Source organism: Trachypithecus francoisi, unplaced genomic scaffold (genome assembly GCF_009764315.1).
Source record: "Trachypithecus francoisi isolate TF-2019V2 unplaced genomic scaffold, Tfra_2.0 Lachesis_group21, whole genome shotgun sequence".
Lineage (NCBI taxonomy): Eukaryota > Metazoa > Chordata > Mammalia > Primates > Cercopithecidae > Trachypithecus > Trachypithecus francoisi.
Window position 1 is genome coordinate 24,664,608 of NW_022681467.1, and position 71,795 is coordinate 24,736,402.

Genomic DNA, 71,795 nt, shown 5'->3' on the forward strand with positions numbered 1-71,795 from the left:
GAGACAGACTTTCACTCTGTTGCCCAGGCTGGAGTGCAGTGGTGCGATCTCAGCTCACTGCAGCCTCCGCTTCCTGGATTCAAGTGATTTTCATGCCTCAGCCTCCCTAGTAGCTGGGACTACAGGCGCCCCCCACCACGCCCAGCTAATTTTTGTATTTTTAGTAGAAATGGGGTTTCACCATGTTGGTCATGCTGGTCTGAAACTCCTGGCCTCAAGTGATCCACACGCCTCAGCCTCCCCAAGTGCTGTGATTACAGGCGTGAGCCACCGCCCCTGGCCCTCCTCAGGTATCTTTATCCCCTGCAGCCCTTCACCATCTTGAAGGAACCACTGACTTGCTTTCAGTTACTATAGATTGGTTTGCATTTTTTAGCATTTTATATAAATAAAATCCTACTCTTTGTGTCTAGTTCCTTTCCCTCAGCATTGTCACTTTGAGACTCACCCATGTTATCGCATGTATGCCTAGTTTTCCTTTGTGTTCTTGAGCAGCATTCGGCTGTGTGGATACACCACAATTCTTTTACCCACGCATTGACATGCGGATGGACAGACGGGGTGTTTCCTGTTTCGGGCTCTTACAAATAAAGATGCGCATGTCTAAGTCTTTGCACGTACATGGATTTCTTTTTCTTTTGAGTAAGTACCTAGAAGCGGACATGGCTAGATTTTATGGTTAATTTTTAAGAAATTGCTGAAGTGTTTCAAAAGTGGCAATACCATTTTCCATCCTACCAACAGGGCCTAAGAGTTGCAGTTCTTCCTCCTACTTACCAACATAGGTATGTAGCAAGTAGCACCTTATTGGAGATTTAATTAGATTTTTTTTTTTTTTTTTTTAAGACGGAATCTTGCTCTGTCGCCCAGGCTGGAATGCAGTGGCGCTATCTCGGCTCACTGCAACCTCCGCCTCCCAGGTTCAAGCGATTCTCCTGCCTCAGTCTCCTGAGTAGCTGGGACTACAGGCGCCCGCCACCTCGCCCGGCTAGATTTTTTTTTTGTATTTTTAGTAGAGGCGGGGTTTCACCATGTTGGCCAGGCTGGTCTCGAACTCCTGACCTCAGGTGATCTGCCCATCTCAGCCTCCCAAAGTGCTGGGATTACAGGCATGAGGCACCACGCCCGGCCTAATTTGATTTTTAAATTTAAATTTAAAATGTTTACAACTTAAATATAAAACAATTAAATTTAAAACTTTTAAATTTAATTTTCCTTGATGGCAAATGATGCTGAGCATCTTTTTATGTGCGATTTGCCATGCTTATGATCTCTGGTGACATGTCTATTCAAATCTTTTGCCAGCTTGCGACGGGGATGTTTTATTATTATTCAATTTTGACAGTTCTTTACATTCTTGATACAAATTCTTTATTAAATATACACTTTGTAAAGATTTTCTCCTCGTCTCTTTTGTCTGTTTATTCTCTTAACAGTGTCCCTTGAAATGCAGAAGTTTTTAGGTTTTTTTTTGTTTTTTCTTTTTTGAGATGGAGTCTCGCTCTGTCCCCAGGCTGGAGTTCAGTGGTGGGATCTTGGCTCACTGCAACCTCCGCCTCCCAGGTTCAAGCGATTCTCCTGCCTCAGTCTCCTGAGTAGCTGGGACTACAGGCGCCCGCCACCACACCCAGCTAATTTTTGTATTTTTAGTAGAGATGGAGTTTCACCATCTTGTCCAAGATGGTCTTGATCTCTCGACCTCATGATCTGCCTGCCTCAGCCTCTCAAAGTGCTGGCATTACAGGCGTGAGCCACTGCGCCCAGCTGAAATACAGAAGTTTTAAATTTTGATGTGGTTCAATTTATCCATTTGTTCTTTTATTAATTGTGCTTTTGCTGTCATCTAAGAGATATCTGTCAGTGCCATCAGGATTTTCTTCTATGTTTTCTTTTTTTTTTTTTTTTTTTTAGACGGAGTCTCGCTCTGTCGCCCGGGCTGGAGTGCAGTGGCCGGATCTCAGCTCACTGCAAGCTCCGCCTCCCGGGTTTACGCCATTCTCCTGCCTCAGCCTCCCGAGTAGCTGGGACTACAGGCGCCCGCCACCTCGCCCGGCTAGATTTTTTTTTTGTATTTTTTAGTAGAGACGGGGTTTCACCGTGTTAGCCAGGATGGTCTCGATCTCCTGACCTCGTGATCCGCCTGTCTCGGCCTCCCAAAGTGCTGGGATTACAGGCTTGAGCCACCACGCCCGGCCGATTCTTCTATATTTTCTCCTAGAAGTTTTGTCATTTTATATTTAAATCTTTGATCCACTTCGATTTAACTTTTGTATATAGTGTGAGGCATAGATTGAGTTTATTTTTTAAATACAGTTATCTGATTGTTCTAGCACCATTTGTTAAAAACGCTAGCCTTTTTCCACAGCATTGCCTTTGTAACTTTGTCAAAACTCAAATGTCTAAATATATGTGGATCTAATTTTGGACTCACTATTCTTGTCTATTGATCTATATGCTTATCTTTATGCCAATACCATGCTGTTCTGATTAATGTAGCTTCATAATACTTCTTCAAATCAGATAGTGTCAGCCCTCTAACTGTTCTTTTTCAGAGTTGTTTTGACCATTTTAGGCCCCTTTATATTTTTATATGAGTTTTAAAATCAGCTTGTCGATTCCTACAAAGAAAGTCTGCTGAGATTTTGATGGGGATTCCAATGGATCTATAGGTGAGTTCAGAGAGAACTGCCATCTTAATGACTTTGAGTCTTCTGGCCCATGAACAAAATATGATTAACTCTTGCTATTCATGGTAGTTATGTTTTGTAAAGTGTCCATGAACACTGAATTAGCCAATACTGAACCACTGATCCCAGGGGAAGTACAGAGTGCAGTTCCTGTGAGCCTCTGGTTCCAACATTCTCGTCCACTGATAGTACATTACCTTGCTTTGTGTGCATTTCTGTTTAAAGGCACCTTACGTAATAGGTATTTTCTTTTTCTTTTTCTTTCTTTCTTTGTTTTTTTTTTTGAGATGGAGTTTCGCTCTTGTTGCCCAGGCTGGAGTGCGATGGCATGATCTCAGCTCACAGCAGCCTCCGCCTCCCAGGTTCAAGTGATTCTCCTACCTCAGCCTCCTGAGTAGCTGGGATTACAGGCGTGCACCACCATGCCCAGCTAAGTTTTGTGTTTTTAGTAGAGATGGGGTTTCACCATGTTGGTCAGGCTGGTCTCAAACTCCTGACCTCAGGTGATCCGCCCACCTCAGCCTCCCAAAGTGCTGGGATTACAGGCGTGAGTCACCGTGCCTGGGCTATAATAGCTACTGTTGATTCATCCACATTCAGCTGACACCCAACAGCACCATAATTCACCCCTGAACGGAGCTTTCCTAACACATGTGTCTTCTCCATGAGGCACACTGCAGCTTCCCTGTATGTGGGAACATGAGGCAGTACTTGGGCACTATGCCTAGGGGCTGCTTAAAGTCACCAACGAAAAGCATACATGTGAAAAACATGGCACTAAATAGACTGCAGAAAGGATCCTTGTCAACAGTTATGAGACCTGAATCAAGAAAGCAGAGAGTTGCCTTGTATGACTTCAGCTGGGAACGTGAGCATCTAGTTACTCACATTTTTACTGCCTATACATGTCTGTGAGAGACTGCTACAGCACTGTGGTTACTGATTTGGGGGTTACAAATAAATTTTAGTTGAGTAGGTGAATTTGCAAATACAAAATAGTGAGGATCAACTTATATCTCATTTATTTAAATTTCTTTAATTTTTCCCAGCAATATTTTGTAGACTGTGCAAATCTTTGATTTCTTTTGCCAGATTTATCCATATGTAGTTCATACTTTTTGATGCTATTTTAAATGGGTATTATTTTTTTCCATTTCAATTCCTGATTATTTATTGCTAGCATATGGAAATACAATTGACTGCTGTATACTGATCGTGTATCTGGCAACCTTGCTAAATTCACTTAGTTCTAATAGCTTTTTAATAGATTTCATTAGTTTTTCAACATAGATGATGGTGTCATCTGCAAATAAAAACAGTTTTACTTCTCTTAATCTCATGCCTTTTATTTCTTTATTTCTTGACTGATGGCACTGGCTAGAAATGCTAGTACAATGTTGAATGATGAGGGTGGACATCCTTATTCCTGATGTTAGGGGGAAGGGATTCAGTCTTATACCATTAGTATGATGTTAGCTGTAGTTTTTTCATAAATACCCAAGGAAGGACAAACTTAGAAGGAGTTTGGACTTTGATGGAAAAGCTGTAGTTCAGCCAGTGGATAGCAGAGAAGTTTGATGGTGTAGCCAGGCTGGAGCTGGCCTGGAGCTGCTGGGTGAGCAGTAGACCCTCCATAGTGTGGTCAAGGAGACAAGACCTTCAGCAACCACAGTCATGGGCACGCAGCATCATGGACATGCAGTGGGAGTCCAGGCACCAGTGGGAGCAAGAAGTCTTTAGACAATCAGGGCTGAACATGAACTTGCTCTGCTGCTGGGCATGTGAGACCCCAGCCACAGTCAACTGTGTGCAGGCCACAGGAGGGCTCTGGTTTTATGAGGCTGTAGAAAGGTTACCACTAGACTGAGGCTGTAGGGTTGCAGAGAAATTGTGTTCTGGGCCTAAAGCTAAGATAGGAATCCACTGCAGACCCCTCCCCCTTCCACTCCCCTTCCCCTATGCAGGATATTGCAGGGAGTCTTTTCCTCCTGCATTGTCCTTACAGTGTCCTCCTAGTGAGGGCTGTAAACCATGCATAGTGGAATTCTGTTGCTTACCATGGAACATACATTGAAGGAGAGCTTGGAACTGACGCAGATGGGCAGAACTGACTATTTTAACTGTTCTCCAAAGCTGAGAACAGCTTGGAGAGTGCTGGGTGTGCGAGTCTCAAAGGACAGTTCAGGGAAGCGAGTTGGGGCCCTGAGAGCAGAGAACTGGCTGGGTTCCGGGGTGCAGGCAACTGGCTCAGCTCGGCAGGCATCCATGGCTAATCATCTTTTGTTCCCAGATTACTGCTCATTTGATGACCCAGGAAAATACAGTACTACTTTTCTGTGCTGGAATTGGGTGTCCTCCTCTCCCAGGCCCCATCCACAGGTCAGACTTTGCTGCCTGTCCAGAATTATGCAACACAGATGTCCACACGCTACCTCCCACCAACAGAGCTGGGACCAGACCCACCTCTCTTAGCCCCTTAGATCCCTCTTGCCTGGAACAAAAGCTCTCAAGGTATGTCCTCAATATATCCCACACTTGCCTCCACAACTCTGCCAAGTCTCTTTCAGTATTGTCATCTGGTGCATGGAGTTTTGCACATAGCAGAGGCTCAGGAAACACTTGTGTGATTAGGGGATACAGGTCTACATGCATTTCATCTGTGAATCCCCAGTACCTAGCAAAGTACGTGCTCAGTGAGTACTTAAGGCAGGCAGGATGAAAGCAAAGCTTTGTACAAGCAAAGCAAGCTGCTCCACAGACCCATGGAGCAGCTGCCTGGGTCCATTGAAGGAATCAGAGCCTTCTCCCTCCAAGTATTCAAAGCCCTTTATTTGTATTAATGCATTTCACCCTGAGAATAATCCTGTGATGGCATTCTTATCATCTTCCTCACCTTAGAGATGAAGACAACAAAGCCCACAGAAGTTACATCAATTTCTAAGGATCACACAGAAAGTGGCCAACAGGGGGCTGTGACCCAGGCTCTGTATTTCAGACCCCACTCTCTTTATCACCAGATACTGCCTCTTCCCACATCTCTTCCATATTCCCAGCCTTAGAAGACAGCTGACACACAGAGGCCATGCATGTTTACTGAATAAATGGTACACCAACAGACAAGGGCTAGGCAGTTGTCTTGTCTTTGCCTAGGTCTGCAGAACTAATATTGAGAATGACAATACCTAGCCGTTATTGGAATGAGCCAGGGGCACACTCCGCGTGGCAGAGCGGCTAGTTGCCTACCCCAACGTCCAGTCTCCCCTCGGCCTTCGTGACAGGACCATTGCCCCTGTTTCCCAGCCTCCTTGGCCTCAGATGTGGCCATGTGAGCAAGTTCTAGCCAACGAGATGTAAGTGGAAGTTGGGTGTATGTCTTCAGGAAAGTTACTTAAAAAGAGAGGCAAGTTCTCTTCCTCTCTCCCTTTCTGCTGCTATTTGGGATGAGGATGAAATGCCTGAAGCTCCAGCAGCCATCCTGGCCCAGGAGGTGACCTTGAAGATAGAAGCCACTTGCTGAAGACCAGGAGATGGGATCCTTGAAGACTTTGGGTCACCAGCATGGATTGCCACCATTTCATGTGAGAGAGAAACCAAGCTCTAGCTTTCTCTGTGGCTTCTGTTTGGGGTCTCCTGTTTGTCCAGTGGTACCGGATCCTCACAGACACAGGTGCAGTTTCCTGTTGTTTTATTGTACTTTATTTTAGAGACACAAATAAAATATCTCGCTCTGGCACCCAGGCTGGAGTACCGTGATGTGAACATGGCTCACTACAGCCTCAATCTCCCAAGCTCAAGGGATCCTCCTGCCTCAGGCTCCCAAGCAGCTAGGACGACAGGCTCATGCCACCCCGCCTGGCTAATTTTTTTATTTTTTGTAGAGACGAGTTCACCCTATGTTGCCCAGGCTGGTCTTGAACTCTTAGGCTCAATGATCCTCCTGCCTTGGCCTCCCAAAGTGTTGGGATTACAGGCATGAGCCACCAACCCTGGTCCAGGTACAGTCATTATCCTCATTTTGCATATGAGGAAACTGAATCCTAAGGAAGTAGAGCAACTTGATTTGAAGCCGGGCAGTCTCAGGGCAGTCTCATGGTAGAGCCTGTGTACAGAACCACTAAACTACAGGTGCCTCCCGGAAGAATGCTAATTGCACGTATCAGGCACTGGGTAAACACTAGTTGGAGGGTGGCTGGGGTCTGCCAGTGTGGGAACTAGGAATGCAGGGGTTTTGGCAGTGTCTGTGGTCTGCTGGCTGGGGGAACTGCACTCTGTGTTCTTACCACATTCAAGTGGTTGATGCCTGGGCCTTACAGCATTTTGGCAGGGCACTCACTGTGGTTATTAAATTCTTCATATTCTGGTCTGTCCTTAAGGAACCAGTAGGCCAAGCAAAGGCAAGTTTTGGACGCTTCTACAGGAGAAAAATGATTCTAGCCCCATGTGAAACAGGACGGGGCAGCTACAGTCCTCTGAAAGGGAATTAGGATTTTAGAGCTGCAGAGGTGATCTTAGCATCTCCCAAAGTGGGCTCTGAAGCATTTCCCCCAAAACACTAGAATTAGAAGATGTTAATAGGTGTTCAATGTAGAAGCATCACGGATCCAAGAAGCTTGAGAAACCGGGTTATTGCAGAGCTTCTCAGGGCGGACAGCATACATCGGCACCTTCTAGGAAGGAAAGGAAATACACAGTATTCCTTAACATCATTTGAAATTGGAGCCCTTCTATTTGAGAAGCACTTCACAGGATGTCTTTCTAGTTTTTAAAAAATACTATAAATAGATAATATTTATGAATAATTTACTGCATGCCAAGTATTGTGTTATGTAGTATATATGCGCTAGCTCATTCATTCTCAGAAAAATTTATGAAGTGGGTACTTGTAGTGCCATTTTATAAATGAGAAAACAGGCTCAGAGAGTAACATGGCCAAGGTCACAAGACAAAGTAGTAACGCAGAGGTCAAACCCCTCTGTCTGATTACAGAATCCGCCACGCTGTTAGACTCAGGAGGTAACTTGCCACTTCTGACACTGTTGGTAGGAGGCCATGATGGATCTGGATTCAGGTATTTTGACTCCTTTTCCAATTACTGTTTTGTACTTTGCTGCTTCTAGGTCACGGACACGCCAGATGGTGGGTGATGCCCATCTCCCTACACTGTACTTCCCTCCCACAGACCCAGAGCTGTGGCCAAGGGATCAGCTGGAGATGAAGCAGAACCTCTGGGCCTGCCCATCACCAACGTGCACATGGCCTCTCCTTCCCCCTGTGGACCTGACACGTGGACTAGTCCCTGAGCCCAATCTATTTGTCATGGGCCATGCTGTCCAGAAGCCGGCACTCAAGATCAAGCCCTGGACCACTCTAGGTGTGTGGTTTTCACATTTTTAAATGGTTGAAGGCAAACAGAATAATATTTTGTGACAATTTGGTGAAAACTATGTGAAATCCAAATGTCAGAGCCCATAAATATAAAGCTCTATTGGCACACAGCCCTGCTCATTTGTTTACACGGTGTCTATGGCTGCTGTGTGTTAGGACAGCAGAGTTGAGGGCTGCAGCAGGGGCCCTATGGCCTGCAAAGCCTAAAATATTTGCTTTTTGACCCTTCACAGAAAATGTTCGCTGACCCCTGTTTCCAGATGAAAAAAATCAAAGCCCAATAATACCATCATTCACATCTGGTGATTTCCTTCTCAAGTAGCTGGTTTCATTCCTAATCAGGGGTTGGCGGGAATGAAGTGGACTGTGACTAAGCCTCAGGAAAGAAGAGAATTTGCAGGCCAGGCACAGGGTGTGGGCCAGGGCTCAGGAGGCCTGGATTCCTGTCCTGGCACAGCCCTCTATGCTGCAGGCACCCGAGGAAGTTTCTTCTACTGGGGTTGTGAATTAGCATGCTCTGATATGATATGCAAGCAATAAATACATATTACACATTTACTATGTGCCTTCTCAGGCACTGCTTAAGCATATCTGTATCTATCCATCTATCTCACATACATACACACAGATTCATATACACACTTGTGTATATATACAATATATAAATCTTTCTGCTAGTGATAGTGCTATAAATAAAAATAAAGCATGCTAAAGAGGTGGTGATGGTGAGGTGTTTCTTTATAAGGGTGGCGGGGAGGCTCTCTCAGGTGAAATGAGCAGAGACCTGTATCAGGCAGTGAAGAAAGAACACATTCCAGGTAGCAGAAACAGCTGGTGCGAAGGCCCTGAGATGGAAGTGTCCTGTGTGCTTAAGCAACAAGGTCAAGATGGCTCGGAGGCAGAGCCTGAGGGGGTACTGGGTAGGAAATGGATCTGGGAGGCCACGGAGTGGGGAGGGTCTGGAGAATATCTTAGGCATAATAGGAGCCTACAGTGTCCTGTGCCACAGCATGATCTGTTCTGATGATTTAAAATGATATCTGTTAGTTAGAGACTGGATTGAGGGGTGGAGCTCAATGCCTCAGGAACTCTTTTGAATTCTCAGGGTGAGGTATCACGAGGGAAAGACTCCCTGGGAGGCCAGCAGACCCTGCAGCTCTCCAAGTTGAAAGGCTCGAAGAGGGTGACGGCGCCATGCTCACCACGCCTCAGAACAATGGGTGGTGAGCAGTCTGTCTGGGGGCACTGCAGGCTAAGGGGCTGTGGCATGGCCTGGAGAGGGGCAGGATTAGGTCAGGCAACAGGGTGGACTGAGTGTGGCCCTTTAGACCTCGTCTCTCCCGGAAGTCTCCCCGAGGGTCCTTGGGTTGCAATGGAGCCTTCTCCACGCTCCACAGCCCCTGGAGCTTCCCTCTCTGTTATACCTGGCATGATATGAGGATGTACCCGTCTTCTGACTCCCCTTCCGTGGGCCACGAGCTCCTTGCTGGCAAGGCCTGTCTGACTCAGAAGCACTGAGTAGGTGGCTGGGAGTGGGTATTAATCCAACAACTAAGGCAGAGGCTGGAGCTGGAAGGACAGCCAGCAGTGGCTTAGGAGAGGAAGATAGTGAGGGCCCAGATGTCTAGCTTCTTCCCCTGGCACCGACACTGGCCTGGTTCTGTATTCCAGATCCTTCCCTCCAGGGTCTGGGTGACACACTCAGACCCTGTATTACAGTGATACATCCCACGTTCCTCACCATTCATCTTTGAACCCTGCCCTAACTCCATAGGACACAGGGAAAGGAAATGCTCACTGAAGGGGTGCCCGCCAAGCATTTTGCAGGAAAAACCTTTAGTCCTGAGAAGTGGGTATTTACTACTCTGTAAATGAGAAAATAAAGTCAGAAAGGTGACCTGCCTCAAAGACCCAGTAAAGAGCAGAGCCAGTTGTGTTCTTTTAACCATCCTAGGCACAGGTTATGCCCCCAGCAGTTGCTGGATCCATCAGTGTCTGGATCAAGAGTCTAAAGCATCTACTGTCCATTCTCCCCTTATTCGTTATTAACCTGTAGTACAATGGCATAGACCTAGCCTATAACAACTTGTGACCACTTTATATCCACTCAATTGACTATAATAAAAAAGACAATATAGCAAAAATGTGGGGCAACAGGAACCCTAGTGCATTGCTGGTGGGGATGGACAACGGTGCAGACACTTTGGAAAAGCCTGGCAGGTCCCAAAAAACTAAGCAGTGACTATATGACCCAGTAATTCCACCGCTTGGTATATACCCAAGGAAATTAAAAACATGGAGGGACTAGGAAGTGATTGCTAGTGGACATGGACTTTTTTTTTTTTTTTTGAGATGTTCTGGAATTAGCTACTGTAATGGCTGCCCAACTCTGTACGTGTACTAAAAACCACTGAATTGTACTCTTTAAAAGATGAATTCTCTCAGTAAATCTGTTAATAAGAAAACAAATTTGTGGGCTGTCCTTCAAGTTTCAGGTTATTGCCCAGGCTAACGACAGAAGTATCCTTTTCTAGAAGCCCCATCCCCAGCAGCCATTGGACACCAACTCTTGGGCCCGGAATGTAGTTTATTCACTCGCAGATGAGGCAAGCCAGTCTTATCTCTTCCTCTAACTCACACATTCCTAAGTCCTGACTCCATCCTCTTGCAGTTTTATTTTTCCTGGGTTCCCCAGGCCTCCCTGGGAGAGCCCCTGAATGACGGGCTCCACAGCAAACATTAACCCTCAGCAGACTGGGAAGCCCCACCAAGGCTGCACGATGCCAGGAGTCAGGGCTCAGCAGACTCCGGGAGAATCCCAAACCTGTCTCTGGGAAAATCAAAAAACCATTTGAGTGCCTACTATGTGCTGGGCCTAACATTAGGTTCTTGTTTAGCCTGCAACTGGTGTGAAGTTAGCTGTCATCACCCCCACGGTCGTTGAGGAAGTAGATGTTCAGCAAGGCCCAGTTACCTGTCCCGGCTGGCAAGTGGCAGGAGCTCTTCCCCCAGCCCACCTGGCACTCACCCAGCAGTCTTGACTTCTCTGGGTTTTTCTTATGCATAGAGGGGCACACATCACACCTACTATGCAGTACGATGGTCATAAAAACATCTGGCTTTTCATAAATTCCAGTCCCTGGTTCTCATGGAATGTGGCTTTTGTTGGCCCAGGCAGAAGGGGAGATGGGCTATGTGCTCTTTTTCCCATTCCCAACCCAACCAGGATGGCATGGCTTGATTAGACCCCTTTGATGTTTGGACATGGATGCTACCAACCTCAGGGCACTGAGCTGACCTCTGACCTTCGATGGAACTGACTTCTTTGCTAGGCTTTTCCAAAACTTGATCCTTACACCCTTGCTGCTGTGGTATGGAGGCCCACCCATTTTAGCTCTTTGTTAAAACTCTCTCAAAGGTAGAACTTGCAGAACCACAGGGCTAGGGGTTAAGCGGGCTTCTGAGATGTCCGGAGGAGGGACCCACAATGTTTACTTAGGCCCTGGACCCCCTGGAAGGGCAGACCAGGTTTGGTTTGGATCCAGGATCCCCCAGTCACAGCTACACGATTTTAGACAGCCTCCTGCACTTCTAAGTGCTGGTTTCTCTGATGTAGAATGGGAAGGCCAGTCAAAGGCCACCAGGCAGCTTCCTCAAGCACGGGGACATGGAAGCGGCCAAGGATCCTTCTCTCCCGCCACCCACCAGCTGGGACGGGGGGCTGCAGCATGGGCTGGCCTTGCCACCCTCCCAAACAGGGGCAACAAACCACAAAACACTCTTTTTCAAATCACATATGGCTTCTTTGACCCCATCAAATAACTTTATTCACACAAACGTCCCTTAATTTACAAAGCCTCAGTCATTCATACACATCAGGGGATCCACAGTGTTCAAGGAACTTAAATATAATGTATCATACCAACCCAAGTAAACCACGTACAAAAAATACTCATATAAAGTTGTTCACACGTAGGTCCTAGATTACCAGCTTCTGTGCAAAAAAAGGAAATGAAGAAAAATAGATTTATTAACTAGTATTTGAAACTAACTTTGTGCCTGGCTTAAAACCTCCCTCACACTCGTCTGTCCCACACAAATATTTAAGAAGTCACTGACTTCTTAAATGTACTCCTCGGCTCTGATGAAAAGCCCCTGGCACAAAAGATTCCAATGCCCCTGAAGAGGCTCCCTTCCTCCTGTGGGCTCTCCTAGAAAAACACCAGGACGGCCTCCCTGCTGATACTGTCTGTAATCTTAGGGGCCCTTGGGCAGGCAACGGCAATGGACTCATCTCTTGACGGCTGTAGATGCTAACACTGGCCAATTCAATGTCACACCTACTGGTTACCCTTTGAGGGTGTTTCTCCAGACAGAAGCCCCTCGAAGCCTAGGTAGGGCAGGACCAGAGATGCACCTATGTTGTCTCGAAGGCTGTGCCACAGCCCAGTATGACAGCTTGCCAGAGCCAGTATCTCTGGATTTCTGCCTCCAAAACCCAGTGGCCTGAAGAGCTAAAAAATGTCAGTTTGGCTCTTCCAAGTTTGCCAGGGCTGAGACTCCCAGGAGCTATGTCTGTCTGGGGGCTGCCAGACAGGCCTAGGAGGGAAAACCAGTCAAGGGGAGGGATAGTCTGAGACCCACCTAGAGTAAGTGCCACCAGCGCCCCCAGATGTCGGGGGAAGAGGGGCGCATGGGCAGGATGGCGAGTGGGAGCAGCACTTGGTGGGCAGGGCTGGAAGGAGCCATATGGAACCAGGCAAGGGCAGAAAGTTAGGGTCCCTCCTTAGGGGGTGGCAGCCTGACTCCCGCTTTTCTAAGTTTCCAAAAGATACCCCAAGGCTAAAACCCAGACATCCATCCTATTAAGAAGTCTTCTAAGAAGGTAAACAGCTAACAGCATAAAAAGAAAATTCCCACAATGCCAGCTCTTTTCCTTCTCTTAGAAAAAGATTCAAGCAAAAATAATCATCTTATTGCTCCAAACACTGGTTTTCTAGGCTAGGAGACAACTGATATGTTAAGGAGCTGAGATCTTGGAGGAAGGGAATGTGGAGGTGGGGAATGTGCAGCACAAGGAGGCCGTGAGGAAGGCGGGGAGTGGTCCTAGCACCACAGGGTCGGGAGCAGAGGGAGCGGAAGGCGTTCGCCCCTGCCCGGGGCACCTCTGCCCTCATTCACTTTGGGGCCCCCCTGGCAGTGCCACTAAGGAGGCCAGGCCCTGTCCAGAGTCAAATCTCCACCCAGTGTTGGGTGTTTCTCCTCTGACTGTAAACAGGGTGTTTCTTAAGTAAACATTTAATATACTCCCTCAGAAAGGCAGCCACAGGGGCAAACTATGTCCAGGTGGGAGGAAAAAAATTCCCATTCTCCTGACCCAAGGCCTCTGGGATGAGACGAGGCTAAGGCCTGCAACCTTAGTCCCCAGTGCCCAGAGAGGGTTCAGATGGGGCCAGTCTCGAATGAACAGACTGAGGCATCCTCCTGGCTACTCCTGGCTAGAGGTAAGAGGCAGAGAGTGTGCACCTGTCCAAAGCACAGTTTTTCTGTCCTGGGCTATAGCTGCAAGTGAGTGCCCTGGTGGTGGTGGGGAGATGCGGACCTGGCTACGGGCCTCAGGAAGAGGGTGTGCGGGGTGAGAGGGTGATCCCTCCCCCGTGGTTCTCTGGGTATGAGAGAGACAGTGAAAGAGCAAGTGACAGAGAGCATAGATAGGGAGAAAGAAGCCACGCACTTCCAGCTGAGCCAGGAGGCCTGGTCAGGGGAGGACAATGGAATAAGGCACTACAATCTGTCCTGCTGATTCTTCTGATGGGAAAACCAAGTTGAGATCCCTAACAGCCGAGGTCAAGAGCCCCCCTCCAATGGGCTATCCTTGCCACAGACCCAAGGAGAATGAATGACTGCCGTTTTGAGGTTTGAAAACTCCTAGAACTTGGGCAGGTCCTACAAACTTGGCGGTGCTGAGCTGACGCACCAGAAAGCTGCTGACAGCCTGAGACCCAGTAAAGACGCAGGAGTGGGGACGCGACAGCGAGCGGAAGCCGATCCACAAGGGGACAGGGGAGAGTGGCACTGAGAAGACTACAGGTGCTACCTGGGGCTGAGCCATGGCCAGTTCTCTCATCATGGAGGAGTCGGCTGAGTGCCTGAGGTGGGCAAGTGTTTGAGAAAGCAGGGGAGAGATAAGGAGGGGCAGGCACTTGGGGCTAAAAAGCTGGCCTGCATTTACGCTACGGAAAGAGGTCATGCCACTAAGCAAGAACCAGAAGATGAGGGGGCATGGAGGCTGGTGACCCCTACCAGGCTGCCCACCTGACACCTACAGGGGTGCTGTTTCTTGCTATTCTGATAGCAAGAAAAATAACAAAGGGGAAGCACGATGGCTCCAAGAACTTATTATTTAGTTAGAGCTATGGGATCTGGGGAGGGAAGAAAAAGAAAATAAGGGGCTCATTAGGCTGGAGCCTCACTAGGGATGTTACGGCGTGGGCTGCAGCCAGGGACAGGAGTGCTGGGTTTGGGGACTGTTTTTCCCATTTGCTCATGTACAAAGAGACAGCTGCCCCCAAGAGAAGGCAGGGTGGCGGGCAGAGAAGGAACGTGCACTGCAGTTAGGGGACGCTGCTGTTCCCATCCTCTCGGCTACAACTCAGTGCACTCAGGAGGCTGCCTGAGAAGTCAGAGACAGGAGAGACAGGCAGTCACAATGGGTTTTGGCCCAGGAAGGGAAGGGCCTGGTTATCACCTGTGGGATCCTGCTAACAGCAGTCAACCTTCCGCTCACAAGGAAGAAAGCTTGGTGTTAAGGGGGTGAGAGAAGGCTGAAAGAATGTGAGCAAACATTACTGAGCCTGGCCTGATGCACTGTTCTCTCAAATTCTCAGGGCCAAAGGATTGCTGTTTAGCAGGTAAAGGCCCCTGCCTTGGTCACATAGAAACGGAAATGCCCTTCAACCGTCTCCCCTATCAATCCTATGGTGGTTTAGGTGAAACGAAAAACAAAAACGAACACAAAAGGATTCCCTTCCCCCTCCCCAGAGGCCCTATACTATGTGGCCATAATGGGGTGAAAGCGTTCGGAGTGGCCAGGCAAGTCCAGACAGGGAAAACACAAGAGCATTGCCCCTTCTTGCAGGGGGAGAGCAGATGGGTTCAGAGCAGCAGCCCAGGGGGAGGGAGGCTTCCCCTAGGGAGGTGCGAGTGTCGCTGCAGAGTGCAAGGATGGCTGCAGCAGACAGGCATGGGTGGCGGGGCTGAAGCATCATGGCTGGGGAAGCCTGAAGGTGGGGGCCCATGTGTGGGCCTAACGCTGCAGGGGGTCTACCCAGTCCCACGACACCTCCCTGCTCTGGGCAGGTCTGCTGTTTTCCCATTGGATACGCCTATACTGAGGGCAGGCACCTAACAGTAAGTTTCCAGGGGTGAGGGAAATGGCGCTTGACATTATGTGTCACCGCATATGATACCACGGACCCGGCACACAGGGCACGCCCTTCACTGTGAGGACACGACAATGGCAGCCAGTTCAGGACACCCTGTTATCATGGCAAAGTCACAACCAGATCTGAGGGCCTCAGGCCGTCTCTGTGACACGTGGACACTATGGGACACGTGGGAAGATGACAATCCAGGAGGCAGTTAGGTGAGAAGTGCTGACCTCATGGCAGTGACAGATGCCTGCTGAAGACCCAGCTGTGTTCCACACAGTTTGGCACAAGTTTTTCCCAACAGAAAGGCAGGCTTACAGCGCTGGGATGGCTGCCCCACCGCCAGCCAGTGCGAGATGGTCACCCTCCACCCCTCCCTCCCCGTTCCCTGCAACACAGGGCGGAGGAGGAATGGATCCCACCACTGTAAGTCCTGGTGTGGCCTGGGGCTCTCAATAGCTTAAACAGAACAAGGCCTGGACTTGAGACCTTCTTAGTTCTCCTGGCCAAACCCTGGCCTTCCTCTTCCAGGTGGTTCTTCGCCTCTGATCATCTCCGAGGCCCAAGGCCGAGCCAGGGCCAGCCCACCAAGGAGTCCGGGAGTTCCTGCATCTGGTAGGGAGGCGTGGCCCAGAGGCCTCCTTGTGTCCTCATGCCCCATTCCAGGAGAAACCCCCAGATTCCCTATAGGGAGGCAGGCCTTCTCTGGGGAAGTGAGGTGTCATAAGTAGAACTTGAGAGAAGGATAAAGGAGGAAGACAGAGGGAAAGTGAAGGACAAAACCAAAAATAGCTCCCTAACCCCTTATAAAAAGTAAAACTGAAATGTATACATATGCCTTGTCCACACTGAATTTCTTTAAAGAAATTGGTGCCTGTCCACAGCATTGCTTCCTGCTCTTCTGAAGTCTCAATGGTTTAAATTAAAAAAGAAAAAGAAAAGAGGGGGAAAAAAAAAGAAAAAGAACAAAAGAAAGCAAAACTAAAAAGAAGCAGGAAAACCCAAACAAAAGCTTCACATTGCCGGAGATCCAGCTGTCGGGAGATCGCCAACCGGCCAAGCCACCACCTGTACCCTCTGCCGTCCTCTGTAGGAGACGTGGTGAGACTGTGGGTCCCGAGGAATCGACCTGGAAGACAGAAAGTGGGTAAGGAGGGGACATTGGTCAGCAGGCCTGGGCACCAGCTCCCAACCCAGAGGAACACTGAAGTTGTGTGTGCTGGGCTCTGTGGGGCAGAGCTCTAAATAGATAGGGTAAATCTAGCTTCACAACCTCCCTGGTCTAGACACACATGCTTGTTTTTCAGATAGGGAAACTGAGGCTCAGGTTAAGTAATTTACCGAAGGTCACACTGACCAAGGGGCAGACGCTAGCTGGGAACCCAAGCATGCTGGCTCTAGCTGTCAAACCAATCGTGAATCCTGGCTTCCCCGTTCTATTAGGAGCAAGACACCGCAGGGCCCACCCTGGACAGTCTGTCCCCACAGACCTTGCTAGCATTGCTTCCACCCCTGCTTTCTCCCCATTCTCAGTGACTCATTGTGCTTGGTTATAAATGCCACAGCAACCCTCTCTAGGTTCAGTAATCCTGTTTTACAGAAGAGAAGAGTGAAGCTCAGGCCTCTGAGAATCCAAACCAGGCTACCTGCTAAGGTCATAAGAAGGGCCAGAATCCCACACCCAGGGGCAGGGCTGGACCAGGCTGCACTGTGTGCTGCAGTGCACTGTGGGGGTTAAGAATGAGGGCTCTGGAGCCAGAACGGGTGACTGAGCAAACAGGAGCTTCCACCTGACTGTGGGGAATTTAAGTCCTCTGTTCCCTGGTCTCACATCTGTAACTGCGTCACAGGCTATTATGAAGATTAAACAAACGTAAAACCAAGAAGAGTGCCTGATCCTATTAGTATTGGCTATTATTTGGAAACTGCCTTAGTGCCAGGCCTCAGGTATAAGACAAGAAGTCTGTCCTTCAGTGGCTTCTTCTACTGGAGGCCGAGAATACAAGGGCCCACAGAGATTAGTCTTGGGCAGTCCCCGCTCTGAGCTATTGGATCAGTGCTAAGTATAGCACTGTCCTGGGCAGGGCGGGCCATCTAGGGCAACAGTGCTCCAGCCTGGTTGCACATGGAATCATCTAGGAGGTTTTTTGAGACAGGGTCTTGCTCTGTCACCCAGGTTGGAGTGCAGTGCCTTGATCACAGCTCACTGCAGCCTTGAACTCCTGTGCTCAAGCGATCCTTCCACCTCAGCCTCCTGAGTAGCTGTGACTACAGGGCACATGCCACCACACCAGGCTAATTTTTGTATTTTTAGTAGAGACGAGGTTTTGCCATATTGTCCAGGCTGGTCTTGAACTCCTGGGCTCAAGTGATCCACCTACCTTGGCCCATCTAGGAGTTTTCAAAGTGCCTGTTTTCAGCCTGAATGACCAAAGCAGACAAGTCTTGGTGCGTGCAATCCCCCAGTGGCTTCCTTTCTGAGGCAGAGCCAGCACCATGGCTGCCATGACTTGCCACCTGCGCAGTCTGACAATACCAGCTCGTTGTCCTCAGCTCCTGGGAAGGGACCTGGCTAGTCCTCCCAAGGGGCAGCAGGATAGGACAATATTGGATAATTTACTGCCTGTTGGCCTTAGTTTCTTCCGCTGACCACTGGGGGTTCTTGGTTGAGGTCTGAGTGGAATGACTCAGGTTCCTGGCCCATAGCAGTTACGAACATACTCAATGAGTCCACCCCTTCCTAGCCAACTGTCCCCAACCAGAGACTATAAACGTGTTAAATCTGAACAGGCCATGGTTTTCAGCCATGCAACCATTAAAAGTGTTTCCGGCTGGTGAGGGTGGCCCCCACACTGCTGGAGGAGGGGAAAAAATTTCTGGAAGGTAGTCTGGCACTGTTTTTAGGGCTTCAAAGGTGTTTAGACTGGTGGCTTCCTGAAATTCCACTCCTGAAAGCCAAACTTAACAGATAAACCTAAATATGAAAAGAACTTTATGGATAAAGAAGTTAACTGAAATATTTAAATTACAAGGCAATAACTCACAAGTCCAAAAATAAGGATTAAGTAAGCAAATGATCCTTCAACTCACTGATATACTACAGAGGAAATGAGATCATTGCGTGACATTTTGAAGATTATGACAAAAGCACTTCCCTGGGGTAGGTGGAAAAGAGTAGGTTGCAAAGTTGTGTAGCACACAGCATGACCGTAACTATGTAAAAACACAAACCCCCCAGTGTAGGAAAATCTGACAAGAAATACACCAAAATGTTGTGCTTGTTGTGACTGGATTTTCCTCTTCCCCCACTTCTGATTTTTAATACTGAACACACACCAATGTCACATTTCACTTTTTAATAGGAAAAATAGGGTACTTCAAAGAACAAGAAAAGCCGGCAGCTCCAATAGAAAGGTCCAGATATGGGGTCTCGTCTGGACTCTTCCATGCCCAGTGGACAAAGGAGAGCTTCCACATTGCCAAATGTGAGGTTAGACTGTGTGACTCCCTGCTCTACCAGCCCAAGGAGCAGGTGACCCAGAAAGTGGGTGTGGCTGATCTGGAAAGAAAATACAGGATTTCTCTGGCCCAGTCTTTCACTCTGCTGCTTCTATTCCTTGGTCTGTTAATTCCCCTAAAAAAAAAAAATCCACTAGTGGGTCTTGTATCCCAGTTTTTGACTTGGAAAAAGAAAATCATCATAAACATATTCCCTGATGATTCAGCAGCCATCTCAAACTCTAGCTCTATTTAGCATGCCTATTGCTTTCTCTCCGTGCTTTCCATAGACACAGCAGATCAACCTGAAGATGGGGGAAGAGGGTATATAGGGTAGGCCTTTACCATCTGAGACATTAAGACCTTGTGAAATATGACGAGAAATTATACAGCCACATGTGATGTGCTAAAATAATCTTTGGGACCAGTTATGACTTTCCGGCATTCCTTTCCTCCCTCCCTGCGGACGATCTCCTGAAAAGGATGCCCATCATCAGGAAGGTAGCACGTAGCAGCTAAAAAGCAGTGTTGGCAAGGAGGCAGGTTCAGAAACCAGAGGTTCCTTTTTACATAATGAACTAGCAGAACACAGTGTGACTGCAGGTCAGACCAACAGCACAGCACTCTGCAAGAACTCCTCAGACACCAGCTTGTAATGACCACTGTAATCACTGGGTCCCACGCCAGGAAGCGAAGCTGACATTTCCCAAAGGCTCCTCCCTGCTCCCTCTAGCTCTGGCACTGGCTCTGGTCCTCCTGCTGGAAGCCTCAGAACAGCCTACAGGTCTGAGTCTGGTTCGCTCTTGTGGGCACAAAGAAGGAAAAGAAGAGGGCTCTCCACTGGGGAGAGGATCTTGGCTTGGGGTTCTTTTCCCGTCTGCCATCACAGAAAGAGCACTTTTCCCAGGGAGCTAATAGCACAGTAAGCTCACCGACGGTAATGGAGGCACTTTCTGTAGCTATGAACAGGAATGGCTCAGACCACATGGTTCTGAGTTTAAGCAGCAGACCCTCCCAGGTACCTGTGGGCACAATAAAGGGTGTCGGTCTCAGTCCCAGTGGGCCCTTGGAGAGGCCTTAGGCTTGTCGTGCTTCATCCTAGCAGATGCCACATCTCAGCTCGCTCAGGCTGTGCCTGACTGCCAGGCTACCAGCTTCTACCGGGGCTCTTCTTATCCCTCTCTGTGGAACCCCGACCTCGGACCAGAGCCCGCTCCTTGAGGGCAAAAGTCACACCTGCTAAGCATAATGAAAAGCAGTGATGTGATAAACCTGCAACTGACATCTGTAGTGCCCTTCCATGATTACTGTGAGGAGGGATTTGGCCAGTTTTCACAAGAAAACAGGCTCAGAGACATGGAGCAACTTGCCCCACACCAGAGTTGCTGAGCAGTAGAACCAGCACTTAATCCAAAGTTTTCCAGCTTCACTACCCAAAGTTTCTGCACTATGACAGTCTTCAATCAGTGCTTCCAAAGCCGGCTCAGCAATGGTTCCAACAGCTTGCATCTGAGATGATCCTGGGGGTGGAAGGTGCCAATGACCTGGGAAAACGTGCTATGCATCCTTACCTTTCTCATTTCAGCTCTTGGACCAAGTTCTCTCAGTGCATCCCACCTTCTTATTTCTTTTTTTTTTTTTTTTTTTTTTGAGACGGAGTCTCGCTCTGTCACCCAGGCTGGAGTGCAGTGGCCGGATCTCAGCTCACTGCAAGCTCCGCCTCCCGGGTTCACGCCATTCTCCTGCCTCAGCCTCCCGAGTAGCTGGGACTACAGGCGCCGCCATCTCGCCGGCTAATTTTTTGTATTTTTTTAGTAGAGACGGGGTTTCACCGTGTTAGCCAGGATGGTCTCGACCTCCTGAACTCGTGATCCGCCCGTCTCGGCCTCCCAAAGTGCTGGGATTACAGGCTTGAGCCACCGCGCCCGGCCCCACCTTCTTATTTCTAACTGGCATAACAGCAATCACTTACTGAGTATGTGCAAGTTCTAACTACATTATAGGGAACAACCTTGTAAAGTAACATTGCTTTCCAATCACTGTTAAAGGATCGAGTGTTTTACATCCATTGCCTCATTTCACCCCGGCAACCCTAAGAGGTAGGGGTTATTGTCCCCCTAGTCTTAGAGATGAGAAAACTGAAGCTCAAGAGAGAACAGCCTCATAGCCAGTAAGTGGTAGAGAAAAGAGTTTAACTCAGGGCAGTCTCACTCCAAAGCCCCTACTTTTCACATGTAACGATGTAAAATCCCTTCCTAGAGAAGACAAGAAGAGCTTAAGTGGAGTTTAAAACCCATCTAATCCCTTCATTTATAAATAGACTCACTCAGAAAAAGGCTCATGGAAGGCTTACGTGCCGGTACACAGGTCTAGTGCTCAGGGGACAAAGGGGGACATGGTGCCAACGAGGCAGTGAACAGTCTTCCAGCAAGCTCCTCTGCCAGTCAGGCAGGTGTCTGGTCTGTTTAAGGAGACTGAGAAACTACTCTCACGAAGGCCATTAGCAGCTTGGAGAGCAGAAGCCTGGGAGATCTGAGGGGAACATGCACAGGAAGATGGGGCTGGAGACAACGATGGCTCATGTGTTCACCTCCTTCCCCTACTCCTCAGCCTGCAGGCACAGAATACCTTGGTGATTATCCCTTACTCTAAAAGGATGGCCTTCCTACTTTATTAGTGTCAAAATGTCATTACCTTTTGCTTTCTTTTCTAAGACACAGGGTCTCACTCTGTCATCCAAGTTGGAGTATAGTGGCGCAACCATAGCTCACTGCAGCATTAAATTCCTGGGCTCAGGCAACCCTCCTGCCTCAGCCTCCTGAGCAGCTGGGATTACAGGCACATGCCACCTGTAAGATTTACAGGCACATGACACCTGGCTAGATTTAATTTTTATTTTTGTAGAGACAGGGTCTCACTACGTGACCCAGGCTGGTCTCAAACTCCTGGCTTCGTTCATGCAATCCTCCTGCCTTGGCCTCCCAAAGTGCTGGGATTATTATAGGCATGAGCTACCATGCCCGGCCTAAAACGTCATTTCTTTGATGAAATGATGATGAAAGTACGAATGGTTTTAAAAATTGCTTCCCTCCCGGACCTGCCTCCCCAGTTTTTAAAATTGCACCGTCTTAGGAAATAAGGAAGTCTGGTAACCACGAGGTTTCTCCTCACTCCAGTGCTCTTCACTCCAGTGCTCTCTCAGGGAAGAGCACAGGCTCCACGGCAGACAGTCCTGGTTCAAATACAAGCTCTGCTGGAGACAAGGGGTTATTGATCTGAGTCTCCTTCTCCTAAACTAGAAAATGGGCATGGAACTCTTTCCTCTTCAGGGGCCTGCTGTGAAGACTGAAGAATTCTTCAAGTAAATTGCCTGTCATGGCACCTGACACAGGGTGGGGCATTCAGTAAGATCCATCTTGCCGTCATTCATGTTAATGGTCATTTTGGTTCTTCGGGTATCACAGACTGGGACTTCAAACCCAAAGGCCAGTTTTCTCTTTCTATCCTGCCTCTCAGATCTAGTTGATAGAAAACAAAGTCATCCCACTGGCATACTCATAGACTAAGGCACAGTATAAACTCAAAGTGGGGTATTACTGGGTAGCTAGCCAAGAATTCACTCTTCCCTGAATTCGCCTGCAGCCCTGTGTAGTGGTATTCTCACCGTGTAGTGGTATTCTCACCATGTAGTGGTATTCTCACCGTGTAGTGGTATTCTCACCGTGTAGTGGTATTCTCACCGTGTAGTGGTATTCTCACCGTGTAGTGGTATTCTCACCGTGCAGTGGTATCCTCACCGTGTAGTGGTATTCTCACCGTGTAGTGGTATTATCACTGTGTAGTGGTATTATCACTGAAGCTAACGATGCCCATGACATGCTAGCCGCCATGCAAGCTTAATACGCAATACCTCATTTGTCCCAAGGACCATGTAAGAATTATCCTCATCTTACAGATGAGCAAACTGAGGCTCAGGTTATTAATTTTCAGCATATCGTGCTGTGGAGCAAGCAGGTCTCACAGATGCACAGAGGAAAGTCATCTGTCAGGGTCACCGAGGGCAGTCCTCCCCTTCCTCTAAGTGGGGTTAGCTTCCAAATGAGTCATTCTTCACTTGTTTAATACACCAAAGCATCTGACTTTTCACATTCAGACATCAACATGCCAGCCCTGGGGGGTTCGGTGGCCCCAGCACAAATGTCTCTTCCAATCAGTCAGAGGCACCGAGGCCAGGGAGTCACACTTTCTGATGCATCATTCCTCTAAGGCTGAGCTCCCAACTGTGGTGCTTAAAGTAGGGCAAAAACAGGGATGACTGTGCTGTGAATGTGCCCGTTGTCAGGGTCGAAAGAATGGGAGTGCAAATGGGATAACACTGTTTTCAGTCTTCAGATATACAGAAGGAGCAAGATGTTAGGAAAAAGAGGAGCAAGAGAGCAGAGATTATAACAACATATACAACAGGAGCTTCGCAGTGCTCCGTGACAACCCAGAAGACCATAGGTCCACGCCTTACGGCATCTGAGCCCTGACCAGGAGACCAAACTAAGGCAGCTCACCCACAGGTAGATATCCAGGGGCAGGCCCCAAATGCAGAGGAGCGTGGCTCGGAGGTGGTGTTCTCTCAAGGCATGGGCTTTGGAGTAGGAAGATTCAAAATTTACATCCCAGCTGACCTTCACCAAGTCAGGGTTCCCCGAGCCTCAGTTTGCTCAGCCTAAAATAAGGAAATGTCTACTTTGCCGGGCACAAAGACCAGTGATAATATACATAGCAGGCAGAGTGAGGTGCACAGGAGGCACCTTAGTAAGTACAACCGCGGCTGCAAATCACATCCAAAAATACACAACCAAACTCACAAAACCTCATCGCAGTCACTTGCTAGGGCAAAAATTCCATACCAGATGCCTGGCCTCAAGTTGATCTTCTCTTGAGGTGACAGCCTCCCTCCTGCTTTGGGTCTTCAGCTCCTGCTGGTCTGGCTACTCCAACTCCCACCCCCTATCTGTCACTCAGATCGCACTCACCCTTTGGGTTCCCCTCCATGCGCCTTCCCCAGGAAACACTCCCAGAGGGCCCAGTCTCTATGGGAACTCTTCTGTCCTCCTGCCCAGTGAAAAGGCATTGATGACCTCAGATCCCACTAGCCTTGTCGTGTGCTCCGACCTTACCATCTTAGACCCCGAGCTTCCTGCAGGACAGAGAGAGTCTGCTGCTTCTCTTAAGTCTCTCAGGTGACCAAGCAGCAGTGTTGGGTTTTTAGGAAGAACTCAAATACCAGGTGATTGCTAGAAATCGGGAATTAGTACATAGCAATAAAACTTCACAGAATCATTCATTCCACATGATAGGATTTTAACATAAACACATGACTATAAAAAAAAAATCTCTGCCTTTGGTTGAGTTCCTGTGTCACTGCCAAGTGCTCTGCACGTTCCCACTGAAAATCCCGGCAAGCCAGGTGCGGACAGTGATGCTCAGAGAGCTGGGCCACTTCTCCAAACTCCAGCAGCTGGTAAGGTCCAGAGCTGGGACTGTGTCCAAGTCTGAAGCCCATGCTATTTTTCTACCATGCTACAGGGTGCTGCTCCCCTCTCACACCTTCAGAGCTGGGTGGGAGAAATAAGGCATGGAGGGATTGTAGATTTTCCTGACATTACATAGCCTATCAGTTACACTACCAGGGGGCTCCTGTCTAGATTTCAGCTCTCTCCACTGCTCCTCCCCTTACTGACTTCTCAACAGGAGGCCTTCTTTCAAGGGGAAGAAGACTGCCAACTTCGGCAAATACATCTGTTTTATGTGGAGGGGGTCCTTGAAATCCAAGTGTGGCTATTTGGAGCAGGCCCGGCCTCAGAATGTGTCCCCTGAGTCTAAGTTAGATATGGTAAGAGGTTAATGAGAAGAGTAGAATTATGATTGGAACACTGCGATTTAGTCTGAAGCTATGGACTTCCCAAGATGTCTTTTCTTTTTTCTGAGATAGGGCCTTGCTTTGTCAGGCTGGCGTGCAAAGGCATGATCCTGGCTCACTGCAGCCTTGACTGCCCTGGCTTAAGTGATCCTTCCACCTCAGTCTTCTGAGTAGGGACCACAGGTGCATGCCACCATGCCCGGCTAATTAGTCTTATTAGTCTTGCTGTCACCCAAGCTGGAGTGCAGCTCACTGCAACCTCCGCCTCCTGGGTTCAAAGTGACTCTCCTGAGTAGCTGGGACTACAGGCGCGCACCACCATGCCCGGCTAATTTTTCTATTTTTAGTAGAGATGGTTTTGCCATGTTGGTCAAACTGGTCTTGAACTCCTGGGGTCAAGTGATCCTCCTGCCTTGGCCTCCGAAAGTGCTAGGATTACAGGTGTGAGCCACAATGCCCTGCCCAAGATGTTAAAATGCACAAAGCCTCTTTCCAGACCCAGCCATTTGTAAAATGGCAAACACATCCTACAAGTCTCTTTAGCTAACAAGTGGTCCAGGAGGTGGAGTCCTGGCTGGGGTGCTGCCAGGTATGGTGGGGCTGGTGGAGAACTCCCATATGCCACATTCAAAACATACGGATTGTTTAAAGAGGTGGCTGGGGCAGCCCTACAAAAGGAACTGAGCACCAGCCCGTGCTCAGCAGGGGTCCACCCTTTACCTAGCCACCCGCTGCAGCCATCTTCCAAATTCTGTTCACCTACTTAAGTGTATCCAGAGGAAGCCAGTCCCACGGATTCTCTGAAACGTGGACGTTCACCCAGGCTATAACAGCACAGATGCAATCACAGGAATGTGCTCCCAGGAGGCAACTTACTAAGAGGCACTGAAGTGAAACACAGGAAGATGAAGGATCTTGCCTAGTGCTAAGAGTAAAGGTGGGAAACCTGGTTCCAAGCCTCTCTAGCTCTCTCCCTACTCCCCTCTGGAGACTTCATTTCTTCACCTGCCAAATGAAGGAGTTGGGGCCAGCACAGGGGTTCTTAATCTGGACTCCTTCTAACCCCAAGGATGCACAGGTTCTGCAAAGCCCCTGAAGGCTGGGAAGTTCAATGTACATCCCAGGCATTTTTTTTTCTTTTTCTTTTTTTTTTGGACACAGAGTCTCACTCTGTTGCCCAGGCTGGAGTGCAGTGACAGAATCTCAGCTCACTGCAACCTCCACCTCCTGGGTTCAAGCGATTCTCCTGCCTCAACCTCCCGAGTAGCTGGGATTACAGGCGTGTGCCATGACGCCCGGCTAATTTTTGTATTTTTAGTAGAGACAGGGTTTCACCATGTTGATGAGGCTGGTCTTGAACTCCTTACCTCAGGGGATTCGCCAGCCTTGGCCTCCCAAAGTGCTGGGATTACAGGCGTGAGCCACTGCACCTGGCCCCAGGCATTTTTTTAATGGTAGGATAATACACCATTCAGATTCTGAGAAAGGAACAGGGCACAAAGAATACTGAGAAGTAAGAAGCCCTTTGTTGGTCCCTTATTTATTAAGGCAAAAACTAACTGGACAGCGGCACATGATCCTCTCAACAGGGCGCCATCAGCACAGGTGAGAAGTACAACTTGTGTGGCTGGCGCTGAGGGAAATCAGGCCAGAGTGTTTGGAGGCAGGCAGACTTCAGCCCAATGGACCACAGCCCTTTCTAACAGGGCAACAGTGAGTCCTCCTCCTCCTCCTCGAAGGTTTCTCGCAGAACCTGAGACCCATCGTCACTGTTTTTTTTGGAGATAGAGTCTCTCTCTGTTGCTGAGGCTGGAGTGCAGCGGCACCATCTCAGCTCACTGCAACCTTCGCCTCCCAGGTTCAAGTGATTCTCCTGCTTCAGTCTCCCCAATAGCTGGGATTACAGGCGCACATCACATGCCCGGCCTGAGACTCCCCTTTAAAGTGGATGAATGTTATCAGCAGAAGACAGGCTCTATGCTGCGTCCCTGAAGCTCAATCCATGTCTCACTTATACAAGGAAGACACACACACTCTTGCAGCAACAAGTGGCAGGCCCATGTAAGGCCCAGTAAGTCAGCACGGTATGACTGACTGAGGGAAAGGGTCTGAGCAGAGCTTAAAGCTGAGACAGCGTGCTGCTGCAAAGAGATGTCAGCTGCATCTCAAGTGTGCCAGAAAGTCAGGGCAGTGGAGCAAACAGTTACTGTGAAAGCTCCTAGACATGAAAACTTGCTTAATATTGTTTTAAACAATTTGATTCCTTGGAGTACACTGCCAAAAGTGCTAGTATTAAAAAGTCTGCCAAATGCACACAGAGAAACAGAAGGCAAGACTGCAGATTCTGAGATTTGGAGGTCTCCGTGGTGACCAGCAGGCAGGGTTGCACACTGACTGAGTCATCTTGTCTGCGTCTGAGAACCCAGACTCACTTAAACCTCATCTTTCTGGCCTTGGGAGGTTAAAAGGCAATAGGGCACTGGGATGGTAGTTCCCCTAAGCACTTTAGCTAGTACACAGGCACTGGGTAGAACCCAACACCAACTAAGGGGAACTATTTGTCTCTAGAAACAGCATGGGTAATTGGCAGTTAGCTGCATGGATACCCTAATTCCCTTCCTCCACTTATTAAGTGTGGGGCTGAAAATAAAAAAGCTGCCAACTGCCTCAGTTGGTCCCTAGAGACAGGTTCAGCTGTGGCTGCTGTGATTAGCAAAGAAAGAACCCAAGGGAAAGGCTGAGGTTCTCAGGGCCCTTGCCAGGAGGAAGATGCTGAGGTGCCATTACTAGCTAAAGGGGAGCGGTCACTTTTCCATATGGGGACAGAATAATTTGTGGTTACAAAAAGAAAGATGCCAACAAGGTCGTTCCCACAGAGAGGTCCTATGAACTTCTGGTTACAACAACCAGTTAAAGCCCACTAAGCCAAGGGGAACTCACTGGAGGCACTTGCTAAGGGGTTTGGAGATCTCTCTGGGGGAAAGAATGCTATCACAAATTGTTAGTGAGAAGCAAAGTGAAAACGTATGATTAGCCTATGAGGGTTTGGCAAAAACAAACAAAATAGCAGGATGGGGGCAATACACTGAGCCATCATTGACTCAACTTTCATTAGGAGCTAGGAACTGCGCCGGACACAGCCTACAGTGAGCAACACTTACTGCACTGACCAGACATGGAAATGGGGGCCCAGGGAAGGTAGATCACTTGCCCAAAGCTGCCCAGCTAGTAAGTAGGAGAGCTATCGTTTAAACCTAGACTGACTAGTCCAACAGGTTCAACAGCAAGTCTCTTGATGTCTTGACACCAATATAGAAGCAAAGGTTTCTCATCTTCCTATTCAGATGTTCCCCTTTCCGCCTTCCCATGCTCTGGAAGGTGCCTGTGCAGTCTCACACTTTCTGGAGACATGTGCTGCTGGTGTGGCATCTCATCTCCTCCTCCTGGGGGACTGACAGTTCTCCCCTCATTGTTACTGACTCACCTGCCTAAAATATAGCCTTGCTCACCACTACCCACTCACCCTCATCTTTTTTGGCAGGATGAAGTTCATTCTCCTCAGGCTGGCATTCAAGGCTCTTGGCAACTTAGCCCTATTTAGCTTTCTACTCTAGCCTCTAGGTGTGAACTCTAGGTGTGAACACACCTAGGGATAGGCACTCTCCACAAATTCCAGTGTTCTGTGTTTGGACGTGGTATGTCCCCTACTTCAAATATCCTCATCTGTTCGTCTTTCTTCAAGGTCCATCTTAAGTCACGTGTCCTCCACTTTGCCATCACTTAATTCTTTGGCAAAAGCCAGCTCCCTCCTCTGAGCTCCTGGTGACCCTGAGACAGTGTGGTGCATACGGACTTGCTCAGATGACCTCTCTTTGGTAGCTCGATGGAGAGCATGAGCACTGGAGCTCTGGCCCTTGAGCTGGCATGAGTTAGCCATGTGGCCAGTGGTAAATCACTTTCTTTCTCTGGAGTGGGAGTTGGGACGACAATACTCTGGACGCAGGTGAGGATTTCACAACATTTAAAAAAGAGTGGGGAGTACTGACGCTGAGTCTGCATAGGCCTAGGCTAATGTGTGGGCTTTTGTTTTTAAGCAAAAAAGTTTAAAAAGTAAAAAAAATATAATTTTTTAAAATAGAAAAAAGCTTATAGAATAAGGATATGAAGAAAGAAGGGCCAGGCATGGTGGCTCAGGCTTGTAAGCCCAGCACTTTGGGAGGCTGAGGCGGGAGGACAGCTTGAGCCCAGAAGGTCGAGGCTACAGTAAGCCGAGATCGTGCCACTGCACTCCAGCCTGGGTGACAGAGCGTGACTCTGTCTCATGTTTGTGTTTTAAGCTAAATGTTAATGAATCAAGAAGTTTTTAAAAAAGTTTTTTAGTTTAGAAAGCAAAAAAGTTACAGTAAGCTAAGGTTAATTATTTTTAAAGAAAGAAATTCTACAATAGTGCACAGTAATGTTCTGGGCCTTCACACTGACTCATTACTTACTCACTGACTCACCCAGAGCAACTTCTAGTCCTGCAAGCTCTATTCACAGTAAGTGCCCTATACAGGTATACTATTTTTAATCTGTTTTTTAAAAAAACAAAAAATTTTAATATAATTTTGAAGAGATGGGGGTCTCCCTATGTGGCCCAGGCTGGTCTCAAACTCCTGGGCTCAAGTGATCTTCCTGTCTTGGTCTCCCAAAGTGTTGGGAATATAGGCATAAGCCAGCAAGCCCAGCCATTCTTTACCTTTTATGCCATATTTTTACTGTACCTTTTCTGTATTTACATGTTTAGAACACAACCAACATTGTGTTACAACTGCCTATAGTATTCAGTACCACGACATGCTGTACAGATTTGCAACCTAGGAGTAATAGGCTCTATCTACCATATAGCCTAGGTGTCATTTAGGACTGTGTAACAATACTCCATGATGTATGCACAAAGACAAAATTACTTCACAATGGATTTCTCAGAATATATCCCCATCATTAAGTGATGCATGCGTATATAGTGAATGCAGGATGATCGGCAAGTTCCTAATTCTCAGTAACCATTTGCTGAATTTGTGTAAAGACCTAGGGTCCCCAGCGTTCCAGGGAAGGGGGTCTGGTGAGCAGGCAGATGATGCAACCTCTACCCACGGCCTATACTGTCATTCAAATCATGGTGTGACAGGATGGCCAAAGGAGTGACTCCAAAGCCCCTTCCCCACTGGCTGAATGTCCAGATAAGGTTGGAGGGCCGCCCCTCAGCTCCTGATGATGCTTGCACTTAGAAACCTGAAGATTACTGAAACCAGGGACTACAGACCTTCTTCGTCTACCTCCCTCCCCTGTATGCCTTTCCCTAACCCCAAATAGAAAGTATTTCCCAATTTACAAATTAAAGTGGTTCTCAAAATCAATTTTACAGCCAGCAATCATGACTCTGATGTTATATAACTAGTAAAAATAAATAAATAAAGAGAGAGCGAGATGCCCACACTGGAGAGCTGCCCTGTGACAGGATCACCAGGCTGCCCACGTGACAGGACCCTGCATAGGTTTTCAGCTCTAAAAAGCAAAACAGTACAAAAACAACAAAACGCCATGTTCTTGAGACACAATTATAGCAGAGTGCAGATGCAAATAAGGACAGAAGAGCAACACATCATCACCTAATGAGAAGCTGATTACCAAGAAAAGAACAAAACGTAGCAAGCCTCAGTCATGAATGCAGCCCTGAGTCCAAGGGGCCACTCTGTGCCTGTGAAGGTGCTCTTTGTTCAGCAGCAAAACTGAGATCCAACAGTCCTGAGAAGACCCAGATAAACGGGCGCCACTTACCACAAACACCCACGCAGGAGAGAGTAGTCTTATGTCCGCATGACCAAGACACATTTATGTATCTCCCTACTCTCTGAAACCCTCTCCTGCTGCAACATTCACTCTTACATGGCTCTGTCCCCACCACCCAGTCACTCAAGCCACCGATGGAGTCAGCTCTGAGCCACTCCTTTCTACCTTCCAAATTCAATCCATCTGAGAGCCCTTTTGAATCTCCAAAATGCACCTTGAATTCGCTCCCACTTCACTACCTGCCCTAACCTGGACAGCCACAGCCTCCTACTTGGGCTCCCTGCTTCCACACCTGCAGGCGCAGCCACTGACTTCTTCCTGAACTCCCACGCCTTGACCACCACACTCCAGCCAGCTCCCTTCTCCTCTGCTTGGCAGAGGCCTCATCCTTCGGGTCTCGGCTTCAATGCCACCTCCTCAGAGAACCTTTCTCTGACTGCCTTGGGCAAGTCCTCATTTTCTGCTATTTTCATTTACACACAACTGAAACCGTACCTATGGTACTCCCATATGACATGTCTCCAAACTCAGCACCTCAAGGGTGGGGACCATGTCTGCTTTTTTCACCCATGTATTATATTAATAGAGGCACCCACCACAGTGCCTGCCACACAGTTGTTCAAAAGATTAACGGGTCCCCTCGGGCACGCATGTTTTCCTTTTTATTGGTGGGGGAGGGAGAAGCACATGAGCCTGCACACATTCCGAGATACTAATTCTCGCTCTGCCACCAGCGTGCCTGAGAACTGGCATGAAAGGGCAGCAGCACCCAACGCCTGTGTGGTACCTGCTGCACACCTGGCAGACCTATGCCAGCTTTTCATTCACGTTCCGTGTAATCCCCACGGCAAACCCTCCAGGTGTTAGCAACCCCCCTTTACGGAGGTGGACTCAGAGGGTCAGAGAGATGCCCAGGGTTTACATGAACTGAGGCTGAGAATTCTCCTCTCAAAGTCACATTTAAGATTCCACTTAGAGGCCTGGCGCAGCGGCTCAAGACTGTAATCCCAGCACTTTGGGAGGCCGAGGTGGGCTGATCATCAGGTCAGGAAATTGAGACCATCCTGGCCAACATGGTGAAACCCCGTCTCTAATAAAAACGAAAATTAGCTGGGGTGGTGGCATGCGCCTATAATCCCAGCTACTCGGGAGGCTGAGGCAGGAGAATCGCGTGAAGCCAGGGAGCCGAGATCGTGTCATTGCACTCCGGCCTGGCAATAGAGCGAGACTCCGCCTCAAAAAAAAAAAAAAAGAGAGAGAGAGACAGAGAGCCTGAGTGGGAGTCAGTTGTCCCAGGGTCCCAGAACCACATCCACCATGGAACTAGGAACATGCCAGGGCAGAAGGAATGGGTGAAAGGGACAAGAGTGGTCCTTCAGGCACCTTGGTTCTCTGGAGGAGTGACTTGCCCAAGTCACAGTGCTAATTATACGATTACCTACGGAATTATAGAAGCCAGGACCTTACAGGCCCTTCCAATTCTCAGGCCTAGGTCCAAGCTTTTTGAAGGTAAAAGGGTAAAAGGTGAGGGCAATGGTCTGCATGTTTAAAAGATGGCAGGGTGGATGACTGCACCTTTACCCTCTTTTGCCAGAGCAGTTCTGAAGCTTTTGTGCTCATCAGCATCATCTGGAGAGCTGACAATACCCCACCCCAGTTTCCAACTCAGTAGCTTTGAGGTGCAGCCAGAAATATGCGTTTCTAACAAGTTCCCAGGTGATGCTGCTGGTCTGGGAAGCACATCCTGAGAACCACTGGTGCTAGGGTTTCTCACTGACGTGTGTTGGGGGGTGGGATCGAGTGAGGAGGAGCAGAAAGGAGACAAGGGCTTGAAGACATCTTCACCAACACTCCTTACTCATGACATCCTCTGTTCCTGCTGCAGATAAAATGAAAGCAATTTTTTAACCATGGTTAAACTTCACCCAGGTTTATATAATTAGGCTGAAGACTCACATTTGGGTCTCCGTAGGGCATAGATCCCAACTCAGTTCTAAGAGCAGGAGGGAGTCTGACATTACCGCGACAGCTGTTGTCCTGCTTACAGGACTCCGGAGCAGCAGGAAGGAGCTACGTGCTCTCTAAAGGCTTTTCCTGTTATACCTGTTGGTACCTCGGCCCTAAGATGCTCAGGTCAGAAGAGGGAGGAGAACCTCTGGACCATGTCAGTGGTGACATCTGGATTTCAGTTTAGGCACTTGGCCTGAACTCCAAAATATTTTTAAAAGTTAAAGTTAGCCTGTTTGTCTGGGGTGTGGTACAATCACTTGTTTCTGCTGTTCTATGCAAACCAAGGGTTCCTTCCAAACGTCATCAGATCCAAGATGCAATCTGGTTACTAACAACAGAGTCTTTACTTGTGACTTCCAGTTCTATGTCTGGTACAAGGCCGGGCTGTGCTGGTAATGCCCATACAACCTGCCAAGATCTGACAACACTATACTCCCAGCTCCATGCCTTAGATTTGCCCTGGGCGTGCATGGCTTTCTGAGAGGGCATGTCTTAAACACATCCCAAAAAAGTAGAAAAGAAAAAACAAAGGGGTGCTGTACATGGTGAAGGGTTCTTTCCCCACAAAGATGGAAGTAAATGCAGAATGAGTCAACTGGTTCACATCATCTTTGTGGTTTTCCCATTAAAATAGACAATCAATACTAAAACCCAACACGATATAACAAGGCCAACCTGCCTCCCATTACAGCTACACTACCATGCCTCTGAGTTCAGGGGAAAAAAAAAAGGTGCCCATTCATAAAGCGACTTCCTCAAGCACCACATCAAGATGCTTTTCGCAGCCTGGGAAAACGCATTTTCATCTTCCTCACTATGGCCTGTGGAGCGCCTGGGTGGCCCTAATCCATTCCTCCCATGTCCCTAGACATCACTTTCTTTAATAAAGAAACAAAACACAGAGTTCTGACCTGTGTACAATGCAGGCTGAGTTATAGCTTTCCCCTGGCACCTCTAACTGAAAGTGAAATTTCTTTAAAGTTGGGAAATTCATTGCAGTGTTTTACGGTATTGATTTATTTTAAACTTGCTTGGCAGTTTTAAGGCCTGCCATGCCTCTGAATCCTAGAAACGCTGGAGGAGATCTCCATTTCCTCTGATTTTGTAATACCACAGCGGACTCACTAGTGGAAATGAAAAGAGGGGCTAGGAGCCCAAATGCGGCTACCCTAAACAAGACAGAACCTTGGGCACTCTCCCCAGGTCCTGGGTCCACAATGTATCTCCAGTTGGGAATTTCACTACCTGAACAGTACCCTTTCTTCCTGTAGCTGATCTCACCTGGCTTATAAGGTACCCCTAAACCTATTTTCAAGAACCAGCCTGGAATACCATCTCCTCCACTCTTTCCTGTCTTCCTGTATCTCTACTGAGCCATCTATAACCCACTACAACCAAGTGTCCATATCTTATCTGCATTATTAAACTAAGTTCCTAGGAGACGATACTGGGGTCCAAACAATCAATGCCTCTACTGGGCAAGTGCCTACCACATGCCAAAAGGGCTCTTGCCCACCAAATCTGACTTGGCTCTAGACTCTTTTGACACAGAGCTATGGGCAGCCACATCATTCAGAGTAAGCACGAGTGATGGAATTTCTTGCTTAAGTCAGGATTCAATGAGTGAGAGCTGGAAGATTTGTCAGAAAGAAATAGAGCAACTGCTGCCATTCTGCTGGGTCCTCATCAACCTTGAATCCCTGGATTCACTCAGAATGGGCTTCTGCCAGGGCACCAGGACCACAGACACATACAATGCCTTTGGCTCTTATTGGAGCCGTTTCCTCATAGCTGGTGCCAGACACTGGTTTACTGACAGCATTCCCTCAGTGCCGGGTGCTTTCCCAGCAGCTGGTGGGTGGAGGTGTGCTTTGGATCTCCTACTTTCCAACCTTTTGGCAATTCTGACCTGGCTGCATACATGGCTCCTGCCTTCTCTGCTGCCAGACCTTGGTTATACAGGTACCTCACACGATCCCAGCCTTGCCTCCTCTGCCAATGTTTGGGGCAGTCATTGTAACACAGGAGGAATCCACGTGCAGGCTGACCTCACCTGAAGGGATGGCTGGTGGCCCTGAAACAGTGTGCCTGTGCTGAAACCAGTATCAGATTGTGAAGGACATCCATGGCAGCCCCGGGCGCTTTACTGTGTGGTGCTATTGGAGGGGAAGCCTCTGTCTGCCTCAGAATAGAAACCCATTAAAAGTGGCTTTAAGAGGCTGTAGAACGCAGAATGGAGTAGCAGAATTTCCAGACAGATACATCTTGTCTCAAATCTTGGCTCTCAAAACCTTAGGAAAGTGATTTTCCGCTTCCTTATCTGCAGAAAAGAGGGCACATAACAGAATAGCTAAGCAGATGATATACGATAATGATACGTGTAAAGTGCTTAATTCAGGGCTTGGAATAAAAAGGCAGGGTCTCTGTCCTGCACAAGTCAAGGGGTCCCTCAAAGCAGGTTTTGATAACCAGTAGCTATTACTGTTGGTGGGAGTGTCTTTGTGTCCCTGGGATAAGAGGAAATGGGAGGTGGAAGCACCCCTGAACATCAGGCAGCTTTGCTCACAGCTGGACGATTACAAGAGCCACTTTGATTTGCCCAAAGGGATGCTATCTAGGTTAGGTGGAGCCAAGGATGCCACGGAGGAAGAACATGTGAGCAGCAACTGGGCCTTGACGTCAACAGCCCCGGGCCAGGCCTGTCCCCTCATGGATGCTTTCATGTCCTGCAGAGCTGCAAGGGACAGATTATCCCTGGGGGGCCATTGGCCCCATTACATAACTGACAGCTCAGCTTCCTGCTGTTGATGCGGCAGAAACAATCAAGAGATGGCAACAGCAGGTCACTGGGGAGCTTGTGGGACTTACAAAAAATAAAATAAAATACCAGCCTTCCCCACCTGGGGAGGAAAACGCCTCAGAAAACACCAGCAGAGAGATGAGGCCCCAAGGGACATGTCTCTTTGTATACAGGTACCTAGAGCCACCAGGGTCTTCACAGTTGAAGACTGGGCTTCAATTTCCTGAGAGAAAAGAGAACCAAACACTCCGAGTCTCCACTCACAACCCCCACCTCTTGTGAAGCTGTTCAGCGCTAGTGAGATGGGGTGTGGCAAAGCTGTGACCCCTACTGTATGGGGTCTCAGGGGTTCAGGGGTTCTGGATCTGCCTGGATCAAAGAATTGATCATCATCAAGAGACACCACCTGGACCCCACGATCTCTCTGCTCTTAATAAAACCTCCATTCTTACCCACTTCAGGGTACAGCTTAGCATTTCCCGTCTCCCATCCTCCCTTTGGGAAATTCAAGGCTCCAAAGACTAAGCAGGGATCGGCTTCTGGGGTGCAAAACCAAACCACTGCCTTCGACCCCTTGGCAGTTACACCTTCCCATGAAGGAAGAACCTTCCTTGCTTCTACTTTCCTTTGGGCTCCCTGGCTGCTCATCACCATACTCTTGACCTTTTCAGAGTAGGAGAGGAACTATCTCCTCTTGAAGCCTACTAAGTGTTCCACACCACGCATCTCATGATGCTCTGGGCTTGGTGGGCAGGAAATTCCATCTACTCTGATGCTCAGTTATTTGTTGAATTCAATCAGGAAAACATTTTAAATTTAAAGATGATTCAATGAGGCAATATACCAAACTGGTTAAAGCCATGGACTGAGCCCTGGGTTCAAGGCTAGCCTTTGCCCCTTCTTAGCTCTGTGACTTCCAGGAATTTACTTAAAAATAAGTAAAGGAATTATTGGTCATAAAGCACTCAGCCCAGGGATGACCATGAATCATTGCTGTTTTGGTCATCTTTGGCACTGCCGCCCTTGTTCACAGCCTTACCCCTCAGGCTGCCACACTCCTCAGCCAGGCACCAGGTAAAGACAAGGGAGGGCAGTCCTGTAAGGCAGGAGCTAGTTCCTGGCCATCCTGAGAGCTGGGCCAGGAAGTCATAGAGTGGACTTATCTAGTACTGGGGGTCCCAACTTCTCACCTCAAACCATTTTAAAATTTATCCTCCAGAGACTGTTTTGAATACTTTGCTGTTTAAAACAAACCATGTTAATTAAGCATTTGTTTTCCATTTTTTAGTATCACTGCTGATTAACTTGATAGCTATAGTGTAACAACACAGTTTGGGTGTAATTCTAGCACAAAGCAAACAAATTGGTCATTGAATTGGGCTTGTATGGCTTCAACAGGTAAACATGCTCCTGCCTGTCAGCTAAGCTGAAAGGGCTTCTGAATTCCTGTCTTAGATTAGGGTTGTACCAGAGGTCTGGGGACACCTGGGGTACAACCTGAGATCTTGCAAAATAGAAGTAAAATCTGAAGCGTAGGTGAAGGGGCCAACACAGGTAACCCAGTATGTTAGCCGAGAGCCACATCTTTGGACCCCAGGCAAGGGATAAATGTGTCATCTATTACTTCAACAAGAAATTAGGCCTGATTTCCTTCTCTGATGCTAGGCAGCTATCAAGATCTCATATGGAACTAGAAATACTTTCTGTGACCCCTCAGTCACACCAACATCTGATTTCCTTCAGTAGGCCTTAGTTGCCCACTCCAAAAAGACGTCATTCGAGGGCTTTGGCTTCAAAAGGCCCTAGTAACGGAGGTTTGTATATCAGACAGCAGACTTGGCCATGAAGGCAGATTCCCTCATCCCACAACACTCTCCCTGGTAACACGTGGGCGGAGGCACCTGGAACATCAGTTTGGCTGGCTTCCTGCTTGGGGTGAAAGACTGTGGCTAGCTGGTAGGAACCATTAGGAATTATTAAATATCTTTCAAAAGTGACAAATAAGAAAGAGATCAGACCCATCATTGAGTGATCTTTAAAAATAGATATACTTTTCTAGAACAAGTGATTGGACAGGGTGGGCCTTGACTACATCTTTGTTTCAAAAGAAAAGCTACTTCGCAATCCACAAAAGTGAGGCTACCAAAGTCCACTGTCTTCAGAGGGAAATGGAAGCCAACACTTCTACCTAGGCCAAAGTGTGGATCTAAACAATGCTACTGTATTACAATTAATTCAGACTGTTTACACAGGGCACTTTCACAACCTATTGTGATCCCCCCAACAACCTCAATAAGATACATAGGATCAACTCCATTTTATAGATAATAAAACTGAGGCCCTCAAAAGTGGAATAATTTGCCTAAGGCCACACAGTCAGGAAAACGCGGAAATAAGACTCCATCCCTGCATTGTTACTAGACATCACTTCAGGGGAATCCCAGGTTTCCAACCCAAAATGCATTTCCTTTTATTTTTGCAAAAAACTAAAACTAGTTAGCCCTGACTTAAATGCGACCCTGAAATCTATAATCCTAAAACACTGAGGTGTTTTTTCATCATGGTGGTATACGGGTCAAGTGTATTTACTTATGCAACTAGAGTTTGTGTTTTTTTTTTGTTTTGTTTTATTTTGTTTTGAGACAGGGTCCCTCTCTGTCGCCCAGGCTGGAGTGCAGTGGTGCGATCTTGGCTCACTGCAACCTCTGCCTCCCTGGTTCAAGAGATTCTCATGCCTCAGTCTCCCAAGTACTGGGCCTATGGCATGGGCCACCACACCTGGCTAAGTTTTGTATTTTTAGCAGAGACCAGGTTTCACCATGTTTCCCAGGCTGGTCTCAAACTCCTGAGCTCAAACGATCTGCCCCTACTCAGCTTCCCAAAGTGCTGGGATTACAAGGCATGAGCTACCACACCCAGCCTATTTTAATTTTTAATAGTACAAACATCCACAGATATAACCCAAAACAAAAGCTCTTTGGAGTCTGTAAATTCAAAAATGTAAAGAGGCTTTCAGACCAAAAACTTTGAGAACTACTGGTCTATTCCTTCACTGTCTCCAATTCCTCTCCTCTTCCCCTCTCAAATCCACCCTAGTTACAGGTTTCCCCATTACTCCACCAAAATTGTTCGTAAGTACTGATGCTTTCCCATTTACTAAATCCAACGGCCACTTCCTCTCACTCAATCAACTAGCAGATGATGCCACAGCTGGCTCCCTCCTCCTCTTGATGTCTTTTCCCCTCTCTCTGGCTCCTTCCTTTCTTCCCACCCTCAATGTTGCACCACCTGGAGCTCACTCCGCTGACCTCCTCTTGTCTATTACCCACTCCAGTACTGTGGCAAATCTCTAAATTTGTATCTCTAGGCTGGACCCCTCCCTTGAACTCCAGACTCATCCAACTGTCTACTCTACACCTGTAGTTAGATTCTAAATAGGCATGCCAAACTTTCAGATAACTAAAACCTAACTTTCTCCTGCCAAACCTATTCCTCCCAATGCCTTCCCCACCCTATTTAATGGCAGCTCAATATTCTTCCAATCACTTAGGCTGACACCTTGAAGAGATGATTAACTCCTTTCTCTCACACCTCACATATGATCCAGCCGGAAATCCTGCTGGCTCTGACTTCAAAAAAAAAAAAAACCCCAAAATCCAATAATCACTTCTCTGTTCCACTGTTTCAAGCCATCGTCATCTCTCACCTGGATTACTGCAACAGCCTCCCACCTTATCCTGTTATTTCAAGATGCAAAGTGATCCTTTCAAAAGAACAGATATCACACAGCTGAAAACATCCCCATGGCTTTCCCTTTTATCCAAAAACACAAGCCAAAATCTCTACAGAGGCTTATGAGGCCTACTACTTGGCTCCTGTTATTTATCTCTTCCTATACACTCCTTGCTCACTCTAGCCAACTTTCAGGACCTTCATAGTGGCCATTACCTCGGTCTGAGATGCTCTTTCCCCAGAAATCCTTGGGACTCACTCCCTCAACTCCTTCCAACATTCGCTCAAAGGTCACTGTCTCTGGGAGACCCACTCTGATATCTTCCATTTAAAAGTACAACCCCACCCTTCCCTGCCACCCAAGCTTCATATCTCCTCTACCCTGCTCTACTCTTCTCACCCTACCCTCTCACCGCACCCAGCACGGAGCACTTTCTTGTACATTACCTATGGGTACTGTCTGTCTTCCCAAGAGAATGAATGTTAAGCTCCACACTGCAAAAATTTGTTTTGTTCACCATGTCTAAAATGGTACTTGGAAATAGTTTCCAAAGAACATGTTGAACGAATAAATGAAATTAGCTTGTCTATCTATAAAACTCGGCAGGAGAAAGGGAGGTCAGACTCAATGTTCTTCCCGAATCAAGCCTCAGATTCTCTGACCAGCCAGATACAGCTCATCTACACAACTGATTTGAAGCTTCTGGCAACACAGGGTTTGGCTCTGGTCACAGACCTGGGCCCAGGCCCACAATTCTAAGTGCCCACCTAAGACAGGGGAGGATAGGCTATGGTCAAATTGGCACCACTAGTAAGGATTAGCTATAAAAATCACAAAATGAGGCCGGGCGCGGTGGCTCAAGCCTGTAATCCCAGCACTTTGGGAGGCTGAGACGGGCGGATCACGAGGTCAGGAGATCGAGACCATCCTGGCTAACACGGTGAAACCCCGTCTCTACTAAAATATACAAAAAATTAGCCGGGCGAGATGGCGGGCGCCTGTAGTCCCAGCTACTCGGGAGGCTGAGGCAAGAGAATGGCGTAAACCCGGGAGGCGGAGCTTGCAGTGAGCTGAGATCCGGCCACTGCACTCCAGCCTGGGCGACAGAGCGAGACTCCGTCTCAAAAAAAAAAAAAAAAAATCACAAAATGAATTAACAAAACAGCCTGGGACACTCACCAGTAACCATATTCCTAATCATTCCCCTCTTCCCAAGGTCACCTATTTCTCCTAGATGAAGCAATCACTCCAATTTAGCCAAAACTCCGCCCTGCAAAACAGCACAAATCTCAAGTGTGGATATCCAAATGGAAGCCCTGATCTCAATTAGTTATGACAACCCCACAATCGTAACCTAAATTCAGGTCCCTCTTCCAAGGACAACCTTGCTACGCCACAGCAAATCTGGATTTTAAGAGGTCTTTCAAAAGCAGAAAGGATGCGATGGAAATGGGAAGTGACAGCACAAAATACACTTAAAACACTGTCTAGCCAACCCTTTCGGTTTCTAATATAGCACTACCCTAAACCTAGCTTTGGGGAGTGCTGTTCTCCTACCCACAGGTGGTAGGACCAATTGGCCCAGCACCTGGAATACATGTTTGTGGAATGAAAGAATTAAACCTAAGTGACTCACTCCAGAAATACATTCACTGAGAACACTGCACACGAAACCAAGCTCAACTTGGTATGAGCCAACCCCACCTAGAAACCAGAGGATAATAAAGGGAAAGGGAGGGAACCCACCCAAGTGATGGAAAGCTCCGTGCTTTATGGCTCCTGAGGCTCCCTGTGAGCACTAGGAGATCAGCACTAGCTCCATCACCTTATCAAGACCAGCACAGTGTTAAGAGCAGCTTACTTCTAGCTTACCATATTAAGGGAAAAGGGGGTGGGGGATGCTTGAATAAGGTACACCCATCCTTAATTTAGTAGGATCTGGGGTAAATTACTTAATCCCTTGCAGGGTTGTAAAGGTGAAACAAATGGTACATGTGAAACTACCTAGCATATATGCTGGTCAATTTTCTCTTACACACACATTAAACTTCAGTCCAAATGAACTATTCTGCTGTTCCTATAAATATACCTTTGGGTTTTCCAGCTCGATTTCTGTCTACACTGTTCCCTGTCCTCTCTAATTTCCACGTCTACATTCCTCATTAACCCAAATTGGTCTAGTCTCTCAAATGTGGCAGGCTCCCTTTGGTTTCAGGTCCTTTGCAGAGGTTGGTCTGTCTGTCTGGGATGCTCCCTCACCCCCAATTCCCTCCTCTTGACTCTGTGCATCAACACCCGAAAGATCAATTTCCCTGAATACCTCTTCTCCTTAACTAGCTATAAAAAAATTATGATTGGAAGAATCAGAACTAGTGACTCACTACAAAAATACTTTCATTGAGAATACTATACATGAAACCAAGTTCTACTTGGAGTTTCTCTCCCTAATTAAGATGCAGAATTCATGAAGACGGGAAAGTCTCTGATTTGGCTTCTCATGTCACCCCAGAGCCTAGCACAGTACAGTCATGGGTCGCTGAACGATGGGCTGCTTAACGATCTCTGAGAAATGAGTCACTAGGCGACTGTTGTATAATGTCAAGAATGTACTTACACAAACCTAGATGGTGTAGCCTACTATACACCTAGATGACATGTATGGCCTATCATTCCTGGGCTACAATTCTGTACAGCATGTTACTGTACTGAATACTATAGGCAGCTGCAACACAATGGTAAGTTTTCATGTATCTAAACACAGAAAAGGTAACACACTGCACCATAATATGCACTGTAACATTACAACAGCTGCGTCACTAGGTAACAGGAATTTTTCAGTTCCGTTATAATCTCACGGGACCACCATCATATATGCCATTCCTTGTTGACCAAAACATTGTTCACGCGGAGCATGACTGTACTTGACAAAGGAAAGCTCACAATAATTTTTTTGTTTGTTTTTTTTGAGACGGAGTCTCGCGCTGTCACCCAGGCTGGAGTGCAGTGGTGCAATCTCGGCTCACGGCAAGCTCTGCCTCCTGGGTTCACGCCATTCTCCTGCCTCAGCCTCCCGAGTAGCTTTCTTTGACTACAGGTGCCTGCCGCCACGCCTGGCTAAATTTTTGTATTTTCAGTAGAGATGGGGTTTCACTGTGTTAGCCAGGGTGGTCTCGATCTCCTGACCTCATGATCCGCCCACCTCAGAAACAATTTTTTAAATAAGCAAAGACTTCTACATAAATATTCACTAATACATTCTTTTTTTTTTTTTTTTGAGACGGAGTCTTGCTCTGTCGCCCAGGCTGGAGTGCAGTGGCCGGATCTCAGCTCACTGCAAGCTCCGCCTCCCGGGTTCACGCTATTCTCCTGCCTCAGCCTCCGGAGTAGCTGGGACTACAGGCGCCCACCACCTCGCCTGGCTAGTTTTTTTGTATTTTTTTTTTTTTTTCAGTAGAGATGGGGTTTCACCGTGTTAGCCAGGATGGTCTCGATCTTCTGACCTCGTGATCCGCCCGTCTCGGCCTCCCAAAGTGCTGGGATTACAGGCTTGAGCCACCGCACCCGGCATACATTCTTTATAGTATCTAAAATGGAAAACATCTATGTTTTCTAAAGTAGGAGAATGGTTAAATTATGGTACATATAACGGGAATGTCACACAGTCCCTGAAAAGCCATACTTTTTTTTTTTTTTTTTGAGATGGAGTCTCGCTCTGTCGCCCGGGCTGGAGTGCAGTGGCTGGATCTCAGCTCACTGCAAGCTCCGCCTCCCGGGTTTACGCCATTCTCCTGCCTCAGCCTCCTGAGTAGCTGGGACTACAGGCGCCCGCCACCTCGCCTGGCTAGTTTTTTGTATTTTTTAGTAGAGACGGGGTTTCACCGTGTTAGCCAGGATGGTCTCGATCTCCTGACCTCGTGATCCGCCCGTCTCAGCCTCCCAAAGTGCTGGGATTACAGGCTTGAGCCACCGCGCCCGGCCGAAAAGCCATACTTTTAAAGTATGACATGGAGGAATGCTCAGATTAGTAATGAGTAAAAAGAGAAAGACCTCAACCAACTAAGGCAAGATCTAAACTATGTAGAACTGGATGTGTGAGTAGGTGGGATACAATTAGAGGTAGCGTTTATTCTCTGAAAATCTGTTTACCTCTTATGCACACTTTCTACAGTGAGCATTTATAATGATGAGAAAGAGCGTTTCTTAAAAAAGGGAGATTCAGCTTAAACACAACCTCCTCTCAGAAGACTTCTCTAGACTTTCCAACTTGTGCTGAGGTAATTGCACATTTCTCCCATCAAGACATGGGGGGGATCATTGATAAGAAGCACTTAGTTTTCTTCAACTTTGTAGTCCCCCCCAACTTCACAGGGCCCATCTCAGGGTCCAGAATGAAGAACCCAGTACAAGAAGCGGGCACACAGAAAAAAAAAAGGGAGGCTGGGCATGGTGGCTCACGCCTGTAATCCCAGCACTTTGGGAGGCTGAGACTGGCAGATCGCTTGAGGTCAGAAGTTCAAGACCAGCCTGGTCAATATGGTGAAACTCCTTCTCTATTAAAAATACAAAAATTAGCCGGGCATGATGGCAGGTGCCTGTAATCCTAGCTACCTGGGTGGCTGAGGCACGAGATTCACTTGAACTCGGGAGGTGGAGGTTACAGTGAGCCGAGATCCTGCTACTGTACCCACTGCGCTCCGGTCTGATCGACAGAGTGAGACCCTGTCTCAAAACAAAAAAAAAAAAAAAACAACAACAGAAAGCACTCACCTAGTTTAAAATCACCCAAAATGCTTAGCCCTGAATTTTAAGCAGCACATGTGACCTGGTCCATTCTGGTTTCAAGTTCAAAGGCATCAGGCCGGTCCTGTGGGTTAGCAGCTAACATATCTTTCAAGAGCTGCTTGATCCCCTCAGACATGGAAGTCCTGCGTTTTTGGGGGATGTGCAACTCCATCTTTGGGTTTTCTAGCAGCGCCTCACCAACAGGGACGATCTCAGTCCCCTGTTTAATGTAGGTCCCCAGGAGCTCCTTCTTGGTCTCAGAGTCAATAAAAGTGATTCTTTCTATCATTGCCCAGATGATAATGCCCAGGGCAAAGATGTCCGCCTTGGCTGTGTAGTGTCCCTCCCAGACTTCAGGAGCCATGTAGAAGTCCGAGCCGCAGGCTGAGGACAGCCAGTACTTATTCACATTCACATTTTTGTTGTCTTGATTGCCCTCTTTGCCTCGGGGTGCCAGCCCAGCACAGACCTTGCTTAGTCCAAAGTCGGCCACTTTGAGGATGGGGGTGCCAGACCGCTCTGTGATGAGGATGTTGTCTGGCTTCAGGTCCCTGTGCACAATATGGTTTTTGTGCAGGAAGGCAATGGCGCTCGTGAGCTGTAGCATGAAACTTTTGTTGGTAGCTGGGTCTGGCCTCCGGGACAGGACATACTGATTCAGGTCTCCGCCTTCACAGAACTCCATGACAAACCAGAGATAGCAGGGCTCCTCAGCATAACCCAGGATCCTTTCTCCTAAATCAAAGAAGACAGGAAGGAGCTTGAGTGAGATGGACATAGTCACACTTTTGAACTAAAGGACGCAGTGTATTCAAGAGTGACAATGGTGACAAACAACTGCTCCAAGGGGACCCGCAAAACTGGCACTGAGTCCCTTTCTACTCACACAGAACAAGTCAAGGTATGACATGGGCACTAGGGACTGGTGTCAGGCACCTGGGTTTGGAATGAGGCCCACGTGGAAACTCAGGTTTATACTGCTGTCTGGTGGACTGCAAAGCCTTTTTGTTTCATTATACTGTCTCCAAACAGGCAGTGCCATACCACCCACACCTCCCAAGGCTGCTGGGCAGATGGGACAAGAAAAAGCACACAAGAAGGCTGTCACGGGTCTGTTGCTTCTAATATCATTGTTACTCCATGCTGAGCAAATGACCTTCCCTCTTTTTTTTCCTGACTTACAGAAGGATTCTTGTTAACGTACCTAGAATGGCACTACCATTTCCTTTATTTCAGAGGCACGCTCCTACAATTTCCTTGGTTTACTTCAGAGGCACACTCCGATCCATCAATATTTTCTGCGAGCCCACCATATGTCTAGCACGAGTTAGCTACATAACGTGTCCCGTCTCTATGAGGCTTAGTTTCAAGGAGATGACAAGTATCCACAGCAGCAACCATCAGAAGCCGTACATCTCCATCAGGGTCAACACCTATGAACAGTGAAGTGAGGGCAGGAGCCACCAGATCTAAAGGTGTCAGAGGGGACAGGACTGAACTTACCCTGTAAAAAGGCAGGCAGTAGATCAGTGGGGGAGCAGGAAGGTAATTCTAGGCTGAAAGATGGAATGGATGATGGAACACAGGGACAAAAAGACCAGAAAGGTATAAATAGGAAGGCTGGTGGGAACAGTGGAGTCTAAAGTCGATGTACAAGATAAGGTTTAAATTGTGCGGGCTTGAAACTCTAGGAAAGCTGGTGACCAACCTCTCCAAGCAAATCTCAATATTCTTTATAAAGCAATTGACAGTCCAGTGAATCTTTATGTGGATGTTGTTTGATGACTACAACTGCTCCCAAAGCTAAGTCTAAGTAGGCAGATGTTTTATCTCACTGATGAGGAGAGGCTGGGCCTGCAAATGTGCTGCCTTGCTCTGGGTGGTCACAGGGTCGTTTGTAACTGGGCCAGGACCTGAAGAGAAATCCTCTCTCTGGCCCCAGAATGGAGTATCCATCCTACCAAAAATGACTGCACTTCCTCAGATAGCTTCTGGCAGAGGGTTCCTTTTACTAGTCATTTACTCTATTATAATGAAACGCAGTGATCTGGGTGAGACTCTGCTAACCCAAACAGGCCTGAAATTACCAAGGCACGAGGTCTACTAAAGCCAGTGGTCTGAGTTCTGGGTTGAGCCAAGACGATGTGACGTAAAAAACAAAAGCTTGGGCCCAGCGCAGTGGCTCAAGCCTGTAATCCCAGCACATTGGGAGGCTGAGACAGGTGGATCACGAGGTCAGGAGATCGAGACCATCCTGGCTAACACAGTGAAACCCCGTCTTTACTAAAAAATACAAAAAAAACACTAGCTGGGCGAGGTGGTGGGCGCCTGTAGTCCCAGCTACTCGGGAGGCTGAGGCAGAAGAATGGCGTAAACCCGGGAGGCGGAGCTTGCAGTGAGCTGAGATCCGGCCAGGCCACTGCACTCCATCCTGGGCGACAGAGCGAGACTGTCTCAAAAAAAAAAAAAAAAAAAAAAAAGCTTTAGGTTTTTTATCACAATCGGATAGACCTCACTTCCCTTGTAATTATATAATTTATTTGCTTATATTACTCACAATCAAAGTAACACAGGTAGAACCAGTTTAGGGCAGATGTTTTTTGTTCTTTTCAAATCAGTTATTTCCCCTCTCATAATCCTCTATCTAGGTCATGGGCAGAGGCCCTCTATGTAAAAATACTGCACAATGAAGCATCAATCTGAAGCGCAAGTCAATCCAGATGCTAAAGACCCACAAAAAGGAGAGCAAGAAATGTGTACTAGAGATAGAACCAGAAAGGAAAAGATTAAAAAGCCATCCAATTCCCTTTGCAAAGGTCACATCAGAAAACACTGCAACTTCTGGTGGGAGAATAAAGAGGAATCGTGATTATTTCATACACAAAGTTAGTAACTATGGTAACCTAAGGAAAAAGAAAACAAGTCTGCAAAACAGACTATAATCTAAGTCCAGGTTATGAGAATCCAGGGAAAGAAAAAACGGTTAAAAAAACACCCCAAAGTTTATGAGTGGTTGGGGGAGACTGGATCCTCGGACTGAGGAGCTGTTCTGAGGAAGGAGCTAGACTCAGGAGATGCTACAGGAGGGGCTGTTTGTTGAGAGGAAAATTCTGGACAGGAAGAAGTATTCTCAGAATCACACTCAGCAACAGTGGGTATGACAGAATGGAAAACTGGGAGCGCAGCTATTTGTCCCAGATACAAAAGTGTTATTATTTTTACAAGTCAAGGTCTCACTCTGTCGCCCAGGCTGGAGAGCAGAGGTGCGACCATAGCTCACAGTAGCCTCCAACTCCTGTGCTCAAGTGGTCCTTCCGCCTTGGCTTCCCAACATACTTCCATAAGAAGTACTTTTGAGGCCGGGTGCAGCAGCCTCAACAGTCCCAGCTTCTCAAGAGCACCCAGCCTCAAAAGCACTTCTTTGCGCAGGAAGGGCCCGTGGACTTACTTCATGAGAAGCTGTAGCGTGTGCTTTCAAGCACGCACTCCTAGCTGCCCGGGAGAAAACAGACACATCGTAATTCTAGTCCTTTACTCCAAGCAGATTGTCTAATGGGGTCTCAGCTACCTCATGGCCAGATGGAAGGAGGGGATGTGGATGATGCCAGGCACTCGGAGGCACTTGGTGAAGTAACAGGAAAAACACAGACCAGGAAACAAGGAGTTTGGATTTAGACCCCAACTCTGACCACTGCTTCACTGGGTGGATTCTTTGTTCCAAGGAAAATACAGGGAGACTGAGGTGTGATGAAAAGATGGCTAGAACCCTGGGCAAGTCCCTGAACCTCTCTGAGCCTCAGTCTTTTTGGTACCTCCGTCTTCACATCCATCAAATGAGATAATGAAAGTATACCACATGAGTACTGTGAATTAAGTCAGATATGAACTACATTTGGCAAAATGTAAGATCTTTTTGGGGAAATGAACCACTGACCATCACCAACATCATCATTCCCACCCAACCCCAACCAAATCCTTGGAAGTCACCGATTTCAATAATCCCAGTGCTGTAGGCCATACAAGTAAGTTTTTTACATATTAGGCAAAAGACGAAATTTAGATCATCGAATAAAAGTGGATTATTCCATCTAAGACATCATACTTCTTAGGCTGTAACAGCTGAAACCCATGCTCTAGGTAGACCAGGCTACTCCTATTTGATCCCTCTCCCTAGGCCTGCTGCCCCCACAATCTCTGCAGGTACAATTGAAATGTGCACCTTAAGGCTAGCTGCAATGCCAATCTATCTTACACTCACCTGATTTCCCAGTAACTTCCCTCTTCTGACGAGCCAAGGCCCTAGTATTATATTTTTATTTTAGTTTTTGTTAAATTATACCAGATATCCTGGTTAGCAATCTACGGCTTAACTCTTCTACTCAACCCTGAGAAATGCTGGCACATTCTGCAGATGTTTTGAGGTCGGGGGACTAGATTTCTTACTCAGTCTTCCGGCCTCCCCAGGGAGACCTGCAGTCATTTCCAAGGTGCCTGTGCATCGAGGAAGGGAAAGTAACGAAACTTTAGAGGACTACTGAACACTAGTTCCAAAAAGACACCAATTCCCAAAGAATCAAAGTATCACTGCGGTCCACCAGTCAGAACAGGACTGACGGAGGGCAGGTGATCCATAGAGTTTTAGCTCAGGCCCATCTCACAGTGGGCCCCCGACCCCACCCACAACTGTGAGTATTTCCCCAGTTTCAGGATATATAACTGGAATAGACATATGCAGCAACCACTAAAATCCCCACATGAAATTCTGTTTTTTGAACTGAGAGGAACAAATAAAATTTACTTAAGTTTTATAATTCCCTTGTCTGGTATAATCTGACAGTTGTATAAGATTAGTAAGAGTTACAAATTTAGCTTACTTCCCAGAGAGGGAGAAAACAGGCAGGTTATTTGGCCATAGGAAGGATTTGAGGTAAATTAGCCTGTGAAAGCCTACTGGGTTCCAGGTACTATTTTGAAAGTTTATTATGCGAGCTGTCTCATCTTACCAGGCACCGTTTTACAGGTGGGGCAACTAAGGCTGAGAAAGGCTTCAGAGTCTGCCCAAGGGCCCTGCCATGAGTAACTGGGGAGGATAGGAGACAGCCCCCACAGCAAGTTCTCCCCCCAGACCATGCTGTCCCCCAGCTCACAGAGGACTAAAAAGTATACTTCCAAGAGAGCCAGGCCTGCCTTTGGGGACAGTTTTACTACCTTTCCTTCACGTCTGACAGTCAGGTGACCGTAATATAAATTAGGTATTTCAAAACATATCCTATGCCAGTTCACGGGGAGAGAAGATGCTTAAACCCAAGAACAAAACCAAGCAGGTGTCTCGCATCGCATTAGTCATGGAAATTGATCAGTAGTGCTGAAGCTCCCAATAAAACATGGCTTGCTTCGCTGAAAAACGTGAGGCCAGCAGGCTCAGCATAAGGACAAGCCAGTAGGAGCTTTGGAAAGACAGGCACTTCCTGGAAAGAAACACAAAATGCTCTGGATTTTACAAGCCTATCCTTAAGGCTCCTCCAGAAGTTAGATTTCCAGGTTTTAGTCAACGCCACTTAAACAATTTCTGAGCACACACTGCTCTTGAGACACAGAGGTGCGGTGAGATGAGGGGCACCCCTGCCCTTACATAGGCTTCTGGTCATTAGAAGCAGAATGACTACAGCTGTAAGAACTAGGAAGCGGGCCCAGATCTGCCAGGAGTCGGGAGAGAAGCTGGGATGAGAGGAAGGCAAGCTGAGAATAACTGCGAGAGGCCTTGCAGCTGCGTCTCCCAGGATGAGGGGAGTGGGCACAGGAGCACGGGGGTGTGCTCCAGGGACACAAGCAGTCTGGGTAATCACAGAAGAGTTCCAGTGAATGTCCCGGAACGAGGCTGGAGCTCTTCTAAGGCGGATTTAGACTCCAAGAAATGGGAAGTGACTGAAAGTTCTTAATATATTTTATTTATTTACTTATTTTGAAACGGTTTAGCTCTGTTGCCCAGGCCGGAGTGCAGCCAATCACAGCTCACTGCTGCCTCTATATTCTGGGCTCAAGGGGGCCTCCCGCCTCAGCCTCTCGAGTAGCCGGGACTACAGGCATGCGCCACCATGCCTGGCTATTTTTTTCTATTTTTTGTAGAGACAGGTTCTCCTTATGTTGCCCAGGCTGGTCTTCAACTCCTGGGCTCAGGCAATCCTTCCACCTCAGCCTCCTTAAGTACTGGGATTACAGGCATGAGCCACCATGCCTGGCCACTGACGTATTTTAGAGATACGTTGCTTATAGAATCTACAAATCACCAATTTCAAGACATACCATTTAAGCCATACAGGCTGCTGACAATACTACGGACACACCATTGACTAAGTCAACCTCTGATTTCAGAGACGTTAAATTGTGAAAAAGCATATATTCGACAATGAGACAAGTTTCTTATGGAGGCATGAGGGGTTGGCGACAGGAGACAGACTAGCGGCCGACTGACTCATCAAGAGGCTCTGAAACCCGGTGAAGTGAGGGCTGGCAAGGGAGGAGGTGAGAAGAGGACGTGAAAGGTCTTAGAAGTTTAGGATAAATAAAATTTAATAACTTGTCACGTAAGACAGAAAGGAAGAATTCAGAGTATCTATTCAGATAGTAATTACATTTCCTCTCATAGGTGAGGAGACTCAGGAGCAGAAGATTAAGTAACTTGCCTCACTGAGGGCAGGACCTTGAGTTTCATAGCCTAGATTCTCAGCAGAAGCACTGCAACTGCCTCAGTGCCAGCAGCAAAATCGCACACCTGGATGTGCTAGTTCCCACAGTGGACTCTGATGCATGTCCCCAAGAGTTTAATGTTCATCCAGTCCCTCGTGATGGTCCAACCACACAACATGCAGATTTGTCTTTCAGCAGAGGACTAATTAGGACTTTGACTTATGCACACTAGGATGACAGCAATTTAGTAATACATATAGGAAGTCTTAAAAATGCTCGATCCATTTGAAACAAAAATCCCACTTGAGGAATTTATTCCAAAAGTGTCAAAAAAGACACAAACAAGCCTCCCCACCCAACAAAAAAAACACACACCAAACACTAGAAACACTCAGAACTGGTATGCCATACAGAGTAAGTCAAAGTGGAGGACTGGAAAACAACTGTCCAAGAATGAGAATGAGTAACAGTTAACTATGGTAATACCAATTGGCTGAAAGTTTTAAAGTATCATTATACTTCAACAAAAGTTCACTTAAAACGTCAAAAGAGAAAGTCACATAGCATGTGATAAGCAAGTTTTAATGTGAAGGGGGGAAAAAAGGCAGAATATTAAGTTATGTCTAAGAAAAAGGATTAGAGGGAACCCTGAAAAATGAAGTTTGAATAAATTATGACCATAGCCATCCCTGTTTAATTAGGAGTTGTACATTAAAATATTTTAGTTAAAGAGCTGGCTCAGGTGAAGATCTGTCCTGAGAAGCTAAAGACACAGACCCATCCTGGCACGTCTTCCCAAAGAAATATGAGCATGTGGACCAAGAATTGGTCCCATTCTCAATGATTTTGGGCTATGTCATTATAAAGAGGCTGGGTACCATAGCAACACCACAGGGTGTGTCCAAAGTACTTCCTAAGATTAACAGACTTGTTACGCTGGCTGTCAGGGCAAAACAGTGTTCAGAAGAGGACAAGAGTAAACCCACCAGCCGGACAGGGGCTGTAAAGCCAGCCAAGCCTGGGGTCAACATTCCCTCTACTACTTGCCCCCCGACCCCCCAATTACATAGCTATATGATCCTGGGCAAACTTCTTAGGACACTAAGAATCTGTTTAGTTTTTTATAAATTGAGAAGAAACACCTACATCACTGGACTGCTCTAAGGCTTAACTGTGACATACAAAGCACACTGAAAGGTGTCTGGACACCAGAGCAGACTGCTACTGGGTGTGAATTATACTAATGTCTCTGGATACCACTGGAAGCTGTCCAATACTTATAAGGCAGCCTGTCAAGAACACGGACACTGGAAAGAGCACCTGGATGTAAACCTAGGCCCTGACCTTTCTCTAGTGTTGTGCTGGACAAGCAACTTGACCTTGATGGATATTGATTTTCTTGTCTGTAAGAACAAGTTATAGAAACAACTTTACAGTGGCGATAATTAAATGAGAAAAGGAATACGAAAATACTATGAAACGCTAGCTATTACTACTTGGAACATTACAGGGGTTTGTTAAAATGTAGAATCCACCAGCCAGGCAGAGAGTTGGGGCACCCCTAATCCATGGCAGTCCGGGCTCAAGTATCTCTCTCCATATGTATGGGCCTTGCCACACACCTAAGCCTCAGCTCTTGCCAGGGTTGTTTCTGATTTACCCTTTTACAACTCATCCTTCCTTTCCCCAGATTTAGTCCACATCCCTGGCAGCTGATTCCCTCAGAGCACCTCTTACAGGCTGCAGTGAAGTAACACCTGTTGTATTGTAACTATCTCTTCCGTTAGACTGGGCACTCACGGTGGAATGAAATCAAGTCTCTGGGTTCCCCATGGTATATCACACGCATACCTAGGTGGTCGATAAGAGGGTGAAATAAATCAAGATAAAAGTTATGAGCTGGAGAGGTGTAAAAAGAGAAAGAACATAGAAACTAGTAGTAGGGTATGCAGAATACACAAGTTAAAGACAACTAGGTCAGAATCCAGAATTTAGAAGTCACTAAGGAGGGTTCCTAGCCCTAAAGATACCGGCAAAGGCCACATTTGAGGTGAAAATGAACAGACTACTTCAAGTTCTACTTAGGAAGCACTCCTCGAGAGTTTACACTAAGAAAGACCTTACCCAATGCAACCCCAATTAACCAAAGCTGTTAATTAAGGAAGGGCTGCTTCTATCTCCTGAGGCTGGTACCTAAAATCCAATGCACATAAAAAGCAGTCGGTCAGGAGCAAGAAGTATGTATGGTTGCCCCAAGTCACTCAAGGGTAAAGCAGAGAGCAGGTGGGGTCCCTGGCAGCTGAGACACACAGAATGAACCAACAGAAATCAGCAGTGCCACAAGCACTGATCAATATACAACTAAAAACAAAGAGGAGCCATTAGTTTCTTTTCTTTTCTGTCACCCACACTGGAGTGCACTGATGTGAACTCAGCTCACTGCAACCTCTGCCTCCCGGGTTCGAGCGATTCTCCTGCTTCAGCCTCCCGAGTAGCTGGGACTACAGGCGCCCGCCACCACGCCCGGCTAATTTTTTGTATTTTTAGTAGAGATAGGGTTTCACCACTTTGGCCAGGCTGGTCTCAACCTCCTGACCTAAGGTGAACCGCCCACCTTGGCCTCCCAAAGTGTTGGGATTACAGGCGTGAGCCACCGCGCCCGGCCTGAGCCATCAGTTTGAGTAAAATATGATTATGTCCATTTTACAACCAAGAAAAACAGAAGAACCTAGAACTTAAGCTACCTGTCCCAGCAGTACCCCACAGCTGTTAAGAAAGCATACTCAAGTTTGAATGTCTGAGCTTGAATCCTGACTTGGTTACTTGCTCAGCTGTTTTACATTGGGCAATTTCATTAACCTTGGTACCTCACTTGCCTCACCTGTGAAATGAAGATAATCATGGTATTGACTTCACCTGATACATAACAACCTGCAAGTTTCAACTCTTACTTACAGGGTGAAATTGGGACTAAAACCTTCTGACTCTGAGTCTAGCATTCTATTGTATTGTGTTAACTTACATTTCCCCAATGCCAGCCAGTTCTCTGCCTCTTGACCTAGGGGCTCTCTAAACTCCAAGACCCAAGTCACAGAAGAGGATTCAGGGTTGCTTTCTAACGGCCGGGGAGGGAATGGCCCTGCTCTGCTCTGAAGATTCTGTAGGCATTCGACAAGTTGGGGAAGTCTGCGGGCTGAAAACCTATCTACTGCTAAGACCCTGGTCTCTCCTATACTATTACAGTTCCTCCCTCAGTTAGTTCCTTCCCCTGCTTCCCCCAATGCCCCTAACTAAACTCCCAGAGAACTGTACTGTTTTCTAGGATGCTACCAGTTGTGACCCTGCATTATGTTCATGTGGGCATGAGTCCTCTGCATGCCTCACGGAGAACTCTGCATAGCTTCTTATAGTAGCCTGGCTCAAAGCCACTTGGTGTGCAGGCAATGTTACTTTCCAAGGCCTCGGTTCCCAGCCACCTAAAGGCATCAACATCAAACAATTGGTAAAGAACAATTAGTGTCTTATCAAATTGAGTGTAAGCTAGGTTCCCAGCTCTTCCAAACTTCTAACTATTCTGTTGTATGAGTCTTGAGAGTTTGTCCTGGATTTGTGTGTGTGTCCTCACTTGCTATTTGTTGGAAGAATCAGTGTGTGCCTTAGACAAAGCAACAGAATTTCTAACTGACAATGACTCAGGCTTGCCTGCTGTCTAAGCGGCAGTAATCTTGAACCTTGTTTTAGGCACATTCAGAACAGGCATTCTAGCAATGGAAAACAAGTGGATAAAAGCAAACTGTTGATGCCTTCACTCCTCTCTTTATGTGAGAAGTATTTCAAAGTTAAAAACATGGGCACTAACCCGTCAACCAAATAATTTACAGGATTGTAAATGTGGTTTTAAAAAGCCTGGGAGGCTGGTTTGAGTGCTATCACTAACTCATTGTGCATAAAGTCTTGTCCCTTTTCTAGGCTTCAGTTTCCTTCCTTGTGAAACGACCTCTTTCTATTCCTCCAAAGCTTCTGCTGTCTTAACGCTTCTGGGCAGGACATGTTTGGTCTGTGCACAGAACGGAAGGAGACAATGCATTTAACTCTATCAAACAAAATGGGGTAAGACCAAAAACAGCATTTCAAGACATTTCTCTTTTTCATACTGGATTATTTTATTAGCCAAATAGTGAAACAGACTCACTTTGTCTCTTCACCTATCCGCAGTCCTAGGCACCCTACTTTGAAGCCCACCTTCTCCCTAGCTCCTGATTCTCTTTCCTCTTAATTCTTGTACAAAGCCCTTGCTAATGAGTTGACTGGTCATTTCCTCCAGTGATCTTGAATAGCATTTAAGTCTTCCTCCAGCTCTCAAACTTTTCAAATGTAAGTTCCTTGGGGCAAGGGGTGGTGTGTTTTGCTTTGCTTTTTTTTCCTCCCCTTCCAATACCACAGCAGGGACTCAGCATTAGGTTTAGTTGAGACTTCAAGACAGATTCACGCTTTTTGGCCTGTTTCAAAATCATTCTGAGTTTTAGGAGGCAGGGTCAAGGGTGACTGCAAAGGACTTTTCTATTTAATGAGAGAGCTGAACCAGGTTATCTCTAGGACTCCTTCCAGTTCTAACATTACTGGGTGGTATCTGCATGTGTAAACCCAGGGTCCCAGGACAGATCAAGACCCCTAAATTTTGGAATCCAGAATAAGGAAAGTTTAACTTCGAGTAATTTTGGTCTCTGTCCTCTATTTTAATATTAAGAAACAAAAATGATTACCTATTTACTACTTGAAAAATCAACACATTGCAAGTAAGCCTGAATGTCATTTTCATAAGCAGAAACAACACACATTTTCTTCACTGCTCTGTCTCTGAGCCCTGAACACCGTAGAGGTTCACATATTTTTCAGTACAACAATCAACTGAAAGGGACGGATCCAATCTAGTATGTGGCCTAAAGCAAAAGATTTCATTCTTCTAGGTCTCGGTTTTAGTTGGGAAAGGGAGGATGAAAACAGCAGTGTTTCTGTCAGCTTGGCGTGCCTGACAACACAGAAAATAAGGTGTGTTCTATGGTGAAACAGGTTTGGGAAACCTGAGCAAGAACAATGTGAATCTTCAAGTGGGTGACGTAGAAAAGTACAGAACATGGTGTGAACTTACATGACGCAGTGAATTCCTCCCTATGTGGAGCACTTGCTGACATTAAGTTTGCACAGTGACCCTATGTACCTAACGTCGTAGCTACACACTCACTATGTTACAATAAAGGAATGCTCCTCACAGGGTTCAAACAATTTGCTCCATGTTTTGTGCAGTCAGTCCTGGGATGAGCCAGGGGGTCTAACCCCAAAGTCCATGATACTAACCACTATGCTATGCTGCCATGGGTCACTTTGGAGTTTTGACAAATTCTTCGGGTGAGGAAAGTCTACATAGTATTTATGTGTTGACAGAGTAGGCAAGAGCTTCAAGCTGAGGTTGAAGGTTCGAGACTGGCATCCATGAACTGAGGACACAGGAATAAACATTTGGCAAACTGAAGTCCCACATGCCAAGGCAGTCTTGTAGTAGGAAGTCCCAGTAGAGGAGAAGACTGCGGAAAGTCTGAGAATAGAAGGACTTCAAAATAAGTGATGCGCTCCTAGAATATGGGTAAGATAAAAGAATATCCTAGGGAGCCTTTTTTTTTTCCCTTTTGAGACAGAGTCTTGCTCTGTCGCCTAGGCTGGAGTACAGTGGCGCGATATCGGCTCACTGCAAGCTCTGCCTCCCAATTTCACGCTGTTCTCCTGCCTCAGCCTCCCGAGTTGCTGGGACTACAGGTGCCCGCTACCACGCCTGGCTAATTTTTTGTATTTTTAGTAGAGACAGGGTTTCACCGTGTTAGCCAGGATGGTCTCCATCTCCTGATCTCGTGATTCGCCCATCTTGGCCTCCCAAAGTGCTGGGATTACAGGCTGTGAGCCACCGCGCCCGGCCTTTTTTTTTTTGTTGAGACAGGGTCTTGCTCTGCTGCCCAGGTTATAGTGCAGGATCATAGCTCACTGTAGCCTCAACCTCGCAGGCTCAAGCGATCCTCCTGCCTCTGCCTCTCCAGCAGCTGGGACTATAAGCCTGTGCCATCATGTCCGGCTATTTTTTTTTCTATTTTTTGTGGAGACCAGGGTCTCATTTTGTTGCCCAAGCTGTTCTCAAACTCCTGGGCTCAAGCCATCCTCCTGCCTGGGCCTCCCAAAGTGCTGGGATTAACAGTCGTGAGCCATCGTGCCCTGCTGGAAGTCTTTTCAAAACAAAAACACTCACCCTGGGGAGAGGGTGGGCTTCTCAGAATGGATGGGGCAGGGATGGACTTTATACAGTTACACATCTATTTAAAGGACTCCAGGTGATACTGATCCACATTTCCAACTCCACTGTCAAACAACTGACTTGCAGTGGGACAAAGCATTCTCTTGGGAAAGAGACTTCCTACTACAAGACTGCCTTGGCATGTGGGACTTCACTTTGCCACATGTTTATTCCTGTGTCCTCAGTTCATGGATGCCAGTCTCGAACCTTCAACCTCGGCTTGAAGTTCTTGCCTACTCTCTCAATCTTTAAGCTGTGCAAAAGCTCCAAACAAGGTTTTAGGAAACCACCTTCTCCAAACTCACCCCAAATCCTACCCATTATTAAAAGTTCATCCTCAGGGTACGGAGAACAGCATTACGCCTTTGAAAGGATCCAGGCCTTGAATCAAGACAGATCTGGGTTCCCGTCACTTAAGCTCTGAGAAATACAAGGAAACCAGGAGTCCAGTCTAACTTCTCTTTCAAGTGGATTAACCCTGATCAAGTTATTTGTTCTCTTCTAAGTCTTAGTTTCTCTATTTATAGAAAGAGGATAGAACCTACTTTTGAAGTTATTACCTAAAAATTATTTCAGCACTAAGACCACAGCTGGGACTCAGATTAGTAAACTTTCTTCCCCTGGATCCTCCTGCCTCAGAAAGTCTCCTCAAACTTTCTACTGCCCCACTCCTCCTCTCCGAGCAGACACTTAGCTACTGGTAGTATGAAAAAGGTTTGTAGGTACTGAGTAGTTAGGATGAACACATTCCCTAACTGCAGTTAAAACCCGGAAACTAATAAGATAATTAGTTCTTCCAGGACTGCAAGACCTCTTGCCTCAATGAACCGCATTTTCCTTTTAAGTAAAACCATTTGCCAGCCAGCCTCTGAGGTTAAAAAGATTAAGAATGTAAAACGGAGGAAAAAGATGTTGGATGCTTTGTTACATGACAGCTCTCAAGGCCACCTGTGAGGGCTGTCAGCCTGCATGCCTCAGAGGACCAAGCCAGAAAATCGTCAGTTTGCTTGGCTGCCTGGGATGAAGGGCTGGGGGCCACAGAAGAAAAGGCAGACGAGGAAGCCACAAGAGTTTGGGGGTTGGAGCTGGAGGGTGTCAGGAGACTTGGGAAAGCAAGACAGGGAGAGGGTGTGGGTGGGTCCAGTAAAGTTTTTTCTCTTTTGTTTGTTTTGGGAGGGAAACAGAGAGGTCCTAGGGGGTGAGGGGGCTCTGCAGTTTTGCTACTAACTGAACCCAACCCCTCCTCCACTCCCCGACGGATCTTAAAAATAGAAGACGTTTAATAACCATAGCTCACAAATATTGAGCAGTTATTAAGTTAATGGTTAGCACTTAAACGAGCTCTTGTTATGGAAATACCAGCCAACGTTAGGCTCCGGGACTGATCCTGGGACCGGAGAAGAGAGAGGGCCGAAGGCCTGGAACCAGGAAAGGAGGGTGTGTCTGGGCACAGGGTGACAGGGACCAGGTCTGAGGCCTAGAAGAGCCGGGAACAGTGTGGGTCAAGCCGTCCGCAGAGCAGGGGGTCCAGGCCCTGCGTGGGTGGAAAGGCCCGCGGTGCTCCTACCTTTCAGTGAGGTCTCCACCAGGCGCAGGTAAAGCTGCGAGCTCTTGTTGCCGTGACTCATGCGCTGGGCTAGCCCGTTGCGCTGCAGGACGCACTCCTCAAACTGCACGACGTTCTGGTGGCGCCGCTTGAGGCTGGTGAGGGCCCAGAATTCAGCCAGCGCCAGCTCCACGTTCTCCGGGGCGTCGCAGCGGATCTTCTTGACCGCCACCCGGGCCCCGCTGCGCCCGGCCACTGCTTCATAAACCACGCCGTAGCTGCCGCGCCCGATCTCCGCCAACAGGCTGTAGCGCGGCCGCGCGGACCCGCCACCGCCCTCCGGCCGTCGCCGCGCCAGGAAGGCCTCGCCCGGGGCCTCGGCCGCCACCGGATCCATGGCCTGGGCCGCCGCCGCCGGCCTCAGCTTCGTGCTGGGCGCCCGCGGCACTGGGCTTCGCCTTTTCCGCTCCGGGCTTTGTGTACCTCTGCGGGCGCCGTCCTTCCCCGTTTCCATGGCTGCGGGTGGCGGGGGGAGCAGCAACGGCGCTGCCCGGGCCCCCCCTGCCTCATCCCTCCGTCCGGCCCTGGGACGCGGAAGAGCGGGACCTTGGATTGTGACCTGCGGGCGAAAGAATCGGTTAAACGACCAGGCCGAGGCGGGGAGGCCAGGAGCGTAGGCCGCGGGGCGTCCCACCTCCTCCTCCCCCCGGCCGCCGCGGCCCCTTTAAGACGGAAGCTACCGCCGCTGATTGAACGGGGGAGGGGAGGGGAAAGCGGGAAAGACGGAACCACTGGGCAGCGGATCAGAGGGGGAACCGGAAAGAAAAGCAAAAACTCTCCGTTCTCTCTATTAGCTTGTCATGTAGCGATAGGAAAAAGAAGAGCCAGCAAGCTTCACGCCTTCTGAAAACCGCCTTAGGACGCGATTTGGCCGGCGGAAATCTTTTTCTTTGCCTGGCCCCCTCCGTGACGTCCCTCCCCGCGCCCCGCCTTGTGTTCGCCCGGGTGTAAACAGTCCATTGAATTAAGCCCTAGCGGAGCCCAGCGGACCGACCCAAGTCCCCGAGGGCGGCGGGTAGAAGGGACTGGCTCAAAAGTTCGGCTTCTCGGAGCGCGACCGGCCGAGGACCCGATTTCCCTTACCAAGCGCGGAGGCAGTGGCAGTAACTCCAGCCTCGGCGCTGGTCTTAAGTCCTCGAACGGCGCCCTTACCTGGCCCGCGCTCTTCCACTTCCGGGCGGCCCGTTTCCCCCTTGGAGCCCCTGCCTGGGGATGGTCCGCTCCGGTCCTGGGCTGCCTCCGGGACCCAGCAGCGCTGGAGGTGGTGGCCCGAGCCCGGCGTGCAGCGGATCCTTCTGCTGCCGCGGCGCTCGCTGGGGAGGCCCAGGCTCCTAGGCTCCCGTGGCTTTCCACGTGTTCGCGCCAGCTGAGCCCTTTACATAACCTCTTTATATAAGCTGCACCTCCCGCTGGCGCCCGGGCCAGCGGAGACTCCTGGTGGCCCATCCCCCGGGAGGCCAGCCGAGTGAGTCCTGCACCGCCCGGTCCTGCCAAGGTCGACGGAGCAGCCGCAGCCGAGCGCACCGGCACGCCTTGCCGAGACCCAATCACCAGCGAGAACACCCAGCCAACAAAAAATAGGCGCCAAATTCCCGTGATCCGCGGCGGGCTCCGGGTCTCCGCAGCGGCCCGCGCATCACCACCCCTTCTCGCCTGACCTGCGTGAAGACCAACCGTCCGCAGTAGGCGTCTAATAAATACTGATTGGGTGATGTCTTGGTCGTTTGATTCATACGTCGCGCCTGGGAACCTCAGGGACTGGGTTGGAATCCCGACCATCCCTTCTACCCAGTTGTGCAAATCATTGACCCACCCTGAGCATCCGTTTCTCTGAAGATCCATTAAGAATGGGTCTTAATTCTCAGGAATGATAGACCCAGATGAAATACCTAGATGGACGCTGATTGGTGTGGGACTGAGTTTTAGTACTCAAAGCTCCATTTAGGCACAGATTTTTGAATATTTTGTTTTGTACTTTGTATTCCGATGTAGGCCTAGTGGGTGCCCAGTGTTTATTAACTGAATCTACGGATGATGATTGAACACCCGTAATGTGCTAGGCACCATTCTAAGTCGCTGGGCAAGTCTAAGTCTAATAGGCATTCTAAGTCTAATAGACAAGGCAGTTTCTGCCTTGGTTGAGGTTCTGTGCCACTGCAGGAGACAAACCACATGGGTGGCCTTGGGCAAGTTAATCAACCTTCTTGTGTGTTTGTTCCTCACCTGTAAGAAGATTCACAGAGGTTATACAGGTAAAGCACTTAGGACAGCCTTGCACACGATGTTAAATATTATTAAATAAATGCACAGGATAATTTTTGCCAGTGATAAGTGCGATGTAGAAAAGAATGAGCTAAAGAGTGCTCACTGGGGACAGGCCATTTCTGATAATGTATTTGGTCGCTGAAAGCTTCTAACTGTTTTTGTGATTAAATTTCAAATTTACACGTAAATTTCAAGAATCGTAAAGATCATATGCTTTTCCACTAGAATAACAAATTGTTATATTTTGCTGCATTTCCATAACCTCTCGTATGTGTGTATATATACACAAATACATGTTGTGTGTGGATATCTATGTGGTATATACCCCAAAAGAAAGGAAATCAGTATACGGTATATAGATATTCACACACACACACACACACACAACATATATTTTTTACTACATCGTTTTAGAGTTTCCAACATCAAGCTCCTTTATCCCAAATATTTGTGTGTGTTTCCTTAAAAAAAGACATTATCTTGCATAATCTCAGGACAGTGGTCAGAAATCAGGAATTTTAACAATTATACAATTGTTTAATACACTCCATCCATATTTAAATTTTGCTAATTGCCCCAATAGTGTCCTTTATAGCTATTCCCCAGGATCCAATTCAGTATCACACGTTGCACTGAATTGTCAGGCCTCTTTAGTTTCCTTCAATCTGGAAGGGCAGTTAGTTATCCAGCCTTGCTTTGTCTTTTATGACCTTGACATTTTTGAAGAGTACTGGCGAGGTATATTGTAGAATGTCCCTAAATTTTTATTCATCTGATATTTTCTTATGATTAGATTCAGAGTATCCATTTTTCTCTCCTCCCCACTGCCACCCACCCATCCCGTGCTATTCTGAGAGGGTATGCATTTTTTGGCAGGAATGCTACTGAAAAAAGTTGCCTCCTCAGGGCCTTTCATCAGGAGGCACATGACATTGTGTTTGTCCCCGTATTCCGGGTGGGAACTTCCATCCTTTGGTTGAGGTGGTGTAGGGGGAGGTACACTCCACCATAAAGTTACGATTTTTCCTTTTGTAAGTATTAAGTATTCTGTGGAAAGATATTTTGAGACTATTTAAATATCCTGTTCTTCAGACTCTTACCCACTGGTTTTAGAATTCATGGTGATTCTTGCTTGAAACAATTATTATGGTTGCAAAATGGTGATCAGAACGTCTTTTTAACCATGACCATTAACCATCCCTACCCTCCCCATCCTCATTCCCCCTCCACCCTTCCTAGCCTCTGGTAACCGTCATTCTACTCTCTATCTCCATGGGTTCAATTGTTCTGATTTTTAGATCCCACAAATAAGTGAGAACGTGTGGTGTTTTTCTTGGCTTATTTCACTTAACATAGTGATCTCTAGTTCCATCCATGTTGTTGCAAATGACTGAATCTCATTCTTTTTACCGGCAGAATAGTACTCCATTGTGTGTAAATTCCACATTTTCTTTATCCATTCATCTGTTGATGGACGCTTAGGTTGCTTCCAGATCTTGGCTACTGCGAACAGAGCTGCAACAAACACAGGAAAATCGAAATACTAATTTCCTTTCTTTTGGGTATATACCCAACAGTGGGATGGCTGGATCATATGGTAGCTCTATTTTTAGTTTTTTGGGGAACCTCCAAACTGTTCTCCATAGTGGTTGTACTAATTTGCATTCCCACCAACAGTATATGTTCTCCACATCCTTGCCAGCATTTGTTATTGCCTGTCTTTTGGATATAAGCCATTTTAACTGGGATGAGCTGATACCTCATTATAGTTTTGATTTGCATTTCTCTGATAATTAACAATGTTGAGCACCTTTTCATATTTCTGTTTGCCATTTGTATGTCTCCTTTTGAGAAATATCCGTTCAAATGTTTTACCCATTTTTAATTGGATTATTAGATTTTTTTCCTATAGAGTTGTTTGAGCTTTTGATGTATTCTGGTTATTAATTCCTTGTCAGATAGATAGTTTGTTAATATTTTCTTCCATTCTGTGGGTTGTCTCTTTGTTGATTGTTTTCTTTGCTGAGCAGAAGCATTTTCAACTTGATGTGCTCCCATCTATCCATTTTTGCTTTGGTTGCCTATGCTTATAGAGTATTACTCAAGAACTCCTTTCCCAGACTGATGTCTTGGAGTTTCCCCAGTGTTTTCTTATAGTAGTTTCACAGTTTGAGGTCTTAGATTTAATTCTTTAATCCATTTTGAGCTGATTTTTGTATATGGCAAGAGATAGAGTTCCAGTGCCATTCTTCTGCATGTGGAGATCCAGTTTTCACAGCACCATTTATTGAAGAGGTTGCCTTTTCCTCAGTGTATGTTCTTGGTACCTTTGTTGAAAAAGAGTTCACTGTAGGTATGTGGATTTGTTTCTGGGTTCTCTATTCTGTTCCAGTGGTTTATGTTCCTGCTTTTATTCTGGTACCATACTGTTTTGGTTACTGTAGTTCTGTAGTATAATTTGACGATTTAAAGTCAGGTAATGTGATTCCTCCAGTTTTGTTTTTTTTGCTTAGGGTAGTTTTGGCTATTCTGGGTCTTTCATGGTTCCATGTAAATTTTAGGATAGTTTTTTCTATTTCTGTGAAGAATGTCGTTGGTAGTTTGATAGAGATTGCATTGAATCTTTAGATTGCTTTGGGTAGTATGGACATTTTAACCAATATTGATTCTTCCTATCCATGAACATGAAATATCTTTCCATTTTTTATGTGTCCTCTTCAATTTCTTTCATCAGTGTTTTATAGTTTTCATTATAGAGATCTTTCATTTCTTTAATTCCTAGGTATTTAATTTATTTATGGCTATCGTAAATGGGATTACTTTTTAAATTTCTTTTTCAGATTGTTCACTGTTGGCATATAGAAATGCTACTGATTTTTGTATGTTGATTTTGTATCCTGCAACTGTACTGAATTTGTTTATCAGTTCTAACAGTTTTTTGGTGGTCTTTAGGTTTTTCCAAATATAAGATATAATATGCAAACAAGGATAATTTGACTTTTTCCTTTCCTATTTGGATGCCTTTTATTTCTTTCTCTTGCCTGATTGCTCTAGCTAGTATTTCTAGTACTGTGTTGAATAACAGCGGTGAAAGTGGGCATCATTGTTGTATTCCAGATCTTAAAGGAAAGGCTTTCAGTTTTTCCCCATTCAGTATGGTACTAGCTGTGGGTTTGTCATATATGGCTTTTATTATGTTGGGGTATTTTCCTTCTATTCCCAATTTTTTTAGGGTTTTTATCATGAAACGATGTTGACTTTTATCAAATGCTTTTTCAGCATCAATTGAAATGATTGTATGGTTTTTGTCCTTCATTCTGACAGCCTTATTTTATCTTAATTACCTCTTTAAAGACCTTATCTTCAAATATAGTCACATTCTAAGGTACGGGAATTATAATTTCAACATGAATTTGGAGTGAGGAGGGACACAATTCAGTCCATAATAGCCTCTTTGGCATTTGGCATTTGAATTGAAACCTGAATGTCAAGAATCCAGCTCCGAAACCTAATGAAAAGTCATTCCAAGAAGAAAGAACAAGTACAAAAGCCATAAGATGGATACAAGCTTGTGAAACCAGCCATGTGGTAAGATTTTAAAATGGTACAACCTCTTGGGAAAAAAAAAAGTTTGGCAGTTTCTTATAAAGTTAAATATATTTCTACCCTGTGGCCCAGCAATTCCATGGGTCTAAGGTAAATGAAAACTTTTGTTAATAAAGTGACTTGTATAGGCATTCACAGTGGTTTTTCCCATAAGAATTCCAAACTGGAAAATGCTGCAATGTTCAGCAATAAATGAATGGATAAACAAATTGTGTTATTCCCGTACAATGAAATGTTGAGGGTGTGTTAGTGGGGGGAGGAATAAAGTATTGATTCAACAGCATGTATGAATCAAAATAATTATGCTGAGTGAAAGAGGTCAGGCACAAGAGAGTACCTGCTAGATGATTCTATATACAATTCTTAACAATGCAAACTAATTTGTAGTGACAGAAAGCAGATCAGTAGTTGGGGTAGGAAGGGTGGATAGAAAACAAAAGGACATAAAACTTTTTGGGGTGATGGGTTACCTAGTTTCAAGGTAGGAATATATTAAAACACTTCAAATTGTACCCATTAAATTAGGTGTATTTATGTAAATCAGTTTTACAACTTTAACTCAATAAAGCTATAAAAATATTGGAGGGAAAAAAGCACATACTATAATTCCATTAATATAAAGTCAAGCAACAATAGTCTAGGGTGGCAGAAATTATATCAGTGGTTGTTTTTCAGGTGGAAATTGACTGCTGAGGGCCACAGGGGAATTTTCTGGGTGATGGAATTTTATTGTGTATAAATTATACCATCATAAAGTTGAATTAAAACATGAAAAAAAATTCAAAACCCTGTAGCCGTGAACACTTATGTCTTTACTTAGCAGTTTCTAAGGACAGAAGGCTGCACTGTGCGGCCCTGGCCCCATTCCTGTATCCCTGGCTTCGTAGGTAGAGCACAGCCAGCGGTGTCTTTCCTCCTGGCTAGTTTTCCTACCTGATTTTGTTTTGTTTTGTTTTCTAATACACATATACTTGTTTTTATTTTGTTTTTAGGCATCTTATCTATTCATCCATCTATTTGAGACAGAGTCTTGCTCTGTTGCCCAAGCTGGAGTGCAGTGGCATGATCATGGCACACTGCAACCTCAACCTCTTGGGCTCAAGTGATCCTTCCACCTCAGCCTCCTGAGTAGCTGGGAATGTGGATGCATGCCACTAGGGTTTTACCATGTTGCCCAGGCTGGTCTCGAATTCCTGGCTCAGCCATCCTCCCACCTTGGCCTCCCAGAGTGCTGGGATTATAGGCATGAGCCACTGCACCCAGCCTATTTACTTTTTATAATTCCAGCTTTTTTTTTTTTAGATTTTGGGGTACCTGTGCAGGTTTGTTACATGTGTGATGCTGAGGTTTGGGATACAATTGAGCCCATCATCCAGATAATGAACATAGTAACCAGTAGCTTTTCCGCCCTTGCCTCCTCCCTCCCCACCCTGGTAGTACACAGTGTCCATTCCTGTCTTTATGTCCATGAGCACCCATTGTTTACTCCCACATATAAGTGAGAAAATGAAGTATTTGGTTTTTGGTTTTCTGTTCCTGAGTTAATTTGCTTAGGATAATGGCCTCCAGCTGCATCCTCTACCTGAATTTTGAGAGAGATTGAATATGAAGTTCTGGGAGGACTAGAAGGAGTGTGAATCCTTTTATATGCTGTTAAGGGGGCCAGACTACTTGATAAATCATTGATGGCTTGACCAAATTTTTAGTTTTTGTTTTTGTCTTGCTTAAATTATGGAAGTAAACTATACTTTACTGTTAGGACTAATAGCCAACATTTACTAAAGTTTTCTATCTGCCAGGCACAGGGATTAACAAAGAATTATGACAATTCCATAAGGTAGTGACTTTCATTAGCCCCATTTTACAGATGAAGAAACTGAATGTGAAGCTGGCATAGCTGGGTTTCAAACTGAGGCTCCAGCCACTCCACACCTCTTTATTGGACTCAGCCCCTGCCCAAGCTAAGCAGTGTAAACATTACAGCGAGCCCTCTTCTGCATCTTTCTTGTTGACAAACATGCCTGCCTCAGTATCCCTGGAGCCTCAGACAATGCCAAACACCTGAGCTCAATATTTAGTGACAGAAGAAATGAAGAAGAGAAGAGCAGCAGTGAGGTTTTTTGTTTGTTTTTAAAATGGAGTCTCACTCTGTCGCCCAGGCTGGAGTGGAGTGGCGCGATCTCGGTTCACTGCAACCTCCGCCTCCTGGATTAAAACGATTCTCCTGCCTCAGCCTCCCGAGTAGTGGCATTACTGATGCCTGTCACCACACCTGGCAAATTTTGTGTATGTGTGTTTTTAGTAGAGATGGGGTTTTATCATGTTGACCAGGCTGGCCTTGAACTCCTGACCTCAAGTGATCCATCCACCTTGGCCTCCCAAAAGGCTGAGATTTCAGGCGTGAGCCACCACGCCTAACCAAGCAGTGAGGTTTTCAGCCCTTCCAGCAGGACAGGGATGTGGAAGGAAGCCCTTCCTCTGCTGAGCACAGAGAGCTGCATGGAATGTCACATCATTGGTTGTGCTCTCTACACTCAAGGAATCACTGACACTGGCTGAATAAAGCAACGGCTACACTTTTGCTGTAAGAAAAGTCATTCATTTAACTAACATTTTTTGAACGCTTACTCCTCTATGTGCAGTTTTGGAGCTGATGTTTGGGGATGAGCAGGAGAAAACTCAGTGTCTGTCTTTGAGGGGCTGACATAGACAATACAACAGTGCAGTTATGCAGTCCTGCATCACAGCAGTCCCATGGGGGACCAGAAAGTAAGCAAAAGATAGCAAGGGATGCGGATCGGGTGCGGTGGCTCACACCTGTAATCCCAGTACTTTGGGAGGCCGAGGCAGGCGGATCACCTGAGGTCAGGAGTTCGAGACCAGCCTGACCAACGTGGAGAAACCCTGTCTCTACTAAAAATACAAAATTATCCGGGCGTGGTGGCACACATCTGTAATTTCAGCTACTCAGGAGGCTGAGGCATGGGAATCGCTTGAACCCAAAAGATAGAAGTGGCGGTAAGCCGAGATCGCACTATTGCACTCCGGCCTGGGCAACAAGAGCGAAACTCCGTCCCCTCCCCACAAAAAAAAATAATAATAAAATAAAAGATAGCAAGGGATGGGGTAGATGCTATTTTAGAATGGATGGTTTGAGGAAAGCTTTCTAAGGAAGTGACCATTGAGCAGAGACCTGATTTAAATTAAAGAATAGATCAACTGCATCTCTACTGGAAGAGCATTTCAGATCAGAGGGAATAGCGAAGGCCCTAGGTGGGAGGGAGCAGGCAAGGAGGCCAGTGTGACCTGAGCTGAGTGAATGGGGGAAGAGTGGTGGGAAACACGGGAAGAGGGATGTGTGGGGCCCCATAACCAGGCAGGGACTCGGTGACCGTGAAAAGAATGGTGGACTTACTGAGCACTTGCCATATGCCAAGCACTATGGTCGGTGATGTGGCTGGACACCACTGGTCCTCCTTTCAAACGAGAGTGCTGAAGCTCAGATAGGTAAGAACTGTCCCAAGTGAGAAGGCAGAACAGTAAGGCTGAGGCTGGTGATCCATCTCCGTACTTCAGGGGGCTGAGGACACCCGAGGGGCAGCCAGCCCTGGGGGTGGTGCCATGGGAAAGCAGGGAACTTCGTCCTGGGAGGGAAGGGTAGATGAAGTGAAGGAGTATGGAGGAATGGAAGGTAGGAGACAGGGGGCTGAGGCTGCTCCCGAGGGCTGGGAGAGGGTTTATGCAGAGTGAGGAGGAAGGATTGGGGCTGAGGATTAAGGCTGGGGTTGGCATGGGGGTAGGGGCTAGGAATCAGGTGATGTGGCGGTTGTAGAAAGGGGAGCCAAGGGTGGGAGAGGGTTAAAGGCAGAGAGGCTGGCACAGGGGTATAGGAGGAGGATCTCAGGAGCAGGAGGTGCTGAAGGCAGAAGCTTGAGGTGGCCACCTCAATGAAGGAGATCCCCTGAGCAGGGAGTACTAGGGAGGCCTGGAGGAGAGTGTACAGTCGTCTTGGAGAAGTCCCCTCCCATGAAGGCTCTGGATTTCAGAGGGCTCCAGGAAGGCTGTCTCCAGGAAATGCTGGAGCTTGTCATGATGCCTAACACCATACAACTCACAGTAACTCTACATGGGAGAGGCTGTTTTAGTCCCCATTTTATAGACGGGAAGACTGACCGCATGTGGTGGCTCATGCCTGTAATTGCAACACTTTGGGAGGCAGAGGTGGGTGGATCACTTGAGGCCAGGAGTTCAAGACAAGCCTGGCCAACATGGTGAGACCCTGTCTCTACTAAAAACACACAAATTAGTCAGACATGGTGGCACATGCCTGTAATCCCAGCTACTTGGGAGGCTGAGGTGGGAGAATTGCTGGAAACTGGAAGACAGATGTTGCAATGAGCCAAGATCATGGCCTGCACACCAGGAACCTGGAGACAGATGTTGCAATGAGCCAAGATCATGCCCTGCACACCAGCCTGGGCAACAGAGTGAGACCCTGTCTCAAAAGGGGGGAAAAAAAAAAAAAAAAGACAAATAGGAAGACTGAGGGTTGGAAGTTGTTACATCACCATACCTGGTATTTGAACCCCAGCAGCCTTAGGTTTGGGTATCCACGTTTTCAACCACTAGACCTATGGCTCTCAAGCTTGAGTGCCCAATCCACTGGCATCACCTGGAGAGCTGATTAAAACCCAGATAGCTGGAGCCACCCACAGTGTGACTAATTCAGTAAGTCTCAGGTAGAGCTTCATAATTGCATTTCTGGCAAGGTCACAGGTGATGCTGATGTTGACATTGTTATCCCGGAACCATGCTTTGAGAACCACTACATCACACTGTAATGTTCCTAGACTGAGCACAAAGCAGAAGGAACTGAAGAGGATTTGAGTTCTGGTAAGAAGTCGAGGATGAATAGGAGCTGAATGAATTACCTAGGAAACTAAGCAAATAAAACATGAAGTGATTATTAAAGTCAAGAAAACAAAAACAATTGATAAGAAAAACATTGTAATCATCATAAACTACAACACTCAGCTGGAAATAATATTACATTGTCATTGTCATGTAAAACAGCACTTTGACGTAACTAAAAATTATGATATAATTATATTGGGAGATTTGGAGAGGGAAAGTGTGTCTGTGCGTATGGTGGAGGGGGAAGAAAAGGAGAGATAACTAAATCCTTATCTTTCATAGCCATGAGTGAATAAAAAAAATTTTAAATCAAGGAGCGATCCCATAATCAAGTGTGGAAAAATACAGAATTAAAGTTATTGCTTCTGGAATGGGATCAGAGGTGAAACAGGATTTTTGTTAAAAGCTTTGTGGTAGTATTTAACTTGTAATGGTATCTAACTCTTAAACATTATGTCTATTTATCATTTGGATTAATATTGAAATTAAAAATAAAAGTGGGCATGAGCTTTAGCCACCACTGAAGCAGCCTGTCAGCTTGGTGGCGCTGTTCAGCTTCTGGCCAGGGGTTCACCTGTCCTGCTTGTATTACCCAAACACATCTGGAGAGCTAACAGTAGTACCCTTATGACACTTGGGGAACGCTAGATTAGAGACACTGCACCCAGTAAGACTCAACAGAGAGGCTTCTTGTTTATTAAATGAGGGTCTCAGTTACAGAAAACAAAGATGGGTGCAGATAACAGCCACCCTATCTCCAAAATTTAATGGATGGGTCTAATTTCAAGTGTTCTTCCTACTGACCACTGAAAAGGCTAAGAAATGTCTGACATTTCTTCCTCTCCCATTTGGGAATGGCATACAACTTTTTGTCAGGCTATGTATCTGAATATTTGCTGCAGGAAATTGGTTGCTAAGTTCTTAGGAGTTGTTTATGAGTTTTGGAAAGATAAAGGGCTATAATGCCAAATGAGCAGGGCAAAGGCCTTAATTCTGTAACTACTGGGACATTCAAAATAAATTATTGGGGCGTCTGGTTAAAATGTACACAACCATAAGGCAACAAAGTACACTCATTAATCAAAATGTAAAGTGATACAGCCTTTTAGAAAGGCAAATTGATAACTCATTTTTTATTAATATAATTAAAAATTCATACACTTTGATCAGCAATTCCATTTCTAGGAATTTATCCTATAGAAATACTCAACCAAGTGTGGAAAAATATATGTGCAACAAGGATTTTATTGTGGTGATATGTATATATTATAACAAAATATTAGAAACAATACCAAAAGTAGAGGCTTGGTTACACAGAGTCTTTTATTTAAATACAGTATATGCCCATCACAAGAAGAAATTAGCTCTGTGTGTACTACCATACAATACTTATACACAATATTTTGTTACATAAAAATGCAAATGCAAACAAGCATCTGTAATATGACCTCATTTTGTTTAAACATGTATAGATAAATGCTAACCTTCACTGAGTTACTTCTGTGTATTCCGGTGGTTCTAAGTGCTCATATGTGATAACTAATTAATTAATCCAATAAGCCTTAGGGTAGGTTTTATTTTTATCTCTATTTTCCATAGAAACTGCGGCACAAAGAGGTTGTATTACTTTCTCAAGGCCGTGCCACTAAAAAGTGATGGAGCTTGGATTCCAGCCCTGGTGTATCTGATTCCAAAGCTCTTGATCTTGAACTTGTACATGATGCAGCATTTGTACTTACATGTTAATTTTTGTATACATAATGGAAACTTTTGTACAAATAATACTCTAGATGCCAAGAATTCTCCCTAAGTGATTCTTTCACTTTCAGGATAACTATGATTTGAAGTTTTTATGTGTGTATTTGGGTATTAATATGAGTTCTTTTTTGTAGGTGTTTAAAAAAGTAAAATTCCGTTTAAAAAACAAGTAATGTACAATAGTGTAGAATGTACCTCATCACTCATTTGGTCAATGAGTACTTACTAAGCCCCTGCTGTTTGCCAGATTGGGGACTGAGATGAATGGAACTCAGTTCCTATTGTAGAGGAACTCATGGTCTAGAGAAGACACGAAGAAACATCCAGTCTTGTCGTTTCCAACTCTATCACACTGTGATGCTGTTTTAGAGTTTGGTTGGTCAGTGAGAAATGAGGCTGAGCCCGTTATCAACACTCACGGTGTGCCTCTTTCAACTAGTGGGAACCAGGGTCTGTGCTGGGCCCTGAACTTTATATACTACCATGCTTTCTCTATAGAAATTATTATTGGTTCAACAAACATTTACTATATGTTAGCCCCCATGTTTGAG

The 71,795-nt window shown here is 46.7% G+C and overlaps 1 protein-coding gene across 1 annotated transcript; it reads right to left on the reverse strand.

The window, feature by feature from the left end:
• Positions 1–11,853: 11,853 nt before the first annotated feature.
• STK35 (serine/threonine kinase 35) lies at positions 11,854–60,408 on the reverse strand. The gene is made up of 4 exons (XM_033185912.1): positions 59,854–60,408; positions 58,663–59,260; positions 44,057–44,806; positions 11,854–16,631 (listed from the first exon to the last, which is right to left on the reverse strand). The coding sequence occupies exons 1-3, from the start codon at positions 60,145–60,147 to the stop codon at positions 44,094–44,096; spliced, it is 1,605 nt and encodes a 534-aa protein (XP_033041803.1). The 5' UTR covers positions 60,148–60,408; the 3' UTR covers positions 11,854–16,631; positions 44,057–44,093.
• Between the last annotated feature and the right edge of the window lie 11,387 nt (positions 60,409–71,795).

Bases quoted from the DNA above. Each gene is read 5' to 3' on its own strand.
- STK35 (XM_033185912.1), bottom strand. From the start codon at position 60,147: ATGGGCCACCAGGAGTCTCCGCTGGCCCGGGCGCCAGCGGGAGGTGCA. The intron at 59,261-59,853 runs GTAAGGGCGCCG...TTTCGCCCGCAG, and splicing joins AGTGGAAGAGCGCGGGCCAG to GTCACAATCCAAGGTCCCGC. The intron at 44,807-58,662 runs GTAGGAGCACCG...TCTTTGATTTAG, and splicing joins GGTGGAGACCTCACTGAAAG to GAGAAAGGATCCTGGGTTAT.